Here is a 72,089-nt window from a genome sequence, read left to right as displayed (position 1 = left end):
ACGTATTATGTTTCCGGTTAATACAATTCTAGCATGAATAATAAACATTTATCATGATATAAGGAAATAAATAATAACTTTATTATTGCCTCTAGGGCATATTTCCTTCACCTAGGCGGGCCAGGCCCATCACCGGTCGAGCACGCGGGCTATTGGGCCAGCACACTAAGACCGGCCTATTTGGCCAGGTTTGCCGACCAACATTCCAGACCTATACTCGGCCATGTATGTCTCATGTGCTTCTTTTATAAAAAAGATACAACCCTCATAAGTGGTACACGTGTGGCATAAACACATGACAACTCCGAAAGTATTTGATGGCAAGTTTAGTGACACAATCGAGGATGGCAATTTTAGTTGTCAAGCATGGCAACTTCCTTTTCGAATGGCAAGTTTTAGTCTTTTTATGTTGTTTTCTATTTTCAAATGAAAACTTTAGTTGTAAAAAAAGGGCTAGTGTGCTTCGTGCCACACGTGTGCCACTTATCATTTGGATAAAAATAAGCCACTAAAGACCATAGGTCTCATTTTTTAAATTAAATCAAGTTTTTTGGCACTAATGCTTAGAGCATCTACAAGCGGAACCCCATATCCCCTCCTCCCAAAAGTCTAGGCGGCCTACCCAGTCACCGCTTGATAGAAAATTGCACTCGGTGGTCCGATAGACGGCTCCTCTGGTTTAGATGAGGACGCATTCATGGCGGACAAAGTCTGGTTATTTAAGCCCGACAGCAAGGCAACCCTAGCCCGGCCCATTCTCATCCCTCCCATCTGCACTACCGTTTGCCCCTACTCTTCCTATTCCATTTTGAATATGTGGTCCGCCGGCTCCATATTACCTATCTACCATCAAATTCATCAGTCCCTTCGCCAAACCAGTGCATTATACAATTGACAATTGTATTAGGTGTGTTATGGTACATGAGACTTCTTGTATCTTATTGCGGGGTTGCTTGAGAGGAACAATACATTCAAAGAAGCACATGAGACTTCATGTATCTGGCACAGGAGCCTATCTACCATCAAATTTACCAGTCTCTTATTGCAAGGGTTGATGTGGGGGTTGAAGATGAAGGTTCCTCTCTCCAGCAGAGTGCCAGATTACAGAGAAATCGAAGATCACCTCAGAAACACGATGTGGTGGTGGCCAAAAAATCTGTGGTTTTTAGGGTGAACAAATGGAGGTATTTCTGGACCCTTGGGCACCGGAGGCCAGCCAGCGGGGGCTCATAGCCCCTGGGCGCCTAAGGGGAGCCTGGGCCCACCAAGTGTGGGCCCAAGGTCCCCAGTGGTCCTTCTTTTCTAGAAATTTTCATTTCTATTTTTTCTAATTTTATTCGAGAGTTTATCTGGGTATTTTCCTGAAATTGAAAAACACAAGAAAAAACATGAACTAACATTAGGCACTGAATTAGTATGTCAGTCAAATAAAAAACAATGCCTAACTTGTTTAAAAGTGATAGCAATATAGCATGAACCATGCAAAAATTATCGATATGTTTGAGATGTATCAGTAAGCCACCAAGGAGCAAGACGTCGTAGACAAGATGGTTGTCATAGAGTTCCTAGAGGACAAATGGCAAGGATCATGTCATCCAGCGCGTGCTCGCAATGTCCTATGACATGGACACCATGGATGTTGCCCATCATCATGTCAACGGTGTGCCACAGTTGCGCCAGTCCAAGCTGCTACGGTCATTTTGTTTTGGCATTTAGGCCTATATGTGTTTTGACCCATTTTTTGGATGTGTCAGTTTTGGCACAGTAGGCCTATATCAATATTGGCCCCATTAGGCATGTATCATTTTTGGCCCATTGGACCGGGACATATTTCGGCCCATTGAACCAATATCTATTTCCAGTTCATTGGCGATCATACTGTTTCGACCTATTGGCGATGTTTTATTAGGACCACTAGGCCATTCTCCTCATTGGGCTTGTTTTGCTCGTGCCAATCAGTGGCCCATATCATACCAGTGTTAGCTTCTAGGAGGCCCATCCATTGGAATAAATTATATCAGAAAATGTAGTTCGATTATTACATAATCCTGAAAATGAATAGTTTCTTTTACATCCTTTGGGTCTACCACAAGCTCATGCACACACGACCCAGAGTTCATGACGGAATCATCAACATAATCACCATTTCATCTAGGATTTAGGAAGTGGGATTACATTGGGTTTTCATAGCACTTACTTAACAATCACGTCAGTTTTCGCTTGCTTCTTTTTTAAATTCATCCACCTCTTGATGGGTTTGGTGAGTACCACGTTTGATTGCATTGTCTGCTTCCTCGAGATCTCAACTTCATCTCGAAGCACAACATCACCCTTTCTTTCAGCCATTAGTTGACCCTCAAGAACATCAACATTTGTGAAGTCACGATAAAACATCGTGCTTGTGGCACTACTTTGAGAGGATCCTATGTTCGGAGAGATAGCGGTATATGATCTTGAGGCCACATGTTATGTCATTGGAGTTTTGATTGGATCATGAAAAGTTGAATTTAGCAAATGACCAACTCAGGCAAGAGGTTGCAACAACAAATCAGTTAAACAAATAACTTGTTACAAGGTAAATTACACATTAACTATGTTGCATCCTACAATTAGACACGATAAGCTATATTTATGTACATTAAGTAGTTAGCAAACATGACTAGCTAGGGAAAGAAGTTACAACAACATATCCATTAAAAAAATAAGTTTTACAAGGTAAATTACATATGAACTATGTTGCATCCTACAATTAGACACGGTCAACTATATTTATGTACTTTAAGTAGAACTAGTTGGACATAATTCAAAATGATACATAAGTTGATAGTGTGTGTAAATGCGACACATACATCTCTAAATTCACTCGGAAGACTCCTAGTGAGGGACAAAGATGTATCATCGTACTACATGATAGATGGCCATGAAACTAATCACAAATATTCACAGTATACCTCATATCGCCATTTACTATCTATTTCATCCGACTGATCAAGAAACCCTAGACCCATTCCTCACAATCTCCACGTCTTTTGGAGCTTGGTGGCATAGACATGACCTCCACCATCAAGGCCTCGTGGTTATCCTCTCAAACTAGAGGAGCATGGAGGAGTTGGCCAGAGGTCTCGGCTCACCTTTTTTCTTTTTATTCATCATTAAGGGATGGATCGACCGGCCGGGGTGAATTGTTCCCCAGTTTGAAATGGACGCCAAAACAAAGATGATGTTCGCTCATGGCCCCCAACACGTACAATTGTTCTCCCAGCAAGGTAGAGAGGAGTGAACACTTTCATTCACTAACAAATGCCCATAGAACATACGCGATGCCCCTTACCGGGCCTCGTGAGCACCAGCGCGCCAAAATTGCCATGGTCCAGGGCAATTTCAACCATATATGTTATCTGTTGGGGAACGTAGCAGAAATTCAAAATTTTCCTACGTGTCACCAAGATCTATCTATGGAGTCATCTAGCAACGAGGGAGGAGTGGATCTACATACCCTTGTAGATCGCGCGCGGAAGCGTTCAAGAGAACGGGGTTGATGGAGTCGTACTCGTCGTGATCCAAATCACCGATGATCCTAGCGTCGAACGGACGGCACCTCCGCGTTCAACACACGTACGGAGCAGCGACGTCTCCTCCTTCTTGATCCGGCAAGGGGGAAGGAGAGGTTGATGGAGATCTAGCAGCACGACGGCGTGGTGGTGGAAGTAGCGGGATTCCAACAGGGCTTCGCCAAGCGCTGCGGGAGGAGGGAGATGTGTCATGGGAGGGAGAGGGAGGCGCCAGGGCTTAGGTTATGTTGCCCTCCCTTTCCCCCACTATATATAGGGCCAAGGGAGAGGGGGGGCGCAGCCTTGGCCCTTCCTCCAAGGAAGGGTGCGGCCAGGGAGGAGTCCCTCCTCCCCAAGGCACCTCGGAGGTGCCTTCCCCCTTTAGGACTCTTCCTTTCCCTCTTCTCTTGGCGCATGGGCCTCTTGGGGCTGGTGCCCTTGGCCCATATAGGCCAAGGCGCACCCCCTACAGCCCATGTGGCCCCCCGGGGCAGGTGGCCCTACCCGGTGGACCCCCGGGACCCTTCCGGTGGTCCCGGTACAATACCGGTGACCCCGAAACTTGTCCCGATGACCGAAATAGCACTTCCTATATATAATTCTTTACCTCCGGACCATTCCGGAACTCCTCGTGACGTCCGGGATCTCATCCGGGACTCCGAACAACTTTCGGGTTACCGCATACTAATATCTCTATAACCCTAGCGTCACCGAACCTTAAGTGTGTAGACCCTACGGGTTCGGGAGACATGCAGACATGACCGAGATGACTTTCCGGTCAATAACCAACAGCTGGATCTGGATACCCATGTTGGCTCCCACATGTTCCACGATGATCTCATCGGATGAACCACGATGTCAAGGACTTAATCAATCCCGTATACAATTCCCTTTGTCTAGCGGTACGATACTTGCCCGAGATTCGATCGTCGGTATCCTGATACCTTGTTCAATCTCGTTACCGGCAAGTCTCTTTACTCATTCCATAACACATCATCCCGTGATCAACTCCTTGATCACATTGTGCACATTATGATGATGTCCTACCGAGTGGGCCCAGAGATACCTCTCCGTTTACACGGAGTGACAAATCCCAGTCTCGATTCGTGCCAACCCAACAGACACTTTCGGAGATACCCGTAGTGTACCTTTATAGCCACCCAGTTACGTTGTGACGTTTGGCACACCCAAAGCACTCCTACGGTATCCGGGAGTTGCACAATCTCATGGTCTAAGGAAATGATACTTGACATTAGAAAAGCTTTAGCATACGAACTACATGATCTTGTGCTAGGCTTAGGATTGGGTCTTGTCCATCACATCATTCTCCTAATGATGTGATCCCGTTATCAATGACATCCAGTGTCCATGGTCAGGAAACCGTAACCATCTATTGATCAACGAGCTAGTCAACTAGAGGCTTACTAGGGACATGGTGTTGTCTATGTATCCACACATGTATCTAAGTTTCCTATCAATACAATTCTAGCATGGATAATAAACGATTATCATGAACAAGGAAATATAATAATAATCAATTTATTATTGCCTCTAGGGCATATTTCCAACAGTCTCCCACTTGCACTAGAGTCAATAATCTAGTTCACATCGCCATGTGATCAACACTCACAGGTCACATCGCCATGTAACCAACATCCAAAGAGTTTACTAGAGTCAATAATCTAGTTCACATCACTATGTGATTAACACTCAATGAGTTCTGGGTTTGATCATGTTGCTTGTGAGAGAGGTTATAGTCAACGGGTCTGAATCTTTCAGATCCGTATGTACTTCGCAAATCTCTATGTCATCTTGTAGATGCAGCTACTACGCTATATTTGGTGCCATTTCAAATAACTGTCCTACTTGGAGCTATTCTAAATTGTTGCTCCATTATACGTATCCGGTATCTCTACTCAGAGCTATCTGGATAGGTGTTAAGCTTGCATCGACGTAACTCTTTACGTCGAACTCTTTATCACCTCCATAACCGAGAAACATATCCTTATTCCTTTAAGGATAATTTAGACCGCTATCTGGTGATCTACTCCTAGATTACCTTTGTACCCTCTTGCCAGATATGTGGCAAGGCACACATCAGGTGCGGTACATAGCATGGCATACCGTATAGAGCCTATGACAAAAGCATAGGGGACGACCTTCGTCCTTCCTCTTTCCTCTGCCGTGGTCGAGCTTTAAGTATTAACTTCATACCTTACAACTCAGGCAAGAACTCCTTCTTTGACTGATCCATCTTGAACACCTTCAAGATCATGTCAAGGTATGTGCTCATTTGAAAGTACCATTAAGAATTTTGATCTATCCTTATAGATCTTGATGCTCAATGTTCAAGTAGCCTAATCCAGGCTTTCCATTGAAAAACACTTTCCAAATAACCCTATATGCTTTCCAGAAATTCTACATCATTTCTGATCAACAATGTGTCAACAACATATACTCATCAGAAATTCTATAGTGCTCCCACCCACTTCTTTGGAAATACAAGTTTCTCATAAACTTTGTATACACCCAAAATCTTTGATCATCTCATCAAAGCATACATTCCAACTCCGAGATGCTTACTCCAGTCCTTAGAAGGATTGCTGGAGCTTTGCATACTTATTAGCATCTTTCAGGATTGACAAAACCTTCCGGTTGTATCACATACAACCTTTCCTCAAGAAAATCGTCGAGGAAACAATGTTTTGACATCCTATCTGCAAGATTTCATAAATAATGCAGTAATCGCTAATATAATTCTAACAGACTCTTAGCATCGCTACGAGTGAGAAAGTCTCATCGTAGTCAACTCCTTGAACTTGTCGGAAAACATCTTAACGACAAGTCGAGCTTTCTTAATGGTGATACTTACCATCATTGTCCGTCTTCCTTTTAAAATCCATCTGTACTCAACAGCCTCACGACCATCGAGCTGTTCTGTCAAAGTCTACACTTTGTTTCCATACATGGATCCCCTCTCGGATTTTATGGCCTCGAGCCATTTATCGGAATCTGGGCCCACCATCGCTTCTCCATAACTCGTAGGTTCATTGTTGTCTAGCAACATGACTTCCAAGACAGGATTACGTACCACTCTGAAGTAGTACGCATCCTTGTCATCCCACGAGGTTTGTTAGTGACTTGATCTGAAGTTTCATGATCACTATCATAAGCTTCCACTTCAATTGGTGTAGGTGCCACAGGAACAACTCCCTGTGCCCTGCCACACTAGTTGAAGTGATGGTTCAATAACCTCATCAAGTCTCCACCATCCTCCCACTCAATTCTTTCGAGAGAAACTTTTCCTCGAGAAAGGACTCGATTCTAGAAACAATCCCTTATTGCTCTCGGATCTGAGACAGGAGGTATACCCAACTGTTTTGGGTGTCCTATGAAGATGCATTTATCCGCTTTGGGTTCGAGCTTATCAGCCTAAAACTTTTTCACATAAGCGTCGCAGCCCCAAACTTTTAAGAAATGACAGCTTAGGTTTCTCTAAACCATAGTTCATACGGTGTCATCTCATCGGAATTACTTGGTGCCCTATTTAAAGTGAATGTGGTTGTCTTTAATGCCTAACCCATAAACTATCGTGGTAATTCGATAAGAGACATCATGGTATGCATCATATCCAATAGGGTGCAGTTATGATGTTCGGACACACCATCACACTATGGTGTTCCAGGATGTATTAGTTGTGAAACAATTTCCACAATGTCTTAATTCTGTGCCAAACTCGTAATTCAGATATTCATCTCTACGATCATATCATAGACATTTTATCCTCTTGTCACGACGATCTTTCAACTTCACCCTGAAATTACTTGAACCTTTCAATAATTCAGACTCGTGATTTATCAAGTAAATGTACTCAACATCTACTCAAATCATCTGTGAAGTAAGAACATAACGATATCCACTACATGCCTCAGCACTCATTGGACTGCACACATCAAAATGTATTACTTCCAACAAGTTGCTTTCTAGTTCCATTTTACTGAAAAACGAGGCTTTCAGTCATCTTGCCCATGTGGTATGATTTGCATGTCTCAAGTGATTCAAAATCAAGTGAGTCCAAACGGTCCACTTGCATGGAGTTTCTTCATGCATATACACCAATAGACATGGTTCGCATGTCTCAAACTTTTCAAAAAACGAGTGAGCCCAAAGATCCATCAACATGGAGCTTCTTCATGCGTTTTATACCGATATGACTTACATGGCAGTGCCACAAGTAGGTGGTACTATCATTACTATCTTATATCTTTTGGCATGAACATGTGTATCACTACGATCGAGATTCAATAAACCATTCATTTCAGGTGCAAGACCATTGAAGGTATTATTCAAATAAACAGAGTAACCGTTATTCTCCTTAAATGAATAACCGTATTGCGATAGACATAATCCAATCATGTCTATGCTCAACGCAAACACCAATCTCGATGGTAGAGGGAGCATGCGATGCTTGATCATATCAACATTGGAAACACTTCCAACACATATCGTCAGCTCACCTTTAGCTAGTCTCCGTTTATTCCGTAGCTTTTATTTCGAGTTACTAACACTTAGCAACCGAACAGGTATCTAATACCCTGGTGCTACTAGGAGTACTAGTAAAGTACACATTAACACAATGTATATCCAATATACTTCTATCGACTTTGCCAGCCTTCTCATCTACCAAGTATCTAGGGTAATTTTGCTCCAGTGGTTGTTCCCCTTATTACAGAAGCACTTAGTCTCGGGTTTGGGTTCAACTTTGGGTTTCTTCACTAGAGCAGCAGCTGATTTGCCGTTTCATGAAGTATCCCTTCTTGCCCTTGCCCTTCTTGAAACTAGTGGTTTCACCAACCATCAACAATTGATGCTCCTTGATTTCTACTTTCGCGGTGTCAAACATCGCGAGTATTTCAAGGATCATCATATCTATCCCTGATATGTTATAGTTCATCACGAAGCTCTAGCAGCTTGGTGATAATGACTTCGGAGAACCATCACTATTTCATCTGGAAGATCAACTCCCACTCGATTCAAGCGATTGTTGTACTCAGACAATCTGAGCACAAGTTCAACAATTGAGCTTTTCTCCCTTAGTTTGCAGGCTAAGAAAATCGTCGGAGGTCTTATACCTTTTGACGTGGGCACGAGCCTGAAATCCCAATTTCAGCCCTCAAAACATCTCATATGTTTTGCGATGTTTCAAAAACGTCTTCGGTGCCTCAATTCTAAATCGTTTAACTGAACTATCACGTAGTTATCAAAATGTGTATGTCAGATGTTCGCAACATCCACAGACAACGTTCGAGGTTCAGCACACTGAGCGGTGCATTAAGGACATAAGCCTTCTATGAAGCAATGAGGACAATCCTCAGTTTACGGACCTAGTCCGCATAATTGCTACTTTCAACTTTCAACTAAATTTTCTCTAGGAACATAACTAAACAGTAGAACTGAAGCGCGAGCTACGACATAATTTGCGAAGACCTTTTGACTATGTTCAGGATAATTAAGCTCATCTTATGAACTCCCACTCAGATAGACATCCCTCTAGTCGTCTAAGTGATTACATGATCCGAGTCAACTAGGCCGTGTCCGATCATCACGTGAGACGGACTAGTCAACATCGGTGAACATCTTCATGTTGATCGTATCTACCATACGACTCATGCTCGACCTTTCGGTCTTCTGTGTTCCGAGGCCATGTCTGTACATGCTAGGCTCGTCAAGTCAACCTAAGTGTTTGCATGTGTTCCGAGGCCATGTCTGTACATGCTAGGCTCGTCAACACCCGTTGTATTCGAACGTAAGAATCTATACACCCGATCATCACGTGGTGCTTCGAAACTACGAACTGTCGCAACGGTGCACAGTTAGGGGGAACACTTCCTTGAAATTTTAATGAGAGATCATCTTATTTACTACCGTCGTTCTAAGCAAATAAGATGTATAAACATGATAAACATCACATGCAATCAAATAGTGACATGATATGGCCAATATCATATTGCTCCTTTTGATCTCCATCTTCGGGGCTCCATGATCATCATCGTAACCGGCATGACACCATGATCTCCATCATCGTCTCTTCATGAAGTTGTCTCATCAACTATTACTTCTACTACTACATCTAACAGTTAGCAATAAAGTAAAGTAATTACATGACGTTTATGTTGACACGCAGGTCATAAATAAATTAAGACAACTCCTATGGCTCCTGCCGGTTGTCATACTCATCGACATGCAAGTCGTGATTCCTATTACAAGAACATGATCAATCTCATACATCACATATATCATTCATCACATCCTTTTGGCCATATCACATCACATAGCATACCCTGCAAAAACAAGTTAAGACGTCCTCTAATTGTTGTTTGCATGTTTTACGTGGCTGCTATGGGTTTCTAGCAAGAACGTTTCTTACCTACGCAAAACCACAACGTGATATGCCAATTGCTATTTACCCTTCATAAGGACCCTTTTCATCGAATCCGATCCGACTAAAGTGGGAGGGACAGACACCCGCCAGCCACCTTATGCAACTAGTGCATGTTAGTCGGTGGAACCGGTCTCACGTAAGCGTACGTGTAAGGTTGGTCCGGGCCGCTTCATCCCACAATGCCGCCGAATCAAGATTGGACTAGTAACGGTAAGCATATTGAACAAAATCAACGCCCACAACTACTTTGTGTTCTACTCGTGCATAGTAACTACGCATAGACCTAGCTCATGATGCCACTGTTGGGGAACATAGCAGAAATTCAAAATTTTCCTACGTGTCACCAAGATCTATCTATGGAGTCATCTAGCAATGAGGGAGGAGTGGATCTACATACCCTTGTAGATCGCGCGCGGAAGCGTTCAAGAGAACGGGGTTGATGGAATCGTACTCGTCGTGATCCAAATCACTGATGATCCTAGCGCCGAACGGACGGCACCTCCGCGTTCAACACACGTACGGAGCAGCGGCGTCTCCTCCTTCTTGATCCAGCAAGGGGGAAGGAGAGGTTGATGGAGATCCAGCAGCACGACGGCGTGGTGGTGGAAGTAGCGGGATTCCAACAGGGCTTCGCCAAGCGCTGCGGGAGGAGGGAGATGTGTCATGGGAGGGAGAGGGAGGCGCCAGGGCTTAGGTTATGTTGCCCTCCCTTTCCCCCACTATATATAGGGCCAAGGGAGAGGGGGGGGGGGCGCAGCCTTGGCCCTTCCTCCAAGGAAGGGTGCGGCCAGGGAGGAGTCCCTCCTCCCCAAGGCACCTCGGAGGTGCCTTCCCCCTTTAGGACTCTTCCTTTCCCTCTTCTCTTGGCGCATGGGCCTCTTGGGGCTGGTGCCCTTGGCCCATATAGGCCAAGGCGCACCCCCTACAGCCCATGTGGCCCCCCGGGGCAGGTGGCCCTACCCGGTGGACCCCCGGGACCCTTCCGGTGGTCCCGGTACAATACCGGTGACCCCGAAACTTGTCCCGATGACCGAAATAGCACTTCCTATATATAATTCTTTACCTCCGGACCATTCCGGAACTCCTCGTGACGTCCGGGATCTCATCCGGGACTCCGAACAACTTTCGGGTTACCGCATACTAATATCTCTATAACCCTAGTGTCACCGAACCTTAAGTGTGTACACCCTACGGGTTCGGGATACATGCAGACATGACCGAGATGACTTTCCGGTCAATAACCAACAGCGGGATCTGGATACCCATGTTGGCTCCCACATGTTCCACGATGATCTCATCGGATGAACCACGATGTCAAGGACTTAATCAATCCCGTATACAATTCCCTTTGTCTAGCGGTACGATACTTGCCCGAGATTCGATCGTCGGTATCCCGATACCTTTTTCAATCTCGTTACCGGCAAGTCTCTTTACTCGTTCCGTAACACATCATCCCGTGATCAACTCCTTGATCACATTGTGCACATTATGATGATGTCCTACCGAGTGGGCCCAGAGATACCTCTCCGTTTACACGGAGTGACAAATCCCAGTCTCGATTCGTGCCAACCCAACAGACACTTTCGGAGATACCCGTAGTGTACCTTTATAGCCACCCAGTTACGTTGTGACGTTTGGCACACCCAAAGCACTCCTATGGTATCCGGGAGTTGCACAATCTCATGGTCTAAGGAAATGATACTTGACATTAGAAAAGCTTTAGCATACGAACTACATGATCTTGTGCTAGGCTTAGGATTGGGTCTTGTCCATCACATCGTTCTCCTAATGATGTGATCCCGTTATCAACGACATCCAATGTCCATGGTCAGGAAACCGTAACCATCTATTGATCAACGAGCTAGTCAACTAGAGGCTTACTAGGGACATGGTGTTGTCTATGTATCCACACATGTATCTGAGTTTCCTATCAATACAATTCTAGCATGGATAATAAACGATTATCATGAACAAGGAAATATAATAATAATCAATTTATTATTGCCTCTAGGGCATATTTCCAACAGTTATCTAGATCATGGCAAATTTAGAAAAAAAAAGATTATACTGAAGGAAATATGCCCTAGAGGCAATAATAAAGTTGTTATTTATATTTCCTTATATCATGATAAATGTTTATTATTCATGCTAGAATTGTATTAACCAGAAACTTAGTACATGTGTGAATACATAGACAAACAAAGTGTTCCTAGTATGCCTCTACTTGACTAGCTCGTTAATCAAAGATGGTTAAGTTTCCTAGCCATGGACATGTGTTGTCATTTGATGAACGGGATCACATCATTAGAGAATGATGTGATGGACTAGACCCATCAGTTAGCTTAACACTATGATTGTTTAGTTTATTGCTATTGCTTTCTTCATGACTTATACATGTTCCTATGACTATGAGATTATGCAACTCCCGAATACCGGAGGAACACTTAGTGTGCTATCAAACGTCACAATGTAACTGGGTGATTATAAAGATGCTCAACAGGTGTCTCCGATGGTGTTTGTTGAGTTGGCATATATCGAGATTAGGATTTGTCACTCCGATTGTCGGAGAGGTATCTCTGGGCCCTCTCGGTAATGCACATCACTATAAGCCTTGCAAGCAATGATACTAATGAGTTAGTTGCGAGATGATGCATTACGGAACGAGTAAAGAGACTTGCCGGTGACGAGATTGAACTAGGTACGATGATACCGACGATCGAATCTCGGGCAAGTAACAACCGATGATAAAGGGAACAACATATGTTGTTATGTGGTTTGACCGATAAAGATCTTCGTAGAATATGTAGGAGCCAATATGAGCATCCAGGTTCCGCTATTGGTTATTGACCGGAGATGTGTCTCAGTCATGTCTACATAGTTCTCGAACCCGTAGGGTCCGCACGCTTAACATTCGATGATGATTCGTATTATGAGTTTATGTGATTTGATGTACCTAAGGTTGTTCGGAGTCCCGGATGAAATCACGGACATGACGAGGAGTCTCGAAATGGTCGAGACATAAAGATTCATATATTGGAAAGCTACATTCGGACACCGGAATGATTCGGGTCGTTTCAGATAAGTTTCGGAGTACTAGGGGTTACCGGACCCCCCCCCCCCCCCGCGGAAGATATTGGGCCTCATGGGCCTAATGGTGGAATAAAGGAGGCATGCCAAGGTGTGGCGCGCGCCCCCCTAGCCCAAACCGAATTGGACTAGGGCTAGGGCCGGGCCCCCCCTTTCCTTCTCTTCTCCCTCTCCTTCCCCCCTTCTCCTTGTGGAAGTAGGAAAGTGAGGGGGGCGAATCCTACTTGGAGTAGGATCCCCCCTTGGGCACGCCTCCTCCTGGACGGTCTCCTCCTCCCTCCCTCCTTTATATACGTGGGGAGGGGGGCATCCAAAGGCACAACAGACAATATCTTAGCCGTGTGCGGTGCCCCCCTCCACAGTTTTACACCTCGATCATATTGTCGTAGTGCTTAGGTGAAACCCTGCGTCGGTAACCTCATCATCACCGTCAACACACCGTCGTGCTGACGGAACTCACCCTCGGCCTCAGCTGGATCAAGAGCACGAGGGACGTCACCGAGCTGAACGTGTGCAAATCACGGAGGTGCCGTGCGTTCGGTACTTGATCGGTTGGATCGCGAAGACGTTCGACTACATCAACCACGTTACTAAGCGCTTCCGCTTTCGGTCTACGAGGGTACATAGACACACTCTCCCCTCTCGTTGCTATGCATCTCCTGGATAGATCTTGCGTGTTCGTAGGAATTTTTTTGAAATACTGTGTTCCCCAACATATACTTGTTACCTGGCAAAAATTAGGATTTATGTTCTCCAAAATAATGCCAATTTTTTGGGGGAATTTCTAAATTGGCACATGACAAAATTTCAGGATTTGTGTTATGAAAATATGGCAATTTTTGAAAACAGACCACATGACAAATTTAGGAATCTTGTTTGCATAAAACATGCTTTCTGTAAAAGGATATATTCTCTAAAATCATGGCAACTGTAAACTTTTATTTTAAATTCCAAGGAAATAATGAAAACATGGCAACTTTAAAAAATGTTTTGTAAATAATGGAAAGTATAAGTAAAATGAATGTTAAAACAGAAAGTAACCATGTACAAGCATCTTGAAAATAGCATGAAATTTGACAAGGGAGAACATATGAGGTGACACCCGAACCTAACAGTCATGCGAGGATGTGTTCGCATATATTGCTACCACAACTACCGTCATCAACGAGTCCGACACACAGGTCATAAGGCTCGTCGACCTCTTCCCATCTAGCAAGAGGCCATGCCATCTTTCTTCCCCATCTTCTACCCCATCCCAGCACAAAAAAACCGCTCATCAACCCCTTCTTGCCTATGTTAAAAATGACATGTCTATTTAAAATCTTGCCGCTTGAAAGTCTACTTGCATGATAAAAAGTTGCCAGGAGAATACATATTTCTTGCCATGTTATAAAAAAGCCAATTCTGCCATTTATACTAAACCCACATACATAGTCCCAATACCCCATTGAAACCACTCAAATTGAAGGTTAAAAAACACCACAACCCTTGCTTTAAGACAACTAAATGAAGGGGAATCACGGGTTCAGAACACCGGAATTCCCGCAACCATGCTAGAAACACAACTAAAATGGCGGCTTGCACCTCCTCGTTGCAACGCAGGCACATATATGCGCATCACAGCGACATTGGCCTCTCACTCTCTCTTTCTCTCACTCTCTTCGAGCAAAAGGGGCAAATGGAAGACGACTCGTACCTCGCTGGCATGGATGACGAGGAGCAACTACGACGATGATGTAGATAGCGCTGACGCACGTACGAATCTCAACAGTCAGAGCCTTATGGACGCCACACTAGGAAGATGTGCATCTGTGGGGAGGAGGCAGCCCTGCGACAGAGCCAACCACACCAAAGGATGGAGAGGTCGCCACATCGTGCCGGGCACCAGTGAGGAGTGGCAGGGTACGGACCAGATCTTGAGCTCGTGGAAGAGACGTGGAATCGGAGCTCATGCGCGCGAAATGGAGAGCGGTGTGGTTTAGTCGCCGCCTTGCAACTTAATTTGGGGGATAAATGAATAGATGATGACATAAGCGAGTTAACCAGGGTAAAAAAGCGAAAGTGTTCACGCTTGAATTCAAGGGGGCAAACAATTAAGCCGTGTGTTTGCCATGCTGTCCCTGTCAAGATCCGTGTCCGGCATCTGACGGTCATCGCCGCATCGCACCAACGACGAGCCGGGCAAATCATTTAAATTTTACCAAATTATATGACCAACAAGGGTTAAGGGCCAGTTCTTTTGGGCGATTCTACCAGCTTCATCTTTTGGTGTGGTTGGCTGTGTCACCACTCCATATTTGGGCGTCTCCAGCTGGTAGAATCGCCCCCTTCCCCAGCTTCTCCCAGAATCACCACTCCATATTTTTTTTACAATCCTAGATAATTAAACCTTAACTAGATAGGATTAAATTATGATCGAACAAGGGTTAAATTTTGAGAAGCACAGTTAATTTTGGAGAAAGGCCCCTCAAACTCCAGCGAAATCCAACGGAGCCCCACCAACCCCCCTCCCAACTGATAATCTTTCTCTCTCTCGCTCTGTCGCGCATCTGACATTCCCCGTCACCACACCGCCCTCCACACACACAGCACCCGGGGCGCACCGCCGCCCCCCCGATCTCGCCGCCGCCGCCGCCGGCGACCCACCGCCCGCCGGGCCCGGCGCGTCTCCCGCGCCTCCTCCTCCGCCGGGGCGGGGCGCGCGCGATGGAGGCGGCCTTCGACGCCTACTTCCGCGCGGCGGATCTGGACCGCGACGGCCGGATCAGCGGCCAGGAGGCCGTCGCCTTCTTCAAGGGCTCCGGCCTCCCGCAGCCCGTCCTAGCTCAGGTACCCCCAGATCTCACCTCACACAACCACCTCTGCGTTTCCCCAATTCCACGCTGCTCGTCTCGGTTGCCGGCGATCTCGGCCCCTCGGACCGCCCCCCGGCTCGAATTGCCAACTCTTCGGCTTGGGGGCTCTGAGTCGAATCCGCCGCAGTTTGCAGCTCCCATTGGGCTGTCGGCGCCGAGATTTGGATGGCGGGGCTTGCTAGGCTCGTGCTTTGATCTGGCTGTGTGATTTGCTTGCTCTACAGCTTGCTGGCTACCGACTTTGGGAGGGGAGCAGCTAGCTAACTAGAAGCACACTGGTTTTACACGGCTTAGGAATTGGGAGCAACTGGGGTTTGGTATTTAGATTTTGAGCTACGAACTCGTTCGGGCGCTATGCTTCTGTGATCCTAACCGAGATTTAGCACAGTGCTCAGCTTAGTTATCTTTGTACTTCCCGCATTTCCTTGGAGAAGCTTGAGCTGTGATTTGGTCAATATCTGGTGCTCAAGTGCTAGCTGAAAGAAATGGACGTGGGTCAATGATTTCAGTTGTGCAATGAGTAGCAGCTTTTAGAACTTAGTCACAACTACCTATGGCAGGAAACAGTATGTTTTGATTATTAGAAAGTTGAGCCACACGTCCCAAAGTATATCTACTCGATCATGCTTCTTGTTAGCATTTCAAATACTGTACTTGCACAACTTACATCTCAATATTGGGTGAATAGACTTACCTAAAGTGATGAATTCAGTTGGAACAGATGATATGTGAAATGATGCTAAAGCTACTTACCTTGTACCTCCAGAGATGCTTGTCACTGTCTCATTGTGCATACTTGGCCTTTTGCCTACTGGTACTAATTGCCATTTGCTTCTTTTTCTGGCGCAGATCTGGACATATGCTGATAAAAATCGGACTGGGTTTCTTGGGCGTGAAGATTTTTTCAACTCGCTTAAACTAGTGACAGTTGCACAGAGTGGCCGACAGTTGACACCGGACATTGTTAAGTCAGCATTATTCGGTCCCGCTGCTGCAAAAATTCCTGCTCCCCGTATAAATATCCCAACCGCAGCTCCTCAGCCAAATAGTGTCACTAGCCCCCCGCAGCCGACTCAGGCATTAGGTCCTCGTCAACAGACTCCAGTTGTAAATGGATCACAGGGCCCTCCTGGTCCTGGATCATCATTGAATCCACAAGTACCCCAACCGGGTAATCTTGTTAGGCCGCCACAACCTCCAAGTGCAAACTCCCCACAAGTACCCCAACAGGGTCATCCTGTTAGGCCGCCACAACCTCGTGCAAACACCCCACAAGTACCCCAACCAGGTCATCCTGTTAGACCGCCACAACCTCCAAATGCAAACATCCCCCCTGCTCAGGGAATTGCGCCGAGGCCACCTGTAGGAGGTGGTCTAAGTGGGCTAAATCAGACTGGTTCAACGACGGCAAATCTATCCACCGATTGGTTCAGTGGCAAGAAAAGTGCAAGTCCATTGGGAGGTACTTCGCAAGCTCCAGTTAGAGGTGCTTCTCCACAGGTGAACCTTGGCACCGTGGGAATACCAACACAGAGTTCAACTCCTGCAGCCCAGACACCGGCTATTACGACATCTGTAAAGCCAAACCCAACAGATCTAAACATTCTGTCTTCACAACCAGCTGTTAATGACTCCAAGGCATTGGTTCCCTTAGGAAATGGATCGCCGTCCAACTCAAGTTTTGGGGTTGATCCTTTCTCTGCAACTCCACAACCAACGCAAAATTCATCTTTCCCCCATGTTTCAAATGGCTTGCCCGGTTCTACAGCCCTTGGCCCAGCTGCTGGACCTCATCACCCCCCTAAGCCAATGCCGCCTGGTCCTGTGCAGGGTATATCATCGTTGCCTTCTCATATTGGTCAGGTGCCACCAAACCAGCCAGCTCCTAAGCAAAACCAGTTTAATAGCATACCGAGCACTCCAGGACCACTGAGTGCTAACATCCCTGGTGGACAAATGCCTACAAATCAAAAACAGTTTCAGGCCCCATGGCCCAAGATCACTCAAGCAGATGTCAGGAAATATATGATTGTATTTATTAAGGTAGACAGAGATCGAGATGGGAAGATCACTGGTGAAGAGGCAAGGAATCTGTTTTTAAGTTGGAGGTTGCCAAGAGGTAGTGTTTCTTCCATGTATATTTACCATATTTCCCTCCTGATACTGTGAATGATGGACTGCGTTCTCTTTTTGTGTGCCTGTGAACTTGGTACATTCCATCTAAGCAAATAACTAGGTGATGATTATATGCATAGTGCAGCGTGCAAAAACATCGATCTGTTTATGTAAGTGCAAATTCTAGTTCGAAAAAGGCATCCTGCTTTTGCAGTCATTCCTTGACTTTTTTTTCGCCATGAAAATTGCCTTTCAGGCAACTAATTATTTTTTTACACTTTTTTTTTGCATTCCAGATACATTGGCTGTTGGTGCCATGCTACTGCTTGCTGTCGTTAGACATCTTTTGCATGTACTTATACCTATAAATATGTATTTATTTTATTAACCTACTCAGATATTTTCTTTTGCTACATGCAATTTGAATTGACATATTTGATCATGTATTATCCTAGCATCCATATCCTACTATTTCTTGATAGTGAAAGATGTGTTTTTGTATTTGCGTGACATTGTATTATTGGAGTTTAGTACTGTCTGTGTTTGTTAGCTTGTTTTCCCACTGAAAATTACCTCTGATGCTCAAATTCTCTCTGGACATTGGTTCTTTTTTATTTCCTGCCAATAAGTTTCTAAAATTTCTGCCCCTCTCCACTTATAGAGATCTTAAGGAAGGTGTGGGATTTGTCCGACCAGGATAAGGATGGGATGCTGTCTTTCAAGGAATTTTGTTTTGCTGTGTACTTAATGGAGAGGTTCCGAGAGCAGCGACCACTTCCTGATGTATTACCAGATGGTATTTGGGCGGAGGGAATTTCACTACCCTCTACTGGCCAGTTTGCAGAAAACCCTAGTGGCCCGGCTCCCCATCAAAGTGCTGGTATTTATCTAAAGAAACTGTTCTGTTCATTCTTTTGAGCACTAACTAATGAGAAAACCCCCTGTCACTGATCTGGTTTTTGTTGAATAATTGTTGTAGGGTTTGCAAGTAGAGCAATGCAAGGACCACATCCTGGAATGCCTCCTTCATCTGTGAAGCAACAACATAGAAGGCCTCTTCATTTTGATGACGATACTACGCCAACTGAACCACAAAAACCTAAGGTCCCAGCATTGGAGAAACATTTGGTTGGCCAGCTTAGCAAAGAGGAACAAAATGCACTCGAAGCGAAGTTCAAGGAAGCTTCAGATGCCGATAAAAAGGTATTTACTCATTACGCTTAATTAATGTTTTTTTTTGGAGTTTTCACATTTAAAATACTAGAAAAACAAAAGTAAATCCAAATTTATTTTGATTTGGCTCTCCTCAGTTGGGTTATTGTTCAATATTTTCCATTCCATAGTTCATGAGAAATTAAACTTGAAAAATTAAATTTCTGTAGCATATGGAGCATCTTTTTTCTCGAACAGCTCAGACATCACATACTTTTTGAATCTTATCATGGTAGTGCAGGTCATAACTAAGATGTTTAAACCAGAATATATATACATTAACACTATAGTAATTAAGTCATGTTCGGGTAAGTGTTTCACAGGTTTGAATTCATATTCTCATAGAATCATCGAAATGGTGATGCCATTAGACTTCTAGCTAAATTATCTTGGGGCAAAAATGCAATGTGGATTTGCAACATCATACACGCAATTAGGCTGTCCTGATGTGTAACATGATCATGTTTTAAATCTTTATGAAGGTTCAAGAGTTGGAAAAGGAAATACTGGATTCCAGGGAGAAGACTGATTACTATCGCACCAAGATGCAGGAGCTGGTAAGTACTCTATAGCAATATGCCAATATGCCTTACTATGTAAATGCAAACATATATTCTGAGTGCAAGAATTAGGTCCATCTATATTGAGAAGCATAACTGTTTGTATGTTTAGCGAGGTCTTTGTTGATTCAATTCTACTTGCATTTCCCATTCTACTCGTTTAGCTGTTGGTATAACATTTCCATTAAATGATGTGATGTTTTACAACTATAAGCTGCAGCATACTGTCCTATACCAGGTGGACATATTCATCTCTATCATTTAGCTATAATACTTGACACCTAATATCAGCTATTCATATTTGCAAGTTGTATGTGTTTATGTGATCATGTCTGACTTGATTTCTTTATTTTTCCCTAGATTCTCTACAAGAGTAGGTGTGATAACAGGTTTAATGAAGTCTCAGAAAGTATGTCTGCTGATAAGCGTGAGGTAATGTTTTCTGTAATCTTGATTAAGAAAATGAGCTATGCAATTCATTGTTCTGCCTTTCTGGTGTAATTTCTGAAGTGTGTACTGAAGCAAAAGATAACTACAATGTTGTACTGTACTTTTGTACTGTTGTATATTGTGATACATAACGTAGTACATGTGCAAGCCTCCAGTTATTGCATGCTCTTGGAACAACTCACAGTATCCAGCTTCTTGTTTTGGGGGAATTATAAGTGTATAGTAAAAGCCAGAAAGATAGTTTGATGCATTAATGTATCGTGAACTTTGTTTTATCTGTCATGTAATGTCTCTTGTTGTATTATGGGCTTATGGCATTTAATTAAATAATGGCAAAACTTTGTAGTTCTTATAACGATTTGCATAAATCTCACATTTGATCATTACTATATCCAGGTTCAATCCCTTTCGGCCAAATATGATGAGAGATGCAAGAAGGTTGGAGATGTGGCATCAAAGCTATCAATGGATGAGGCTACTTTCCGTGAGATCCAGGTATACTTGTGATTTTATCCCAGTTAATGATAAAAAATAGTCTTGATATCTGGACAGACCTCATTATTTCTCCTTTTGCTCACAGGCGAAGAAATTGGAAATTTATAATTCTATAGTTAAGCTGCAGAAAGGGGATGGAGATGATGAGAAGCTTCAGGTTGGCCTTCTGTTATCCAGTATCTTTCATGAATGTGACATCGTAATGTTATGAAACTATTGTCTGACGATCTTTTTACCTTGCTTACAGGAGCGGGCTAATCAGATACAATCTGAACTTGAGGAGCTAGTGAAATCTTTAAATGAACAGTGCAAGAGATATGGACTGAGAGCTAAGCCAACTACTTTAGTGGAGCTTCCTTTTGGTATGTGCTATTATCGTGTTTAAATTATATTTTAACATAAGTTTCCATGTTAGTAAGTGTTTTTTCTCTTACTGGTTTTGTTATCTTGTTTAAATTAATCTTGTACCTTGATTTTCAGTTTGTCTGGTATGAATTGAGCTAGAATGAATGCTAGTTCATTCTGCCCACTGCCCAGTATCATAATATCTCTGTTAACGAAAGCAATCTTTAATGCTTCTAGTTTGTCTATTGCATCAGATAGAATGTGACATTCATCACAAACCAGTTTTGCTGCTAACTTGACTTGCTCTTCATTTTCAACGGGCATTGTACTATTTGTGTTGCTTGGTTGCCTTACAGAATAATGAATGATTTACTTTCCCATCTCATTTTTAGGTTGGCAACCTGGAATACAAGAGACAGCTGCTGTTTGGGATGAAGAATGGGATAGATTTGCAGAAGATGGTATGCTAGCTTGATTATATTATCATTTCCTTTATTTGATGTGTTACTTTAGAGCATTTGTAGATTTGAATCATCATATTCTGCTTATTTTTCTCCAGGGTTCTCTATAATCAAGGAACTCACGGTAGAAGTGGAGCCTCCTGCTGTAAAAGAAAGTCATCCTACTGTTGAAGATGGCAAAGTTTCTAGCAATGGGGTATCGACAGCTACATCAACAGAGAAAGAAGACAGCAAGACTGATAAAACTGCTGCTGCTGAGCAGACTGTAGAACCTGAAGCAACTGGTTCCAACGGCAAAGCAGAATTAGCCAAAAATCCTCCAGTTAGTCCTGCAAAGAAGGCAAAGGATGGGCATACTAATGAACCATCGGGAACAAATGCTGACTCACCACGTGCTGCTGATAGTATCAGGTATAAATTCCATCTCTATTTCCATTTTACATGAAATATACACCTGGCTCTTGCTAAAAACAAGCACAGCCATTTGTTTCTGCAAATCATTTATTTGATCAAAACAAGCGTAAGCTCTCATGTCAATTTTGTTGGTGCCTAAAGGTCACAAGTTTGAGGCTGAAGTTATGTTATGAAGACCAGTTGCATCTGCTATAAATTTAACCTTGCATGTGCTCCCCTTTACCTAATATTGTTAATGGAACTGAAATAAGCCAATTCAAACCTTGAAAACATGTGCTGCTTGATGTAATATACAAAACATTAACAACATGCACGAGACTCCTTTGTGCTCAGACATGCATCCTCTCAATGAAATACTCCCTCCGTTCCTAAATATAAGAGCAAAATGAGTGAATCTACACTCTAAAATATGTCTATATACATCCGTATGTAGTTTGTATTGAAATCTCAAAAAGGCCTTATATTTAGAAACGGAGGGAGTAATACTTTGATAAACACCTTTGTTGTTTATTTTTACAAAAAAATACTTCTTATTGCATGGTAAATTTGACAGCAACGATGGAGCATCTGATTCCCCTGTTCGTGGAGATAAAGCCAATAACAGACATTCTTGGGGCCCATCTTTTGATCATGGTGATGATAATGACTCCCTATGGAACTTCGGAGATAAGGTCAAGCTCTCTTCATGCTTTCCGTGGCATCGTGTCATGTTGTATAAATATTTTCTATGTAGCACTGAACTCTGCAATCTGTTTTGCAGGATGGTGAGAATGGTGATTCAGATCTATTCTTTGGGCCAGGAGGTCTTCCCCCCATAAGGACAGGGGGTTCTACATCTGCTAGTGCTTTTGTCAAGGAGCAGAAACCGATGTTTGATTCTGTCCCAGGCACTCCAATGGAGAAGCCGTTCTTTGATTCTGTCCCAGGCACGCCGCTGCAGAAATCCGTCTTTGATTATTCCGTCCCTAGCACACCGATGCAGAATTCATCCTTCGACTACTCTGTTCCAAGTACACCGATGCAGAAGTCGCTCTTCGACTCTTCTGTTCCAAGTACACCGATGCAAAGATCACTCTTTGATTCTTCTGTGCCCAGCACGCCGATGCAGAAATCACTGTTTGATTCTTCTGTTCCAAGCACACCAATGGGGAATTCATTCTACGACTCTTTCCCGAGCACCCCAATGCAGGGTTCACTCTTTGATTCTGGTCCAGGCAGAGTGGAATCTCCTACAGCCGGGAGCACCTATGGCGGCGGGCAGCAGAAGGGATTCTTTGACTCTTCCGTTCCCAGCACGCCGATGTACAACTCCAGCTTCTCGCCAAGGTACAGCGAAGCAGGGGACGATAGCTCGTTCGACACCTTCTCCCAGATGGACTCCTTTGGCGCGAAAGATAGCAGTTCGTTCGGGCAGCCGCGTGACAGCTTCTCACGGTTTGATTCCTTCGGGAGCAGCGCCGAGCTTGGCAGCGGCAACGACACATTCGGGAGGTTTGACTCTTTCAGCAGCAATGCTGATCAAGGCGGTGGCAGCAGCTTCATGAGGTATGATTCCATGAGCAGCAATGCCGACCAAGGCGGTGGTAACAACAGCTTCATGAGGTACGACTCCATGAGCAGCAATGCTGAGCAGGGCAGCGGTGGCAACAACAGTAGCAGCTTTATGAGGTACGACTCCATGAGCAGCAACGCCGACCATGACAGAAGCAACGTGTTTGCGAGGTTTGACTCGATGAAGAGCACTGACTCCCATGACCAGGGCTACTCCTTCGACGATGACGACCCTTTCGGCACCGGGCCCTTCAAGCCGTCCAAGCCGTCGACGGAGACCTCCAGCCCGACGAGACATGGGACCGACAAGTGGAGCGCGTTTTGACAGGCACCTGTATTATATAGAGGTCATGATGTGTGTGTTTGTGCACCTTACTGCATATATATATACACGTACAAGGAAGGGCAAGACATTTTTGCTTGGGAGGAGAGGGAGCTTGCTTGTGTGTTTGCTTTGCGTTTGTTGCTGTTTATACCTAGGGTCGGGTCGGATCGGATGTTGGTTCAATTGCACATGTTTGGCTGGGATGAATCGTGCTTATAAACATTCTTTATACCTTGTATTGTACAAGTTATCGTCAGTCGGTCACTTTCAGTGGATATTGGAAAATTTCCGAGCTTTTTCTGTCCCATGTTTTTGTAGCATTGCTTTTGTTTCCTTTCATTCTTTCTTCCTTGTGTACGTCTGCTCTTCACTCAGAACTTTGCTTGCTGTGAGCTGAAGTATTTGGCTAGTGACTAGTGATCATGTAATCTGTCAATATAGAAATTTATGAGATCACTTTTTACGATGTTTTTGGATTCTTTTTGCAACGATTGTTTTGGAATCTGGGGTCATGTTTTGCTTGCTCCCTCCTTGGGTGAGTCCTCGGTTATCAGAATCAGCTGATGGTTTACCGCCACTTTTTTCTGTGGCTATGGTTGTTGTATCCTCGTATATCTTCTTACGACAATGATATGGTTCTATGATATGATCCTGGCACATCGGATTTTCGTAAACCGTTTACTAATTTGTTCAAGTTGACTGCACTTGCGCGTATGACAAGACCATGATCAGTTCCATGGATGAAAACCTGAAAGGCTTTGCTGTCCACCGATCATTTTCAGATCTGCCTGGTCGTGCCGAAAATCGCGGAGCTCCAGTTTGAGTGCATAGATACAACAATCAAGACGAAAATCGCGGAGCTCCAGTTTGAGTGCATAGATACAACAATCAAGACGGCACAATCGTATCACCATCGAAACTCGCTGGATTTCCCAAAATGAAGAGAAATGTGGCCCACTGACACGCCATGTAATCAAGTTACAAACCTTCCATCCAGAGAAAGATGACCTCTTCAACAAGTTTCTGTCCACACCAAAAAGGCAAAAAAGAAGCAGGAAACAAAAGGCTCTTGCAAGGTACAACCAAATAACAAGCTGGTGAAACTTGCGAGTTACAACCAAATTGCACACTGGATAGTAGAAAACAAACAGCCTATGGAAGAGATACCTAATAACATTCCAGCAGCAAGAAAATGCTTTCGCTCAAAGGGCACGACCAAGAGCGAATCGCCCATCCGAACGATGTCATCTGTGCATCTTAACCATGCCAAAACTAAAGTAAATTGGGGAGGCAGGGAGGAACAATTATAAATAGGCAGTTCTAGGTAATACCATAGGTCGATACTCCATAATTCGGAAGCTTAACAAGATGATCAAGACATCATAGCAAGCACCGAATGTTTGACTGGCAGTACAAGTAAGAAGAGCCAGGAACAAACGGCATGCTCTCAATCCAAGGGAAAAGCAGACCAGGAGCCATGGTCATTCAGGAGAATGGAGGCTCCTCAATCCTCATCTTTTTCTTGCATCGCATCATGGCCTGGAATCGGAACAATGCTCTCCTGGAGGCGGTGGTGAGTAAGCAACATGCAGTAGTGGCTCTTTCCAATGTGCACAATGCCTAAGAACTTGCCATCAACATCGCAGCGCAACACATGTTTTCTGTTAAACATGATCAACAACTCTCGCTTGTTAAGCACAGCCATATCGTTCAACAACCGCACCGTGGAATCAGATGATATTCTCGGTTTCTTTTTGGAAGAAGCCGAACAAAATTTTCTTGACATGTCAATCCGGTACTCAAAAGCCCATGTTCCAGCCTCATAATCCTGCATCACCCAGACATCCATAGAAGTGGACTTGGGGGGTCGAGCCGCCCCAGAAAGCAAGTGTCCCCTCCATGTCGAACAACTTCCTACAATGGTACGGCTGAGTGGGACCGCGCATCCATCGGAATGACTCTGATTCCGTGTCGAACACAATAATCTCTCCGCCGCCTACCATAACATCACTGGCGCTATAAGGACGCCAGTGGAGGCTGCCGCGGTGGTGGACCGGTGGTGAACAGTCGGATGAAAAGCGTAGCTTGTTCAGTAGCTTCTGTGCCGTAGAAGGCGATGAGACCGTCGGCATGCTGACTCTGACATGCCTCGGCTTGTCGGAGGATCCCACTGTGACAATGTATAAGCTGGATTTAGACAAGTCAAGTGACTGTGAGACCCAGAGCACCCTATATTCTCCGGTTGAATGGTGGCAGTAGAAACCGGCTATGGTGTTGTCTTGCCTCTGAGGCTGCGGCAGGAGAGCACGCTTGCGGATGACTGGGTTGCAGATGTAGAACTGGCATCCCCGAGAGACGATGAGGAAGCTATCACACGTGCCTCTGAGGCAATTCTGGGAACGGTGCTCGGAGCCTGGGAGGAAGGGCCAGAGTTGTTGATGGGAGGCTCCGGCACCGGCTTCTAGAGAAACAACGACGAGGCTGGCGGGCCGCCCGTGCCCGTCGACGATGGGGAGCGACGGCTGGCGGCGGCGGTGCTCGAGCACGAATGCAGGCGTGGACGTCGCGCTGCGCCACGACGTGCCGACGTCCTTGGACGGCAGCCTGATGAGTATCTTGTCAATGATCTCCTCCGGCAGATACTCGAGCAGGGTCGCGCCTCTCGTGCCCGGCATCGCAGTGCTCCGTCGAGCAGCTGAAATCAAGAAGACAAGCAAGCACAAATTGTTACTAGCTCGCAACTGATTGTAGTCACACATTTGACAGTGCAACGTGAATGCACTTGTTTGATTGTGAATGCAATTGATTCTGCATTGTGTTGCGGTAAAAAGTGCTGAGAAGCTTCTCAGCTGCAGTTGGAAAGAAGAAATGGAGAGTGCATTGGGTGCCTTTCTGCTGCCGAGTTGCCCTGTATTGTAGTATTCCTCAGTTGCTCTGTTTGTGTGTGTGTGTGCGCGTGCGCCACAACTGAACCACCTCGCGGCGAAAAGTGAGACGAGGACGGGTTGGTTTACCCTCAGCGGCCATCACCATAGAGTACACGAAGGACGGGATTACCCTCACCGCGAGTGTGCGTTCGGCCGCCTCTGATTGATCTGAGCGTAGGACTGCTGCAGAAGGGGACGCACCGGAGAAGAGAGAGAGAGAGAGACGGCGGGCAGCTCACCTGCGTCGCGGAAGAAGGCGGCGGAGAAGGGTGTCTTTCGTTGTACCTGGTTTCACGTTTTTCAATGGAAAATGGTGGAGCCGGGGGGGTGTTTTCTGCCCTCCTGTTACTCTAAAAAAAAGAAGGCGGCGGAGAAGGTCAAGGTGGCGAGCTGGACCGATACTGGATTTTCCTCCCGTGCATGGTCCTCTGTACAATACCACGTATACTCTGTGAGATACACCTAATAATTGTCCTAGAGCATTAATGGTGGAATAGTGATACATGCAACAGTCATCCCCTGTGCGTAATCAATTATCCATACAAAAGCCAACATTTTATTTTCTTGTGAGATATTCATTCGTTGATAATCTTTTGAATAAATACCTCATTTTAAAATCTTCTTATATATCTGAATTCTTGACAACGTGCCCTTTAAAACAAGATCAATCATGAACATATTTTCATATAGTAGCCTGTTGTGAACAGGAAAAAAGAAAAAGAAGGACGCATGCATGGCATAAAGTGGATTGATAACTGATGTGGTGATATGAGGCTATTAATGCGAATGGTAGATACCAGCTACACGTATACGAGGAAGGCTACTTGCATGCACGGATCGCCAGCAGAACCAACGACGCATGGGAGAATAGATTTTCTCGAGCTGGACCCCCTTCTCTTCTTCCCTTCCCTTGGTGGGAGCTCGAGTGAGTGAGTGAGGACGGGGAATTTCCGGACATGGACCATTTTTTCTGCTTTGGTCTCCCCTCCCAACTGGGCCCAGTAAATCATCCGGCCGGCCCCAAGCTCCCTCAAGGCCCAAGCTATCCGGGCTGTGAGATGTAGCACGTTTGGGCCAGCCTATTAGCGAGTTTTGCTCGCTCGGTCTCTGCCTTCGCTCCAGGGAAGTGACTAGCTTCGGACTCGCTGAAGGGCGAGCGAGCTGGGCCTTCAAATACTCGCTCAGCAAGTATTTGAAAAAAAATGTTGACAAGTGTTTGAAAAATGTTGATCATGTATTTCAAAAATATTGAACAAGAATTTGTAAAAACGTTGATCATGCATACGAGAATGTTGAACAGGTATTTATGTTTCCTAAAAATGTGTATAGAAAAAATGTTCACCATGTATTAAAAGATGTTAAATTTGCATTGGAAAAATGTTAGACATGTATTAGAAAAATTTTGTTCACATATAAATTTTTTTTAGAATAAATACCAAAAGAACAAAGAAAACCAAAAAGAAACAAAAGAACCAAAGAAAAATGAAAATGAAAATAAAACCGAAGAAACAAATGCATAAAAAATGAAAAAAACGAAAAAATGCATTGGAAACCAAGAAAGAAACAAAAAACCGAAGAAAGGAAAATGCGTAAGAAAAGGAAAACCGATAAAAACAATGAAAGAAACAAAGTAAAACAAAAAAAATGGAGAAGAAATAAGAAAACCAAAGAAAAAATAGGAAAAAGAAAAAACCAGGAGAAAACCGAGTAAAAATAAGGAAAAAGAAAGAAAGAAAAGTAAAAACAGGAAAAAAGTAAATAGGGTAAAACCCAGCTTATTTTCCTTCTAGTAGGACGCGCTCTACACAGTGAACAACAATTTGTGTTTAGTGTACTGGCTCCCCGCTCTGGGAAGCAACTAGTTGATCCTAGGATCGATCCCTCGCTAGCACCATCCATTGGGAAGTAACGCACATTGGAGTCACTCAACATGAGACTTCCCTCTCGTCTTGCTTAATGCAAGATGTAAACGCTAAGTGGAAGTGACGCACATTGGAGTGGCTCAACGCGAGACTTACCTTTCGTCTCGCTTAATTCGAGATATAAACGCTGCAGGGAAATGACGCACATTGGAGTTGAGCTTGAAGGTGTCGTGGTTGTAATTTTCTTTCTTGGCTGTAGGAGCGTCCTCCCAGTCGTCAGTATTGGGCCGGCCAAACTTCCTAGTTAGTCCCCCTTTTTAATGTTCATTTATACATTTTTTTGGCCGGCGCTCCTATAGCAAGACCTTGATTGTGCATAGGCTAGCGTTCTGCTATTTTTTCAGTTTTGTCAGGTCACTGCCTATGTGGATTGTACTGATCTTTACTATATGAATAAGACACATATTACCATGGAAAACAAATACATATTTAACATTTTTTTTATAATGTTACACACATTCTTTTGAAGCGCGTGACATTTTTTTTACTCTTTCTTTCTGAATGCTATAAATACTCTTTAAAACTATGGTAATTTTTTTTACACCAGGTTAACATTTTTGAATTTTTTTACACCGCGTTAGCATATATAAAAATTATTTTAGATGCATATGAAAAATTGTACACTGATTATGCAACAATGTAGATATCAAACATATATTTGAAAAAAAAATCTTGATCATGTATTTAGAAAATGTTAAGCATGTATAAGAAAATGTTGTTGATGCATACAAAATATATACAATGTGTATGAAAAAGATTGGACATGTGTTAAGAACCCCAAAAAAAGAAATAAAGAAAACCTAAGAAAAAAAAGGGAAAACCTAAGAAAACTGATGCAAAAAATGTGAAAACCCTGGTAAAAAGCATAGAAATGATATCGCGTGCGGCTATTGTATTGTGCCAGCCCCATAGTGCCTACAACGCGGCTAGAGTACAATCCACAGGGCGCGTGCGATGCAATAGTTACAGTCAACATGGCGTGCCCATTTCTTTCTTAGAGAGAAAATCGTCACAGTGTAAGCATCAACGTTTCATCAATTTACAGTGCGGTCGGAGAATTACAAGAACATTTCATCAACACTCACTACCAACAAGCAACAACACTGTGAAAGCATCAACACTCACTACCTACAAGCAATAACAATGTGAAAACAACTAGCTCATCCTTGCACTTCGCAAGAAGGACCCAGTCCTGGTGATCTCTCGCAGTGGCTTATTGGTAAACCGTATGAGGTTGTAAGCCCACGCGCCTGAAACGGCGCCGCTAACAGGCCCGATGATGTAGACCCAAATGCCGGTGTAGCGGCCGAGGACCATCGCTGGACCGATGGTTCTAGCAGGGTTCATGGATGCTCCTGATATAGGCCTGCACATCACAGTCCGTGTTCGAAAAATTATTACTTTCTTAATATAATTGAATGACAAAAATCAGTCTGAGATATTTTAGTACTAGGTTCTTTTCACGAAACACAGTGGTATATTGCAATAAAATATTACAAAATTTCAACCGCTTCTATGCAACAGTTAATGCTTAGTGTTTTCTTTCCAAATGTTGATAAACCAGCACATTATCATGAAAACTACTTGCATATCACTATTTTAAAGATATTTATAGCCTAAAATCTACATTTTTAACCACTATCGAGTGTCAACGTTTAGCTGGTTTTAAGGGGAAAACCCTTTTACCATGTACTTCAACCTTATTCCGATGCAGAGGCGGCGAAGACAACCCCATACTACATAGACCATGGCCGGGTCGGACATTATACTCCAACACTCCCCCTCATGTCTATGCTCCTTTGGAGCTATATGACGTGGGCAGCGGAAGCGGGGGCAGGCCGCAATTATTTATTGCGTTTACTGGGGTTTAAACCCTGAACCGGTTGGTTGTAAGTTTATGCACCTAACCAGTTTATCCATCAGACCGATATGGAAGAGACTAGGCAGCACATTATACGTCAATAGGACATATACTAGGTTTTCTAAGAAAATACCAATCTACAGGCACGCCCACTTGTTAGGCCATGTGGATGCTGACCCAATCAACACATTGATCCCAATATCCCACGCCACACAAATATTTAAAAACAATTACATGAATTCTCTTAAATAAAAGACACATACCCCCACAGTTTTCAAGTTAATTTTACTTGTTCTCAAAATCAACAGATATAACTAGCTAATTGTCAATGCATTGCAACAAGGTCATACATATTCTAGTGGTTCAACATCAGTCATGTTCGAAATAAACCTTACACCCGCTACATTCTAATGAAGGAAGTGATTTAATTTGATTGAGTTAATCAAAATATTTGATTTGATTGCCCGTGTCCAACATATAGCTAGAATGTTTTTACTGAATTTGATTGATTTAATGCAATTACCTCACACCCGCCAAAGGTGGCGCTGCAAAAGATTTTATTTGATTTGATTAGCTAATGCATGAGTGGGGGAGGGGAGGCTTCACCAACAGGCATATGACCACAACTCTCTTCAATAGTAGAGACGATTTAAATTGTGTACACCAAAATTTTCTAATTCCAGATTGTAATTTATGGTTAGTTAATGCAACTTAAAGATCCTTTTTAATTGTACTTCCACATTGCAATTTTGAATATTTTCAGTGTTGTTTCACCTAATAAAATCCATTTCCTTTGTACACAATCAGATTAACACTAAAATGATATGTGATACGGTGATTGCATACAAAACTCACTAAACTTTTAGCACACCAATGAACAAAAACGGCAGACGTACAATAGCGGGCTAACCTACTATTATATTTATGCGGCAATTATCTAATTCTACGTTGCGGTTCCAAATAGTCCCAGTATCGTTTGACATGGCATCTGAGTTGTTCGCCACATGGGCATGGCATCTGGTGGGACACCACGCTGGTTTGTGGAGTATTTGAAACGGGTAAACCATGAACATGCAACCAAGTTTGTTGTGCAAATAATTTTTCTTTTGGGTAAATCATCGATTAATTGTTCACACCAGGAGATAACTAGAGGCTAAAAGCACCATATGTGTAAGAAAGGAACCCATGAATATGTTTCAATCAATCCTCTACACAAATAACATGTTTCAATCAAAAGATGACTTTGCTGACAACCAAAGTCCAAAAATGGCGAGTAAAATAGAGCAGTTATCGTGGAATACCCGGCAAAGAGCACGTTTAGTAGCACGGTAGCTCCAACGGCCAGACCGGCAAGCTCACCAATCTGCTTGGAGTGAGAGGGGAAAATTAATGGTGGTGCGAACCAATTCATATAATTGAGCAGAAAACTAAATCAATCAATGGCTAGGGCAAGGATTACTTACGGCTCTGTTGTCGGTGGCGACTCCGGAGACGATGAACATGAGGTAGAAGGTGATGATGAACTCGAGCACCAGCGACTGGACGTCCGACCCGGACGGCACCGTCCCGAAGAAGTGCTCCGGCTCGCCCCCGAACAGCAGCCGCAGCGTGATGCTCGCCGCCGTCGACCCAAGCACCTGGGCCGCCGCGTAGGCCGGAACCTGCCTCCACGGGAACCGGCCGCAGGTGGCGAAGGCGAACGTGACGGCGGGGTTGAAGTGGGCCCCGGATATGTGGCCGACCGAGTAGACCATGACCATGACGGCCAGGCCCCAGGTGATGCAGATGCCCGGGAACGTCACCGTGCCGGCCGTCCTCTTGTTCACGGCCACCGCCGCGCAGCCGGCGAAGATGAGGAAGTAGGTGCCGAAGATCTCGGCCAGGATCTGCATGCGCCCATGATCCAAGAATGAATGTCGCCTTCAGATGGATAGATAGATTATTTGCTCGCTTGTCCAAGTTGCCCAGAGGCTCAGAATAAACCAGTACCAGTAGGCGACACTTTCAAACCCAAACAACTGGTCCTTTGGAATTTTGCTTTAGCCGCAACGTTACAATATTGCTGCGTTTGGATATTGCAGCGTGGAAAGCTGTCGTGTTTGTCCATTTGTTTGACTCTTCTAGTGTTTGAACTTTGCCCTGTTTTTCTCTCTTACCTCAGCTATGGCGTTCACGACAGCTGCAACTACTTTGTGCTGGATGGATAATCATGCTTGCCCGGACCGCATAAGGATTCTCAGAAACGAAAACAAGAATAAAAATCCGTGGATGAAAAACAATCCATGGTTGCATACGCAAACATACATACCTTCTGCACGAACTGGACGGAGAGCATGGGCTGATTGCTGGTGCTGCTCAGAGCTTGCTCCCCTGAATTCTCGCACCCTGCTGGTTGATTCACTCCTCCTCTTCCTTCCTCCAAAGCTCCGGTGAGGTCCTGGTCTTGCAGGCCATTAGCTCCAGCTCCATGCTCTCCTCCTGCCATGCGCACGTCTTCAGCTCTCCTCCAACCTCCCGCTCCGCTCTGCCCCTCTCTCTCTGTGTCTCTTTTGTTTCAATACGCTGGCTTCTGCTATTTATGGGTTCCAGGCTCCCATCCTCCAGCTAGACAGCGAGGTCCACGTGTTCTAGCAAATGTTATCTTGTGATTTCTTGCGTTGACCACCGAATCACGAACCCTCCTAATGCCCGGAGACGGTAGCTACGAAGTTTCTTTGAAGAATGCATATGATGTCCGTGTCTCATATGTGTCACAAACAAAACGGGCCAAATAGGAGGATCATCGTACCATAAAGTAGACTAGTCCATGTGCTTTACCGGGATGTTCACGGCATCCAGGATGCTCCTCGATCGCTTCACGGAAAAGTGTAAATCAGAAACAAGTGGTGCGTTCCTTTGTGTTCCCTTCTATCTGTCCATTTCGATTTGGTGCCGAACGGAATTCGCCGCTCTATTTTAGTAGGGAGGATAGGATTGTAACGTTGATGCTTACATTTGGTCCCTGCAATAGATGGTACTGGTGGAGCAGGATAAAATTATCTTATGGGGCGCAACGTTCATGCTTATCGCTTTCAGATTATCCTTCTCCACCGAATCTGATCTACAGTATTTCAGAATCAATCAGACCTTGGCTGCAACGTTGGCGTTTTTTAAAAAAAAAATCTTTTTTACGAATGTGCAACGTTGCCGTTGCTCGTGCAATTATATGCTCCAGTGTTTGACCTTCTACGCGTTTTGGTGGAATATACACCACGTGTGCAGATCTTACAAAGAACGAGAAAATGGAATCAAGTTTGCTTAGCTCGTCGGCAGTTTTGTATTCTCTCAAGCAGTTTGGCGAATGGTGATGTAGCTATCACAAAGTGGGAACACAAAGTGTGAACTGCCTGCGCAATTGGCCGGAAGGAGCGAAAACCAATTTCAAGCACTCGTATTAGCCTGCTTCACATTTTTCTCTTTTATTTGCTCATTGGCAAAAAAATAATCGATAAATGATGCATTTTATTAACTCGTTTTTTTGACAAAGGGTGAGTTTTATTGGATTAAAATGAAGCATCAAGAGACTACAAACATAATATGCACACACCTGGCCTCTGCGTAGGGATGCACACAACCAATGCAAACACATGCACAAAAAACACACTGGGAAATAGCAAGTTGTATAAGACCAAAGCTATGCGTCGGCGAGACAAAAAGAAAAAAAAACCCAAAGCAACCTCTTCAAGTCATACTGCGCCAGCATCGGGACGCAGATCTGCTATGCCTCAGTGGCTCACCCAAGGAGCAACGACCAGACCGACACTAGTAGAAAACAGGGCTTCGGTTGGGGCCTAGCCAGCCCATTAGTCCCGGTTCTGTCACGAACCGGAACCCATGGGGGCATACGTCCCGGTTCGTGCGCCCACGGGGCCGGCCGGGCCTCGGGAGGCATTTGTCCCGGTTCGTGTGGACCCATTTGTTCCAGTTCTAGGCACGAATCGGCCATTGGTCCCGGTTCGTGCCTAGAACCGGGACAGATGATGGGCCTTTAGTCCCGGTTCCAGCCACGAACCGGGACCAATGAGTTGCCTATATATACCCCATCGCCGCAGCAGAGCACTCCACAGTGCTCTGTTTTTTCTCGCTCGAGGGGAGAGCTTTGTGGTGCTCTAGCTCACCTCCTATGCACATGAGGTGTTTAATGAAATGCCCGAGCCACACCAGTTAAGCTTTCTCCTCTCGAAGCTCGACCTCCAAGCTTCATTTTCCCCGAGATTTGTCTAGGTTTACCGGCTCGTCACGTCCCATCCCCGTCTTCACCGCCGTCGATCGCCCGCGCCAATCTTGTCGCCGGCACCACCCTGGTGAAGTGGTGAGCCTCTTGTTCTTATCTTCTTTTTGAAAGGAAAAAAATTCTTACTTTAGATAGGTACTTGTCTAATTTTCTTACTTTTATTATTGCTTGTTATTATATAGTGCGATGGTTTTGGTATCCGCCCCCGTCGGCCCTCGTCCTGTCTATGATTCGGATGTGGTATATATTACCTTTTATAACTATTTGGTTCATTTATTGTTTATGACAATTATGCCGATCAACGTGACATAGATTTTATTTATCTAGGAGGTATGTGAACCGGAAATTCCAACCGACCCTATTGTCGAGAGGTTAAATTTAGTTGAAGGAGAAAACAATTACTTGAAGGAAAAAATAAAAAAAATTGAGGAGGAGAAGATGATATTGGAGTTGCATGTTACGGATGTCGTCGATGATCACAAGATCAAGATGGACGCAATGCGTTTGAAGATTAGAAAGATTAGAAAATATGCCATTCATACCGAGGCTTGGTATCATTATGCCGTTGGATCAATTGTTACCTTGGTTGCGATTATGATCGCATTTGTTGTTGCATTGAAATGTTTTACATAGTTTCAATGTATGGTTTAGTTAGATGCTCTGAAGAGCTATATGCTGTTCAATGAGAACTATGTATGTACTTTGGTTTTAATGTGATGATGAACTTCTATTAATTTGGTCACTTATCTATCCATGATGTTCTGTAATGGTTTTTGACATATTTAATTATATATAATGCACGCAGATGAACCGGCAATGGATGTACGGTGACAGACACACCTCCGAGTACGTTAAGGGCGTACATAATTTTCTTGAAGTGGCTGAGGCAAACAAGCAAAATGGTTTTATGTGCTGTCCATGCCCTATATGTGGGAATACGAAGTCTTACTCTGACCGGAAAATCCTTCACAGTCACCTGCTTTATAAGGGTTTCATGCCACGCTATAATGTCACAGAGAAATAGGGGTTATGATGGAAGACAACGAAGAGGAAGAGGACGATGACAACTATGTGCCCCCGGAATACGGTGATGCTGCAACGGGGGAAGCTGCTGAAGATCAAGAGGAACCAGACAATATTGTGCCCGATGATGATCTCCGCCGGGTCATTGTTGATGCGAAAGTCAAAAGGAGAAGCTGAAGTTCGATCGCATGCATTGAGGATCACAAAAAAGAGTCGTACCGTACTAGAATTGCTACAGTGGAAGGCAGAGAATGTTGTGCCTGACAAAGGATTTGAGAAGTTACTGAAAACATTGAAGAAGAAGCTTCTAAAGGATAACGAATTGCCCGACAGTACGTACGCAACAAAGAAGGTCGTATGCTCTCTAGGATTGGAGGTGCAGAAGATACATGCATGCCCTAATGACTGCATCCTCAACCGCGGTGCGTACGAGGATTTGAGCGCATGCCCAGTATGCGGTGCATTGCGGTATAAGATCAGACGAGAAGACCCTGGTGATGTTGACGGCTAGCCCCCCAGGAAGAGGGTTCCTGTGAAGGTGATGTGGTATGCTCCTATAATACCATGGTTGAAACGACTGTTCAGAAACAAAGAGCATGCCAAGTGGATGCGATGGCACAGTGAGGACCGTAAGAAAGACAGGAAGTTGAGAGCACCCGCTGACGGGTCGCAGTGGAGAAAAATTGAGAGAAAGTACCGGGCTGAGTTTGCAGGTGACCCAAGGAACGTATGGTTTGGTTTAAGCGTGTATGGCATTAATCCTTTCGGGGAGCAGAGCAACAATCACAGCACCTGGCCCATGATTCTATGTATGCACAACCTTCCTCCTTGGATGTGCATGAAGCGGAAGTTCATTATGATGCCAATTCCCATCCAAGGCCCTAAGCAACCCGACAACGACATTGATGTGTACCTAAGGACATTAGTTGAAGAACTTTTACAGCTGTGGATTGAAAAAGGTGTACGTGTGTGGGATGAGCACAAACAGGAGGAATTTGACATACATGCATTGCTGTTTGTAACCATCAACGATTGGCCTGCTCTCAGTAACCTTTCAGGACAGACAAACAAGGGATACCACACATGCACGCACTGTTTAGCTGACACCGAAAGTATATACCTGGACAAATGCAGGAAGAATGTGTACTTGGGACATCATCGATTTCTTCCGACCAACCATCAATGTCGAAAGAAAGGCAAGCATTTCAAAGGCGAGGCAGATCACCGGAAGAAGCCCGCCATGCGTACCGGTGATCACGTACTTGCTATGGTCAATGATTTACACGAAATCTTTGGAAAGGGTCCCGGCGGACTATCTGTTCCGAATGACGCTGAGGGACGCGCACCCATGTGGAAGAAGAAATCTAACATAGTCGAGGTTGAATCTAAAGGATCTACTGCTGGATAAATACCCTTGGAAGCTAATCCTCTGGAAAGTACGTATTTCATAACTAATGGATTGAGCAGCAGCTCGTAGACCGCCTGAAAAAGAATATTTATTATTTGAGCTATATCCTGCTATGAGAGTTGGTTTAACTGCCCTAACTATGGCGGAATATTTCCGAGATGTTAATAAGCAAGATGTGCTTTTATTTATCGATAATATCTTTCGTTTTGTTCCTCAATCTCAATGTGGATTCGCGTGGCAAATAATGATGATACTAGGGTACGGTAGTAGCATCCAAATGTGCAAATGTTGTGGCAGGGGCAGGGTCGGTCAAATCGTCTGCAGGTACATAAACTGCTTGAATCGAAGTTATAGATCCCTTTTTAGTAGAAGCAATTCTTTCTTGCAAAGAACCCATTTCTGTACTAAGAGTAGGTTGATAACCCACTGCGGAGGGCATTCTCCCTACTGGAAAGACCTAGAGGTCCGCTCTTCAATCGACGTGATGCACATGACGAAGAACCTTTGAGTGAACCTGCTAGGCTTCTTGGGCGTGTATGGGAATACAAAAGATACACCGGAGGCACGGGAGGACCTGCAACGTTTGCACGAAAAAGACGGCATGCCTCCAAAGTAGTATGAAGGTCCTGCCAGCTACGCTCTTACCAAAGAAGAGAAGGAAATATTCTTTGAATGCCTGCTCAGTATGAAGGTCCCGTCTGGCTTCTGGTCGAATATAAAGGGAATAATAAATATGCCAGAGAAAAAGTTCCAGAACCTAAAGTCTCATGACTGCCATGTGATTATGACGCAACTGCTTCCGGTTCCATTGAGGGGGCTTCTACCGGAAAACGTCCGATTAGCCATTGAGAAGGTATGTGCATTCCCCAATGCAATCTCTCAGAAGGTGATCGATCCAGAAATCATACCAAGGTTAAGGAGTGATGTGGCGCAATGTGTTGTCAGTTTCGAGCTGGTGTTCCCACCATCCTTCTTCAATATCATGACACACGTCCTAGTTCATCTAGTCGATGAGATTGTCATTCTGGGCCCCGTATTTCTACACAATATGTTCCCCTTTGAGAGGTTCATGGGAGTCCTAAAGAAATATTTCCGTAACCGCGCTAGGCCAGAAGGAAGCATCTCCATGGGCCATCAAACAGAGGATGTCATTGGATTTTGTGTTGACTTCATTCCTGGCCTTAATAAGATTGGTCTCCCTAAATCGCGGTATGAGGGGAGACTGACTGGAAAAGGCACGCTTGGAGGGGACACAATAATATGCAGGGACGGGCATTCTTGGTCTCAAGAACACTACACAGTTCTACAGAACTCTGCCTTGGTGACCCCGTATGTCGATGAACACAAGAACAGTCTGCGCTCCAAACACCTGGAGCAGTGTGACGACTGGATTACATGTGAACACATCAGGACTTTTGGCAATTGGTTGGAAACACGTCTCAGAGGTGACAATTGTTTGTGATGAGTTGTACTCGTTGTCCAGGGGACCATCTTCGACTGTATTGACTTACAAAGGATACGAGATAAATGGGAATACATTTTACACGATCGCCCAAGATCAAAAGAGCACCAACCAAAACAGCGGTGTCTGCTTTGATGCAGTAACCAAGAGGTGAAAGGACACATATTATGGTTACATAGTGGACATATGGGAACTTGACTACAGACATGATTTTAAGGTCCCTTTGTTTAAGTGCAAATGGGTCAATCTGTCAGGAGGCGGGGTAGAGGTAGACCCACAGTACGGAATGACAACAGTGGATCTGAACAATCTTGGGTACATAGACGAACCGTTCGTCCTAGCCAATGATGTGGCGCAGGTTTTCTATGTGAAGGACATGTCTACCAAACCGAGAAAAAGAAAAGATAAGGAAGCGAACACATCATACGATGAGCCAAAGTGCCACATAGTTCTTTTAGGAAAAAGAGACATCGCGGGAGTGGAGGGCAAGATAGACATGTCCAAAGATTATGAAAAGTTTCATGAAATTCCTCCCTTCAAAGTGAAGGCTGACCCAAGCACCCTGTTAAACGATGAAGATTATCCATGGTTACGACGCAATAAGCATAGGACAAAAGCGAAGAAAAAGTGAAGACTTTCTCTCCACGACTATTATGATGATGCCTTTGATCTAGAATATCACTGCAGTTACATGTGAAGAATGAAATGCCTGTTGTAACAGACGAGTTTCCGTACGAAACCCTGATGATACTTCGAAAGAGATTGTCCGTTTTGTACACGAAGTGCATCCAGTTTTTGCCGTAACCCTCTCTACTTTTTTGCACATGCTATGTGGGTGAAATGATGATACCATGCCAAGTTTCAACCTTTTCAGATTTCATTTTGGAGTGCTTTTCAGTTTCGGGGTCTTATAGCTCAAAAAAATAGTAAATGTGTGAATAATAACAAATGAAGTCAGAAAGGGTTGAAAATTGATGATGTGGCTTTGAATGGTGCATTTTGAATACACAAGAAGTCTGGAGTTCAAATAAGTTCAAAAAAAAAATGAAATGCCTGTTGTAACAGATGAGTTTCCGTATGAAACCCTGATACTTCAAAAGAGATTGTCCGTTTTGTACACGAAGTGCATCCAGTTTTTGCCGTAACCCTCTCAACTTTTTTGCACATGCTATATGGGTGAAATGATGATACCATGTCAAGTTTCAACCTTTTCAGAGTTCATTTCAAATTCTTTTCAATTTCAGGGTCTTATAGCTAAAAAAATCAGTAAATGCATGCAAAATAACAAATGAAGTCAGAAAGGGTTGAAAACTAATGATGTGGATTTGAATGGTGCATTTTGAACACACAAGAAGTCCGGAGTTGTAATAAGTTCAAAAAAATGAAATGCTTGTTGTAACATATGAGTTTTCGTCCGAAACCGTGATACTTCGAAAGAGGTTGTCCGTTTTGTACACGAAGTGCATCCAGTTTTTGCCGTAACCCTCTCAACTCTTTTGCACATGCTATGTGGGTGAAATGATGATACCATGCCAACTTTCAACCTTTTCAGAGTTCATTTGAAATGCTTTTCAATTTCAGGGTCTTATATCTAAAAAAAATCAATAAATGCATGAAAAATAACAAATGAAGTCAGAAAGGGTTGAAAATTGATGATGTGGCTTTGAATGGTGCATTTTGAACACACAAGAAGTCCGGAGTTGTAATAAGTTATTAAAAATAAAAGAGAGGCACAGTGCTTACCTGCACGTTGCTTAGCTTCATGCCTTAATCAGGAAATAGTGTAGACTGCACGGAGCTATGTGTAGTTTTCGTCCGAAACCCTAATAGCTCCGTGTAGTCTGCATCACTTCCTCAAGGCCTAAAGCTAAGCAACGTGCATGTGAGCATTGCGCCTCTCCTTCATCGACTCTGCACTCAGGGCTTATAAACCGCTGCGAGTGCCTCTCACTTGGCGAGGTGGGACTAAAAAACAGCTGCAGAAAGAATCAACTCAAAAACTCTATTACCGGTTCATGCCACGAACCGGTACTAAAGATGCTTGTGGGGAGCCTTAGAACCTGTACTAAATGAAATGCCTTTGTAACAGCCTTAGAACCGGTACTAAAGGAATCAACTAAAAAGTTTTTATAAACCTCTAGTATTATTGAAACTAAAAACATATAAAATTTATGCAACTAAAATTATCAAAGTATTTTCTGTTCAAAACATTAAAAGAAAAAAGAATTTTCATAAAATAAATAAAAAAGCAAAAAAGAAAATAAAATAAATAAGTAGAAACAAAATGAACTTTAATAAATAAGTAGAAACAAAATAAACTTTAATAAATAAATAGAAACAAAATAAAATAAATTAAAATTGAATAAAATAAATAAGTAGAAATAAAATAAAATAAAATAAATTTAATAAAACAAGTAAGTAGAAACAAAATAAAATTTAAGAAAGTAAAATAAATAAAATTTAATAAAATAAATATAGCAACAGTAAGTATTTTGTTGTAAGTAGAAACAAAATAAAATTAATGAAGCAACAAAGAAAACAAAAAAAAAATAAAAAAGTGCCACCTACTGGGCCACCACAGCCTGAATACGACTAGAAACCCAACCATGGGCCAGGATTCAGGCCCGCTGCAGGCCCAGTAGGCCCACAAGCACATAGTGACAGATTAGGCCCGAAAGCCTGCAGTTGAGAGGAGCTCGAGAGGGTGGGCGTAGCAGCGCTTATAAACCACTCTCGAGCTCTCTCAACTAGCGAGGTGGGACTAAACTTTTGGCCACGACATGGGCAGCACAAGGCCTTTGGCTCGGTTGGTGGCATGAACCGGTACCAATGCCCATTGGTACCGGTTCGTGCAACCAACCGGGACCAAAGGCCTCTGCTTCCCGCCCTTTGGGCTGCTGAAAAGAGACCTTTGGTCCCGGTTGGTTCCACGAACCAGGACTAAAGCCTGTTCTATATAAGCCAACACTTAGCATTTTTTCAGATTTCATCGCCATTTGCCGCCCGATGATGCCGAGGTCATTGATGCTGCCAGGCTGCCCTACCCCCGTCCACCGTCTCCGTCGTCGCTGTCGCCCCTGCCCCGGCCTCGCCGCACCCTGCCCCGACCTCGCCATCGCCGAGCCCTGCCCCAACCTCACCGCGCCCTGCCTCGACCTCGCCGTCGCGCGCCGAGCCCTGCCCCGACCTCGCCGCCGCTCCCCTGCACTGTGAGCCTCACCGCGCTGTTCCCCCTCCTCTCCCCTCCCCCCGCGCCCCAACGCCGCCGCGCGCCCGCCCCAACGCCGCCGCCCGCCCCGACGCCGATGACGGCCCTGTTCATAGATATTTTTCTGTTCATATTGTAGTAGGTGATGATGATGTATGTATTGTAGTAGATGATGATCACTAGTAGAAAAACCCCCATTCGTCCCGGTTGGTGAGGGCCTTTTGTTCTGGTTTCTGAACCAGGACTAAAGGGTCGTTACTAATGCCCTAGCCCTTTAGTCCCGGTTCAGTCCAAAACCAGGACAGATGGGCCTCCATGTGGCCGGTGCGCCGAGCCCAGGCAGGAGGGCCTTTGGTCCCGGTTGGTGGCACCAACCGGGACCCATAGGCATCCACGCAAAAGCATTTCAGGGGCTGGGGTTTTTGTTTTTTTGAAGGGGGGGGGGTTGGGGGTTTTGGGGGGTCCTCTTGAATTGCTCGGATACGATCTGGTGGTAGGAGTTCATCCCGCATCCGGAAGATCTAATTTGAAGAAGGGGGTCAATACATATATATATATATATGAATAAATGAAACTCAACACAAATGATGGTAATAAAATAAAATTGTGAATATTATTGCTTACGCACTTCATATTGTTCGTCAGAGTACCCTCGTACACAGGTCGTGTAGCGGATGGACTCGCAAACGTAGTATCCACAGAAATCATTCCCTTGATCCTGCCAGAACCACTTTACAAGAAATAGAGGTCAATCAAACTGATAAGCAAGCATGCCAAATGGTATTGATGGAACTAGCGCTTGAATCACTAGGAGACGCGCGGAACATGCTACTATAGTACTTACTTTCGGGTATCTAAATTGCAGCTTCTTCGGCAGTCCCGGAGCTTTTTTGATGAATTTTCTCTAAACCCTGCCACACAAAGAAAACAATTAATTACTTGATATCAGGAAATGAACAAAGTTGCTGATATGGTGGATAATGATCGATTTAACTTACTTCTCGAGGATTTGAGTCATGTCCGCATACTCCTGGGGATCTTTTCGTCTCGAGTCTAAGATGGTTACTAGTCCCTGCTCAAGCTTAATCTCTAGGAGAATATAGTGGAAACTGCGCACGCATGCATAACTCATCAATTACATTACTATAACCTGGACTAATATATAAGGGAAACCGAATATGCACAAGACAGTAACACTCACTTGAAGTTGTAAGGAAAGAGTATTATATCTTTGTTTTCATTTATTACCAACAATCGTAGCAAGTTGGCCTCGATATATTCGACATGAAATTTAACCTCAGTTGCATCTATGAGATTTGTGTTAATGAACCCAATATCACCGACTTGTTTTTTCTTCAATTCGGCGATCTTCAATCTGCATAATATAGTGAGGATAATTATAAATACATGCAATGAAAGAGCTGACCTATATAGAGAGACTTAATGACAGAAGTAGTAGTACTTACAGACAGTAGCAGGTGACCGTTGCTTTATCGAGGGCCCTTTGATTGAAAAACTGGAAGAACTCCTGAAATGGAACATTCAACAGTTCAATTCCAACGAGGTCATGCTCCTCTCTAGCTCTCAGCGTCAAAGTATTCCTCCCCCAGACTCTCTGCAGGTTTTCATGTACCAATCATGCAATCTTCGCATCATCGTTGATAGAGATCTTTCATCATTGACGAGAGGCTTCCCGTACTCGTATCTGTGTACCGCCTCCACCTCCAAGAAATCATAATGTACATCGTCGGGCAGGTAATCTCCAAGATTGCTATAACCAGGCACCATCCTCGGATCATTAGCGACGATGTCGCTAGACACCTTGAGCGGGGGGCACGATTGGTTCGCTTGTTCGCCGAGCCGGGCAATTTGTTTCCCAGCTCGTCGTTCTTTTATCCTTTGATCACTGACAGTACTTCCCGACCGCTCTGCTTCGACAAATGTCTTTCCAATAATGCGCTCATAGTTGCCTTTCGGCGGAGACTTTGGTGGTTTTGTCAGGGCAGCCAGAGTGCGCTTTGCTTTCACCGGATCTACCTTCTCCTCTGGAGGTGGATGTCTCTCTGCTTTCGCCCCTTCAAAGAAGTCCTTCACTTCTTTTTGCATGATCTTCTTATTTTCTTCCACGGTCATCTCGTACGGTAACTTCTCTAGAGGCTTGAGAGGTGGACCATATCTGTATTGCCTCCCGCCTCTGGTTGTAGTGCTAGACGCCGGAGCAGACGGAGCGGCTGCGGCTGTCTTCTTTCGTGCTTGCTTACGAGGTGGAGGAGAAGGACTACGACGCGCCGGAGCAGCCGGGGTGGCGGCGGGTCTCTTCCACCCTTGTTGGCGAGGCGGAGAATGAGGAGGCTGGTGGCTGCTCGGGCGCGCCGGCGCAGGCAGAGAAGGAGGCGGAGTGCTGCCACGCGCCGGAGAAGGAGGCCGAGTGCCCTGATCGTCACTCGTCGGAGGAGGAGGCGGTGGAGGAGGCGGAGTGCCCTAACTCGTCGGAGGAGGAGGAGGAGGAGGCGGAGGCGTCCAGTTCGGAAGGTTGTTGAGCTCCTTCCGCCATAGGCATGGAGTCTTCAGAGCAGAACCCAGCCTAGTCTCCCCTTCACCGGTAGGGTGGTCAAGCTGGAGGTCCTCAAATCCCTCCGTTATTTCGTCCACCGTCACCCTAGCATATCCTTTTGGAATTGGACGACAGTGAAAAGTTGCGCCGGGTTCAGGAGGTCGAACAGAGCCGACAGCTGCCTTGACTTTGTAGTTTTGCCATTGCGTCATAAGTGGCAATTTTGAGACTCCGTGATAGCATCCACGGGGTAGCTGGCAGGAGCTGTCAAGACATGCTCCGGCTGAAGCAGCTCGGTGGAAGCCACGCTGCGTCTCCGCTGAGATGGCAGGGTAGCTTGGTCATTTGCTGCGATTTGCTTCTCATTCCTCTATCGCTTGTACCCTTGCATGCAGCGCCTGCAGTTCGGTCTGCTGCACTTTTTTCCTCCTCTACTGGCATTTGTAACCGCCTGCATCCGGAAACCCAGCCTTCCACGGAACGGAGCCTGGCGTGCCTCGTGTCCGTCCAGGGTGCTCAGGATTCCCGAGGGCCATTGTGAGCTCGTCGTTCTCTCTGTCTGGAACGAACGTCCCTTATTGCGCTGCATCGATATAGTGCTGAAGCCTCTTGACTGGTATTTTCATTTGCTCGTCTGTCCAAAGGCACTTCCCTGATACAGGGTCCAAGGTTCCGCCAGCCCCGAAGAACCAAGTACGGCAACGGTCTGGCCAGTTCATTGTCTCTGGTTCGATCCCTTTATCAAGTAGATCATTCTCAGCCTTAGCCCACTTATAGGCCAGGCTTTGAGGTAGCCACCTGACCCCGTGCGATGGTGAAGCTTCTTCTTCGCAACATTTTGCTTGTTTGTCGCCGACATCTTCTTACTCTTTTCCGATGTCTTGTGGGCCACAAATGCGGGCCAGTGATCTCTGATCTTCTCATATTTGCCGATGAATTCTGGTGTCTCTTCTTTGTCGACAAACCTTTTCAGCTCATTCTTCCACCTCCTGAATAGGTCTGCCATCTTCTTAAGAGCAAAAGACTTGATTAATTGCTCTATAACTGGCTTCTCCGGATCCTCCTCTGGCGGTAGGGTGAAATTTGACTTCAGCTCAGTCCAAAGATCATTTTTCTGCATATCATTGACATAAGACACCTCAGGGTCTTCGTTCTTAGGCTTATACCATTGGTGGATGCTGATCGGGATCTTGTCCCTAACAAGAACCCCGCACTGAGCAGAAAATGCATCTTTTGTCCGGATGGGTTCAATCGGTTGGCCGTCGCGCGCGATTGCTGTGATCTCAAACCTTTCATCCGAGCTCAACTTTTTCTTCGGGCCTCATCTCTTTACCGAAGTTGTGCTCGATCCGGAGGACTAGAAAAAAGAAGAAAGATGATAGTTAATGAATATGTGTACATACCAAAACAATGAATGCATCAATTAGCTAGTCAGCACAGGCTTAACTAATATATATACCTGGCCGGACTCGGTTCGGTCACCGGAGCCGTCATCACGGTCTCCTTCTTGCACCGTCATTGGGTCATCGGAGCTGTCATCACGGTCTCCTTCTTGCACCGACATTGGGTCAAAGGAGACATCATAATCATAGCCTGCTTCTTCACCATGTCCTTCCAGACCATCGGTGTCGTTGAGAAACAACGAGCAGACGACATCACTTCCTTGTGCGATTATGTCCCCCAACATCGCTTCTTGTGCTTCGTCTCAGGGGGTGTCCATAGTTTCTACAAATATTTACAACATGGCAATTATTATTCAAACATGACAGATGGATATATTAGTGGCAAACGTAGAACTAGCTAGCTAATCACAATAAGGAATCATATTAGTGGCGGCCTCGACGCTGCTTCTCTAGGGTTTGGGGTGGCCTCGACAATGCTTCAAGGGTTTTGGGTGGCCTCGAGAACGCTTCAAGGACGGGGTAATATCGACAACGACGAGATACATACATGAGAAAATAATGTTATCGGGGAGGGGGTATATCGACCCCCCCACGTGTTGAAGTTATCGGGAGGGGTTTATATCGACAACGATGACACACGTACATGGGAAAACAATGTTATCGCGGAGGGGGTATATCGACCCCCCACGTGTTGAGGTTATCGGGAGGGGGTATATCGATCCCCCCCACGTGTTGAAGTTATCAGGAGGGGTTTATATCGACAACGACGACATACATACATGGGAAAATAATATTATCGGGGAGGGGGTATATCGCCCCCACGTGTTGAAGTTATCGGGAGGGGTTATATCGACCCCCCCACGTGTTGAAGTTATCAGGAGGGGGTATATCGACCCCCCCACGTGTTGAAGTTATCGGGAGGGGGTATATCGACCCCCCCACGTGTTGAAGTTATCGGAAGGGGGTATATCTCCCCCCCACGTGTTGAAGTTATCGGGAGGGGTATATCGACAACGACAGACCCGATAAAACATAAGAAAACGAAGAAGAAATAAAAAGAGGAGAAGAAGAAAGGAATAGAGGAGAAGATCGAAGAAAAAAAGAAGAAAAAAAAGAGGAGAAGAAGAAAGGAATAGAGGAGAAGAAGAAAAAATAGAATATTTTTCTATTTTTTCTTCTTCTCCTCTATTCCTTTCTTCTTCTCTTCTTCCTTTTCTTCCTCTCCTCTTCTTCTCCTCTTCCTTTTCTTCCTCTCCTCTTCTTCTCCTTTTTCCTCTTCTTATTTTCCTTTTTCCTCTCCTAAATATATAAAACTTTTCTAAAAATGAAACTAACCTAAAATGTACTAAATCAGAGAACATATATAGATAATCCTTTTCTAAATATATAAATCTAACTTTTGCATATATGAACATATATACACAAAGAACATACAAACATATATACATTTTTATAAAAAAGCAAAATACAAATCATCATATATATGAACAAAAAAATCTGAAAAGAAGGCATATACCATATATACACAATACATATACTCACACACACACACACACATATATATATATATATATATATATAATCTGAAAAAAAGAAGCATATAATGAAAAAAAAGGACAGGGGAGGGGCGCCGGGCAAACCAAGGTGAGGAGGGGCAGGGGCGCGGGTTCGGCGACGAGGACGACGACGGGGCAGGGGGCGCGCGTTCGGCGGCGAGGACGGCGACGGGGCAGGGGCGACAGCCGGCGAGGAAGGGGGCGGGGCAGTGCGACGGCGACGACGGGGGCGGGCCGGGGTGCGCGACGCGCGTCGGGACGGGGCGCCGAGCGGCAACGGCGTCGGGCGAGGGCACGGGCGACGGCGACCTCGGGCGACTCGGGGAGGCGACGGCAACGTCGGGGCAGGGGCCGGCGTCGAGGAGCAGCGCAGCAGCCTGGCGGCGTTCGAGAGAAGAATGGCGGGTGTGGGGAAATTTCCTAAGTGTTTGGTTATATAGAAAAGGCTTTGGTCCCGGTTCGTGGCATCAATCGGGACCAATGCCACCCTTTAGTCCCGGTTGGTGCCACCGACCGGGACCAAAGGCCTCTTTTCAGCAGCCCAAAGGGCGGGAAGCGGCGGCCTTTGGTCCCGGTTGGTAGCACCAACCGGGACTAAAGGGTGGCATTGGTCCCGGTTGATGCCACGAACCGGTACCAATGCAACCCTTTAGTCCCGGTTGGTAGCACCAACCGGGACCAAAGGCCTTGTGCTGGAACTGGCGCGGTGCGGTGGGATGTTTAGTCCCACCTCGCTAGCCGAGAGGCTCCGGCAATGGTTTATAAGCGCTGCTGCGCTGACCACTTCGAGCTCCTCTCAAATGCAGGCTTACGGGCCTAAAGTCACTTTAACTGCCTGTGGGCCTACCGGGTCTCCTGCGGGGCTGAATCCTGGCCCATGGTAGGGTTTCTAGTCGTATTCAGGCCGTGGGGGCCCAGTAGGCGGCACTTTTTTTGTTTTTTTGTTTTCTTTGTTGCTTTATTTATTTTATTTTGTTTCTACTTACAACAAAATACTTATTGTTGCTATTTTTTCCATTTTTTGTTTTGTTTTTTGCATTATTTATTTTCTTTTGTTTTTTGCTTTATTTTTTAAATTCTTTTTGCTTTTAGGTCAGCAAAATTATAAACTTTTTGTTAGTACCATTAGTTTTCAAATTTGAATAGTTAAAATTTGAATACTTTGAAATTTGTGTGAATCACAAGTTTGTGATTAACTTTACTATAATTTTTTTTTTCATTTTTTGTTTTGTTTTTTGCATTATTTATTTTCTTTTGTTTTTTGCTTTATTTTTTAATTCTTTTTGCTTTAAGGTCAGCAAAATTATAAACTTTCTGTTAGTGTCATTAGTTTTCAAATTTGAATAGTTAAAATTTGAATTCTTTGAAATTTGTGTGAATCACAAGTTTGTGATTAACTTTACTATAAAAATAGTTTTTTTTTCAGTTTTTTTGTTTTGTTTTTTGCATTATTTATTTTCTTTTGTTTTTAAGTCCTTTTGCTTTTAGGTCAGAAAAATTATAAACTTTCTGTTAGTGCCATTAGTTTTCAAATTTGAATAGTTAAAATGTGAATTCTTTGAAATTTGTGTGAATCACAAGTTTGTGATTAACTTTACTATAAAATAGTTTTTTTCCATTTTTTTGTTTTTTTTGCATTATTTATTTTGTTTTGTTTTTTGCTTTATTTTTAATTCTTTTTGCTTTTAGGTCAGCAAAATTATAAACTTTCTGTTAGTGCCATTAGTTTTGAAATTTGAATAGTTAAAATTTGAATTCTTTGAAATTTGTGTGAATCACAAGTTTGTGATTAACTTTACTAAAAAAATGAACATAGATGCACCTATAGAGAAAATTCAACCTAAATTCATAATAAATTTCTATGAATTTTAGAGAAATTCACTATGAATTTAGGTCAAATTCCGTGTATAGGGGCATCTATTTTCACTTTGAGAGGAGCTCAACAAGGCAGAGAGGGACGGGCTTATAAACCGGTGTGAGCCCCCTTCGGTTGGCGAGGTGGGACTAAACTCTGACCGCAACAAGGACCAACCCTTTAGTCCTGGTTTGTGGCACAATCCGGAACCAATGGTGGTGGGCCAGGAGCCAGGCCCATTGGTCCCGGTTCGTCCCACCAACCGGGACCAAAAGTTCCAGACGAACCGGGACCAATGGCCCACGTGGCCTGGCCGGCCCCATGGGCTCACGAACCGGTTCCAATGCCCCCATGGGTCCCGGTTCTGGACTGAACCGGGACTAATGGCCTGACCCGGCCTGAACCTTTGCCCCCTTTTCTACTAGTGGATGATGATGTATGTATGTATTGTAGTTATAGATTTTTTTTCTGTTCATAGATTTTTTAGGTGATATTATTGTAGAATATGCAAATGTTTGTATGTTCATATGTAAAGAATATGTCATTTTTTCATAGAATTTTTATGATTTTTTTCTGTTGTAATTTTGTTCATAGAATTTTTATTTTGTTCATAGAATTTTTATGGTTTTTTCTGTTGTAATTTTGTTCATAAAGTTTAAGGATGAAAAAAGAAGAAGAAGAAAAAAGGGAGGAGGTGAAGTTTCGTTTAGTTTTAGGATGATTTCAATTTATGTTTAGTTCAGGAAGAAGGAAAAGAAAAAGGAGAAGAAGAGGAGAGGAAGATGTGAAGAAATAAATAAGAAGAGAAAAAAAGAAAAAAAAGAGGAGAAGAAGAAAAAATAGAAATATTCTATTTTTTCTTCTTTTTCCTTTTCTTATTTTTTATCGGGTATGTCGTTATGGATATACCCCTCCCCGATAACGTTGACATGAGGGGGGGTCGATATACCCCCTCCCCGATAACTTCGACATAAGGGGGGAGGGGCCATGGAGACCATGGACCAGAGGGGAAACCCTTCTCCCATCTAGGGAGAAGGTCAAGGAAGAAGAAGGAGGAGGGGGGCTTTCTCCCCCTTGCTTCTGGTGGCGCCGGAGTGCCACCGGGGGCCATCATCATCATCGTCATCTTCACCAACAACTCCACCGCCATCATCACCAACTCTTCCCCCTTCTATGCAGCGGTGTAACCTCTCTCTTACCTGCTGTGATCTCTACTTAAACATGGTGCTCAACACTATATATTATTTCCCAATGATGTATGGCTATCCTATGATGTTTGAGTAGATCTGTTTTGTCCTAATGGCTATTTGATGATCGTGATTGGTTTGAGTTGTATGCTTTATTATTGGTGCTGTCCTATGGTGCTCTCCGTGTCGCGCAAGCGTGAGGGATTCCCGCTGTAGGGTTTGCAATATGTTTATGATTTGCTTATGGTGGGTGGCGTGAGTGACAGAAGCACAGACCCGAGTAAGTAGGTTGTTTGCGTATGGGATAAAGGGGACTTGATAATTTAATGCTATGGTTGGGTTTTACCTTAATGAATCTTTAGTAGTTGCGGATGCTTGCTAGAGTTCCAATCATAAGTGCATATGATCCAAGTAGAGAAAGTATGTTAGCTTATGCCTCTCCCTCAAATAAAATTGCAATAATGATTACCGGTTTAGTTATCGATTGCCTAGGGACAAATAACTTTCTTGTTGACAAAAGCTCTCCACTAAAACTAATTTAGTTGTGTCTTTATCTAAACAGCCCCTAGCTTTTATTTACCTGCTCTTTACTTTCTTGCAAGCTTACCCAAAAACACCTACAAAGTACTTCTAGTTTCATACTTGTTTTAGGTAAAGCGAACGTCAAGCGTGCGTAGAGTTGTATCGGTGGTCGATAGAACTTGAGGGAATATTTGTTCTACCTTTAGCTCCTCGTTGGGTTCGACACTCTTACTTATCGAAAGAGGCTACAATTGATCCCCTATACTTGTGGGTTATCAAGACCTTTTTCTGGCGCCGTTGCCGGGGAGCAATAGCGTGGGGTGAATATTCTCGTGTGTGCTTGTTTGCTTTATCACTAAGTAATTTTTATTTGCTGTTCTTAGTTGTTTTCTATCTTTAGTTATGGGTAGGAAACTCAAAATACAAAAAAAATTAGTTGTACCTACTGAACCAATGGTTGAAGAACCACTCAAAATCTATCACACTGCTGAAGCTTATTACTTGGATCATCTTCGATCCCTATGTGCTCGTGCTGAAACCCCAACTAGCTTAGTTGAGGGAAAATCTTTAGATGAGCATGCTTGTTATGTGCGACACCGTATATCTGAAAAAGGGAAACGCTTACTGGATCAAATTCATCATTTGCAATGCTATGCTTGGAATTTATGTGAAATTTATGATTTTACTTGTTGTTCTGAAAACCCTAAGAAACACCTCCCCTACCAATGTGAGTTTAGTGATAATGGAATCGTATCTTCGTATGCTAAAGGTGTTTATAGTTACTATGATGTTCAACAAATTGAAGAATTTGTTGCTTTTAAGGGTGCTTATGAAATTGCTTCTTTGATTGAAAAGTATGATGCTACTCTTTACAAATCTGAAAATTTTGCCATACTTAAATATTGCTATGATAATTATGCTTCTAATCCCTATGTTGAACCATATATTGAGGTCTACTCCGCTGTCCAAGAAGAGACTAATATTTTGCAGGAGTCTATGGAAGAAGAAACTGATGAAACTATGAGCCCATTGGATGAAAAAGATGATGAGGAGAGCGAAGAACAAAAGGAGGAAGAGCGGATTGATCACCCGTGCCCACCTTCTAATGAGAGTAACTCTTCAACTCATACATTGTTTAATTCCCCTTCGTGCTTACCGAAGGATGATTGCTATGATGACTGTTATGATCCCATTGATTCTTTTGAAATATCCCTTTTTGATGATGCTTGCTATGCTTGTGGCCAAGATGCCAATATGAATTATGCTTATGGAGATGAACTTGCTATAGTTACTTATGTTATGGATGAAATTGTTGCTATTGCACCCACGCATGATAGTCCTACTATCTTTCTGAATTCTCCCGACTACACTATATCGGAGAAGTTTGCACTTATTAAGGATTATATTGATGGGTTGCCTTTTACCGTTGTACATGATGATTTTGATGAATATAATATGCATGTGCTTGCTGCTCCTACTTGCAATTATTATGAGAGAGGAACTATATCTCCACCTCTCTATGCTTCCAATACAATAAAATTGCAAGAAACTGTTTATACTATGCATTGGCCTTTACTATGTGTGCATGAATTGTTCTTTTATGACATGCCAATGCATAGGAAGAGAGTTAGACTTCGTCATTACATGATATATGTTGCTTTGTGCTCACTACTAAATTACAAATCATTGTTAATTAAAATTGGCTTTGATATACCTTGGGATCCGGGTGGATTCACTACTTGAGCACTATATGCCTAGCTTAATGGCTTTAAAGAAAGCGCTGCCAGGGAGACAACCCGGAAGTTTTAGAGAGTCATTTATTTCTGTTGAGTGCTTTCTTATAGTTTAAAAACAACAAAAATAAAGAGGGGAACCCAAAACTTTTTCAAAAAGGAAAGTGAAAGTGATAGAGACAAGCATTGTTGAAGTGGGAGCTAGCCTTGAACTTTGTTCATGCTCACGGCAACTTTGTGAATCTTGATTACAGAAACTTTTCATCAAAAATAACTATCACCTTGTACAATTCCATTGTATTATAAAAATAATGTGCCAAGGTTTGCCTTTAGGATGTTTACAATGCTTGTTGGTTTGTACGGTGCAGGACAGAAACTTTGGCTGTAGTGCGCGAATTTTAATTTTTTGCTGGTACGTCAAATGGTTCTGACTCTTTTTGCACTGTCTTTCTGTACAAATTGTTTATTTTTCATAATTTTGGCAGAATTGTTCAAGTATCAGAAGTATGGTGAATGTTCAGATTTCTACAGACTGTTCTGTTTTAGACAGATTCTGTTTTTGATGCATAGTTTGCTTTTTTTGATGAAACTATCGATTTATATCAGTGGATTAAGCCATGGAAAAGCTATATTACCGTAGAAACAATGCAAAAACAAAATATGAATTGGTTTGCAACAGTAATTAGAGTAGTGATTTGCTTTATTATACTAACGGATCTTACCAAGTTTTCTGTTGAAGTTTTGTGTGGATGATGTGTTCGATGATTGAGAAGGTTTCGATGTGAGAAGAAGGAAGAGAGGCAAGAGCTCAAGCTTGGGGATGACCGAGGCACCCCAATTAAATATTCAAGGAGACTCAAGCGTCTAAGCTTGGGGATGCTGGGAAGGCATCCCCTCTTTCTTCAACAAATATCGGTATGTTTTCGGATTCGTTTCGTTCATGCGATATGTGCAATCTTGGAGCGTCTTTTGCTTTAGTTTTCATTTTTCTTTTATGCACCATGCTGGTATGAGATAGTCCTTGGTTCATTTATAGAATGCTCTTTGCACTTCACTTATGTCTTTTGAGTATGGCTTTATAGAATGCTTCATATGCTTCACTTTTATCTTTTGAAGTTTGGATTGCCTGTTTCTCTTCACATAGACAACCGCCATTTGTAGAATGCTCTTTTGCTTCACTTATATTTGTTAGAGCGTGGGCATATCTTTTGTAGAAAGAATTAAACTCTCTTGCTTCACTTATATATATTTAGAGAGATGACACGAACTGGTCATTCACATGGTTAGTCATAAAATCCTACATAAAACTTGTAGATCGCTGAATATGATATGTTTGATTCCTTGCAATAGTTTTGCGATATAAAGATGGTGATATTAGAGTCGTGCTAGTTGAGTAATTGTGAAATTGAGAAATACTTGTGTTGAGGTTTGCAAGTCCCGTAGCATGCACGTATGGTGAACCGTTATGTAACAAAGTCGGAGCATGAGGTGTTTATTGATTGTCTTCCTTATGAGTGGCGGTCGGGGACGAGCGATGGTCTTTTCGTACCAATCTATCCCCCTAGGAGCATGCGCGTAGTACTTTGTTTTGATGACTAATAGATTTTTGTAATAAGTATGTGAGTTCTTTATGACTAATGTTGAGTCCATGGATTATACGCACTCTCACCCTTCCATCATTGCTAGCCTCTTCGGTACCGTGCATTGCCGTTTCTCACCTCGAGAGTTGGTGCAAACTTCGCCGGTGCATCCAAACCCCGTGATACGATACGCTCTGTCACACATAAACCTCCTTATATCTTCCTCAAAACAGCCACCATACCTACCTGTTATGGCATTTCCATAGCCATTCCGAGATATATTGCCATGCAACTTCCATCATCATCATATACATGACTTGAGAATTTATCGTCATATTGCTTTGCATGATCGTAAGATAGCTAGCATGATGTTTTCATGGCTTGTCCATTTTTTGATGTCATTGCTATGCTAGATCATTGCACATCCCGGTACACCACCGGAGGCATTCATATAGAGTCATATCTTTGTTCTAGATATCGAGTTGTAATATTGAGTTGTAAGTAAATAAAAGTGTGATGATCATAATTATTAGAGCATTGCCCCAGTGAGGAAAGGATGATGGAGACTATGATTCCCTCATAAGTCGGGATGAGACTCCGGACTTTACAAAAAATAGAAGAGGCCAAAGAAGCCCAAAAACAAAAAAGAGGCAAAGAAGCCCAACAAAAAAATAAAAAAAAATAAAAAAAATGAGAGAAAAAGAGAGAAGGGGCAATGTTACTATCCTTTTACCACACTTGTGCTTCAGAGTAGCACCATGATCCTTCATATAGAGAGTCTCTTGAGTTATCACTTTCATATACTAGTGGGAATTTTCATTATAGAACTTGGCTTGTATATTCCAACGATGGGCTTCCTCAAATGCCCTAGGTCTTCATGAGCAAGCAAGTTGGATGCACACCCACTTATTTTCAGTTTGAGGTTTCATACACTTATAGCTCTAGTGCATCTGTTGCATGGCAATCCCTACTCCTCACATTGATAGCTATTAATGGGCATCTCCATAGCCCGTTGATACGCCTAGTTGATGTGAGACTTTCTCCTTTTTTGTCTTCTCCACATAACCCCCACCATCATATTCTATTCCACCCATAGTGCTATGTCCATGGCTCACGCTCATGTATTGCGTGAAAGTTGAAAAGGTTTGAGAAACGTCAAAAGTATGAAACAATTGCTTGGCTTGTCATCAGGGTTGTGCATGATGTGAATGCTTTGCGTGGTGAAGATGGAGCATAGCTAGACTATATGATTTTGTAGGGATGAGCTTTCTTTGGCTATGTTATTTCAATAAGACATAATTGCTTGGTTGGTATGCTTGAAGTGTTATTTTTTTATGTCAAAGGATAGACTATTGCTTTGAATCACTCGTGTCTTAATATTCATGCCATGATTAGACATATGATCAAGATTATGCTAGGTAGCATTCCACATCAAAAATTATATTTTTTATCATTTACCTACTCGAGGACGAGCATGAATTAAGCTTGGGGATGCTGATACATCTCCGTCGTATCTATAATTTTTGATTGTTCCATGCCAATATTCTACAACTTCCATATACTTTTTGGCAACTTTTTATACTATTTTTGGGACTAACATATTGATCCAGTGCCCAGTGCCAGTTCCTGTCTGTTGCATGTTTTTGGTTTCGCAGAATATCCATATCAAACGGAGTCCAAACGGGATAAAAATGGACGGAGCTTATTTTTGGAAAATATGGAAAATCTGGAAGGAAAATCAATGCGAACCAGTGTCCGAGGTGGTCACGAGGTAGGGGGGCGCGCCCCTACCCTCATGAGCCCACCGTAAGGCGGTTGACGCTCTTCTTTTGCCACAAGAAAGCTAATATTTGGAAAAAAATCACGGCGAAGGTTTCAGGCCAATCGGAGTTACGGATCTTCATATATACACAAAACGGTGAAACAGAGCCAGCACAGAACGCAGAAACAGAGAGATAGATCCAATCTCAGAGGGGCTCTCGCCCCTCCCACGCCATGGAGACCATGGACCAGAGGGGAAACCCTTCTGTCATCTAGGGAGAAGGTCAAGGAAGAAGAAGAAGGAGGGGGGCTTACTCCCCCTTTCTTTCGGTGGCGCCGGAGTGCCACCGGGGGCCATCATCATCACCGTCATCTTCACCAACAACTCCACCGCCATCATCACCAACTCTTCCCCCCTCTATGCAGCGGTGTAACCTCTCTCTTACCCGCTGTAATATCTACTTAAACATGGTGCTCAACGCTATATATTATTTCCCAATGATGTATGGCTATCCTATGATGTTTGAGTAGATCTGTTTTGTCCTAATGGCTATTTGATGATCGTGATTGGTTTGAGTTGTATGTTTTATTATTGGTGCTGTCCTATGGTGCTCTCCGTGTCGCGCAAGCGTGAGGGATTCCCACTGTAGGGTTTGCAATATGTTTATGATTTGCTTATGGTGGGTCGTGAGTGACAGAAGCACAGACCCGAGTAAGTAGGTTGTTTGCGTATGGGATAAAGGGGACTTGATACTTTAATGCTATGGTTGGGTTTTACCTTAATGAATCTTTAGTAGTTGCGGATGCTTGCTAGAGTTCCAATCAAAAGTGCATATGATCCAAGTAGAGAAAGTATGTTAGCTTATGCCTCTCCCTCAAATAAAATTGCAATAATGATTACCGGTCTAGTTATCGATTGCCTAGGGACAAATAACTTTCTTGTTGACAAAAGCTCTCCACTAAAACTAATTTAGTTGTGTCTTTATCTAAACAACCCCTAGCTTTTATTTACGTGCTCTTTACTTTCTTGCAAGCTTACCCAAAAACACCTACAAAGTACTTCTAGTTTCATACTTGTTTTAGGTAAAGCGAACGTCAAGCGTGCGTAGACTTGTATCCGTTGTCGATAGAACTTGAGGGAATATTTGTTCTACCTTTAGCTCCTCGTTGGGTTCGACACTCTTACTTATCGAAAGAGGCTACAATTGATCCCCTATACTTGTGGGTTATCACCTTGGCTTCGGTGTCCGCCTTGAACTTCGTCCGCCGCTCCGCGAGCTGGAAGTTTGCTTTGGCCGCGCGGGCGTCATAAGTAGGCTGGACGTTTGCCATGTGGCGGTTCCACGTTGCTAGGCGCTCGCGCTCAACCTCCTGCTCCGAGGCGGTCAACGATGCCTCCCGCTCCCACATCTCGACATCCTTCTCACGGGTGGTGACGGCCTCCTCACGCTTGGTGATGGTCTCCTCGCGCTTTTCCAGCCCTTCCTCACGAGAAGCGAGCTGGCTCCGCGGGAGTCGGCGGCCTCCTTGTTCCTGGAGAGCTCCCCCTCCCGGGGGCGAGCTGCCTCTCAAGGGCTGCGACGGCCTCCTCCCGTGACTGGAGTTCCAACCCCCTACGGGCAGCCTGCTCCTGGAGGACCTTCTCAAGGGCCTCAGCGTCATCGCGCCTCTGCTCGGCCTCTGTGACCTCCTCAAGCGCCCTCGTGAAGACCTCCTTGGCGTCCTTCATGATCCGGTCACGCTCCTTCCTGCGCGGCTTTATCTTGGCGGTGGCTCAGCTTCACAGCCACGTTCAGCTGGTGCCACCCCTCCGTGAGGCGTGTGTGCTCCTGCGTGATGCGCACCTCCTCCGCCAGGAGGTCCCCTTCAAGCGCGTCAAGGGCCGCTTGGGCGCCGCTGATGGTGCCGCGCTTGAGCATGGCGCTACCGCTCACTAGCCCCAGGGCCCAGCCCGGCTACGTGATTGCGGCTTGAAGCTACGTCGGTATTTTCCCAAAGAGGAAGGGATGATGTAGCACACCAGCGGTAGGTATTTCCCTCAGTGATGAAATCAAGGTTATCGAACAAGTAGGAGAACCAAGCAACACAATGTAAACAGCCCCTTCACACAAATAACAAATACTCGCAACCCGACGTATTAAAGGGGTTGTCGATCCCTTTCGGGTAACGCGCCTCAAGACAGGCAAATAGACGTGAATAAAATTGTAGTAGACTGATAATCGAACATCAAATAAAATAAATAAGAATAAAATGCAGCAAGGTATTTTTGTATTTTTGGTTTAATGGATCTGAAAATAAAAGCAAAGGAAAAGTAGATCGCAAAGGCAAATAATATGAGAAAGAGACCCGTGGGCCGTAAGTTTCACTAGTGGCTTCTCTCGAGAAAAATAGCAAACGGTGGGTAAACAAATTACTGTTGGGCAATTGATAGAACTTGAAATAATCATGACGATATCCAGGAAATGATCATTATATAGGCATCATGTCCAATATTAGTAGACCGACTCCTGCCTGCATCTACTACTATTACTCCACACATCGACCGCTATCCAACATGCATCTAGTGTATTAAGTTCATGGGAAAACAGAGTAATGCAATAAGAACGATGGCATGATGTAGACAAGATCTATCAATGTAGAGATAGACCCCACCGTTTTATCCTTAGTAGCAATGATACATACATGTCGGTTCCCCTTCTGTCACTGGGATCAAGCACCGTAAGATCGAACCCACTACAAAGCAGCTCTTCCCATTGCAAGATAAATAGATCAAGTTGGCCAAACAAAACCCAAATATTGGAGAAGAAATACGAGGCTATAAGAAATCATGCATATAAGAGATCAAAGAAACTCAAATAATTTCATGGATATAAAAAGATAGATCTGATCATAAACTCAAAGTTCATCCGATCCCAACAAACACACCGCAAAAAGAGTTACATCATATGGATCTCCAAGAGACCATTGTATTGAGAATCCAACGAAAGAGAGGAAGCCATCTAGATACTAACTACTGACTCGAAGGTGTACAAAGAACTACTCACGCATCATCGGAGAGGCACCAATGGAAGTGGTGAACCCCTCCGTGATGGTGTCTAGATTGGATCTGGTAGTTCTGGACTCTGCGGCGACTGGAATTGATTTTCGTCGACTCTCCTAGGGTTTTTGGAATATTGGGGTATTTATAGAGCAAAGAGGCGGTCCGGGGGACACCCGAGGTGGGCGCAACCCACCAGGGCGCGCCTGGGCCTCCTGGCACACCCTGGTGAGTTGTGCTCCCCTCGAAGCACCCCCAGGCGCAGCCTTGGCCCATTGGGTGTCTTCTGGTCCATAAAAAAATCTCCGTAAAATTTCGTTGCATTTGGACTCCATTTGGCCTATATATACCCCATCGCTGCAGCAGAGCACTCCACAGTGCTCTATTTTTTCTGGCCAGCGAGGGGAGAGCTTTGTGGTGCTCTAGCTCACCTCCTATGCACATGAGGTGTTCGATGAAATGCCCGAAACACACTAGTTAAGCTTTCTCCTCTCGAAGCTCGACCTCCAAGCTCCATTTTCCCTGAGATTTGTCTAGGTTTACCGGTCCGTCACGTCCCGTCCCCGTCCTCACTGCCGTCGATCGCCCATGCCGATCTTGTCGCCGGCACCACCCTGGTGAGCCTCTTGTTCTTATCTTCTTTCTGAAAGAAAAAATTCTTACTTTAGATAGATACTTGTCTAATTTTCTTACTTTTATTATTGCTTGTTATTATATAGTGCGATGGTTTCGCTATCCGCCCCCGTCGGCCCTCGTCCTGTCTATGATTCAGATGTGGTATATATTATCTTTTATAACTATTTGGTTCATTTATTGTTTATGACAATTATGGCGACCAATGTGACATAGATTTTATTTATCTAGGAGGTATGTGAACCGGAAATTCCAACCGACCCTATTGTCGAGAGGTTAAATTTAGTTGAAGGAGAAAACAATTACTTGAAGGAAAAAATAAAAAAAATTGAGGAGGAGAAGATGATATTGGAGTTGCATGTTACGGATGTCGTCGATGATCACAAGATCAAGATGGACGCAATGCGTTTGAAGATTAGAAAGATTAGAAAATATGCCATTCATACCGAGGCTTGGTATCATTATGCCGTTGGATCAATTGTTACCTTGGTTGCGATTATGATCGCATTTGTTGTTGCATTGAAATGTTTTACATAGTTTCAATGTATGGTTTAATTAGATGCTCTGGATAGCTATATGTTGTTCAATGAGAACTATGTATGTACTTTGGTTTTAATGTGATGATGAACTTCTATTAATTTGGTCACTTATCTATCCATGATGTTATGTAATGGTTTTTGACACACTTAATTATATATAATGCACGCAGATGAACCGGCAATGGATGTACGATGACAGACACACCTCCGAGTACGTTAAGGGCGTGCATAATTTTCTTGAAGTGGCTGAGCCAAACAAGCAGAATGGTTTTATGTGCTATCCATGCCCTGTATGTGGGAATACGAAGTCTTACTCTGACCGGAAAATCATTCACAGCCACCTGCTTTATAAGGGTTTCATGCCACGCTATAATGTCACGGAGAAATAGGGGTTATGATGGAAGACAGCGAAGAAGAAGAGGACAATGCCAACTATGTGCCCCCGGAGTATGGTGATGCTGCAACGGGGGAAGCTGCTGAAGATCAAGAGGAACCAGACAATATTGTGCCCGATGATGATCTCCGCCGGGTCATTGTTGATGCAAGGAGACAGTGCGAAAGTCAAAAGGAGAAGCTAAAGTTCGAACGCATGTTAGAGGATCACAAAAAGGGTTGTACCCCAATTGCGAAGATGGCAACACAAAGCTCCGTACCGTACTGGAATTGCTGCAGTGGAAGGCAGAGAATGCTGTGCCTGACAAAGGATTTGATAAGTTACTGAAAATATTGAAGAAGAATCTTCCAAAGGATAACGAATTGCCCGACAGTACGTACGCAGCAAAGAAGGTCGTATGCCCTCTAGGATTGGAGGTGCAGACGATACATGCATGCCCTAATGACTGCATCCTCTACCGCGGTGCGTATGAGGATTTGAAAGCATGCCCAGTATGCGGTGCATTGCGGTATAAGATCAGATGAGATGACCCTGGTGATGTTGACGGTGAGCCCCCTAGGAAGAGGGTTCCTGCGAAAGTGATGTGGTATGATCCTATAATACCATGGTTGAAACGACTATTCAGAAACAAAGAGCATGCCAAGTTGATGCGATGGCACAGTGAGGACTGTAAGAAAGACGGGAAGTTGAGAGCACCTGCTGACGGGTTGCAGTGGAGAAAAATCGAGAGGAAGTACCAGGCTGAGTTTGCAGGTGACCCAAGGAACGTATGGTTTGGTTTAAGCGCGGATGGCATTAATCCTTTCGGGGAGCAGAGCAACAATCACAGCACCTGGCCCGTGACTCTATGTATGTACAACCTTCCTCCTTGGATGTGCATGAAGCGGAAGTTCATTATGATGCCAGTTCTCATCCAAGGCCCTAAGCAACCCGGCAACGACATTGATGTGTACCTAAGGCCATTAGTTGAAGAACTTTTACAGCTGTGGATTGGAAAATGTGTACGTGTGTGGGATGATCACAAACAGGAGGAATTTGACCTACATGCGTTGCTGTTTGTAACCATCAACGATTGGCCTGCTCTCAGTAACCTTTCAGGACAGACAAACAAGGGATACCACGCATGCATGCACTGTTTAGCTGACACCAAAAGTATATACCTGGACAAATGCAGGAAGAATGTGTACCTGGGCCATCGTCGATTTCTTCCGATCAACCATCAATGTCGAAAGAAAGACAAGCATTTCAAAGGCGAGGCAGATCACCGGAAGAAGCCGCCATGCGTACCGGTGATCACGTACCTTCTATGGTCAATGATTTACACAAAATATTTGGAAAGGGTCCTGGCGGACTATCTGTTCCGAATGACGCTGAGGGACGCGCACCCATGTGTAAGAAGAAATCTATATTTTGGGACCTACCCTACTGGAAAGACCTAGAGGTCCGCTATTCAATCGACATGATGCACGTGACAAAGAACCTTTGCGTGAACCTGCTAGGCTTCTTGGGCGTGCATGGGAAGACAAAAGATACACCAGAGGCACGGGAGGACCTGCAACGTTTGCACGAAAAAGACGGCATGCCTCCAAAGCAGTATGAAGGTCCTGCCAGCTACGCTCTTACCAAAGAAGAGAAGGAAATATTCTTTGAACGCCTGCTCAGTATGAAGGTCCCGTCTGGCTTCTCGTTGAATATAAAGGGAATAATAAGTATGCTAGAGAAAAAAGTTCCAGAACCTAAAGTCTCATGACTGCCACGTGATTATGACGCAACTGCTTCCGGTTCCATTGAGGGGGCTTATATCGGAAAACGTCCGATTAGCCATTGAGAAGGTATGTGCATTCCTCAATGCAATCTCTCAGAAGGTGATCGATCCAGAAATCATACCAAGGCTAAGGAGTGATGTGGCGCAATGTCTTGTCAGTTTCGAGCTGGTATTCCCACCATCCTTCTTGAATATCATGACGCACGTCCTAGTTCATCTAGTCGATGAGATTGTCATTCTGGGCCCCGTATTTCTAAACAATATGTTCTCCTTTGAGAGGTTCATGGGATTCCTAAAGAAATATGTCTGTAACCGCGCTAGGACAGAAGGAAGCATCTCCATGGGCCATCAAACAAAGGATGTCATTGGATTTTGTGTTGACTTCATTCCTGGCCTTAATAAGATTGGTCTCCCTAAATCGCGGTATAGGGGAGACTGACTGGAAAAGGCATGCTTGGAGGGGACTCAATATTATGCAGGGACAGGCATTCTTGGTCTCAAGAACACTACACAGTTCTACAGAACTCTGCCTTAGTGACCCTGTATGTCGAAGAAGTCAAGAACAGTCTGCGCTCCAAACACCCGGAGCAGTGTGATGACTAGATTACATGTGAACACATCAGGACTTTTGGCAATTGGTTGGAAACACGTCTCAGAGGTGACAATTGTTTGTGATGAGTTGTACTCGTTGTCCAGGGGACCATCTTCGACTGTATTGACTTACAAAGGATACGAGATAAATGGGAATACATTTTACACGATCGCCCAAGATCAAAAGAGCACCAACCAAAATAGCGGTGTACGCTTTGATGCGGTAACCAAGAGGGGAAAGGACACATATTATGGTTACATAGTGGACATATGGGAACTTGACTACGGACATGATTTTAAGGTCCCTTTGTTTAAGTGCAAATGGGTCAATCTGTCAGGAGGCGGGGTACAGGTAGACCCACAGTACGAAATGACAATAGTGGATTTGAACAATGTTGGGTACATAGACGAACCGTTCGTCCTAGCCAATGATGTGGCGCAGGTTTTCTATGTGAAGGACATGTCTACCAAACCGAGAAAAAGAAAAGATAAGGAAGCGAACACATCATACGATGAGCCAAAGCGCCACATTGTTCTTTCAGGAAAAAGAGACATCGCGGGAGTGGAGGGCAAGACAGACATGTCCGAAGATTATGAGAAGTTTCATGAAATTCCTCCCTTCAAAGTAAAGGCTGATCCAAGCACCCTGTTAAACGATGAAGATTATCCATGGTTACGGCGCAATAAGCAAAGGAGAGAAGCGAAGAAAAAGTGAAGACTTTCTCTCCACGACTATTATGATGATGCCTTTGATATGGAATATCACTACAGGTACATGTGAAGAAATGAAATGCCTGTTGTAACAGACGAGTTTCCGTATGAAACCCTGATGATACTTCGAAAGAGATTGTCCGTTTTGTACACGAAGTGCATCCGGTTTTTGCCGTAACCCTCTCTACTTTTTTGCACATGCTATGCGGGTGAAATGATGATGCCATGCCAAGTTTCAACCTTTTCAGATTTCATTTTGCAGTGCTTTTCAATTTCAGGGTCTTATAGCTCAAAAAATAGTAAATGCATGAATAATAACAAATGAAGTCTGAAAGGGTTGAAAATTGATGATGTGGCTTTGACTGGTGCATTTTGAATATACAAGAAGTCTGGAGTTCAAATAAGTTCAGAAAAATGAAATGCCTGTTGTAACAGATGAGTTTCCGTATGAAACCCTGATACTTCGAAAGAGATTGTCCGTTTTGTACACGAAGTGCATCCAGTTTTTGCCGTAACCCTCTCAACTTTTTGCACATGCTATGTGGGTGAAATGATGATACCATGCCAAGTTTCAACCTTTTCAGAGTTCATTTGAAATGCTTTTAAATTTGAGGGTCTTATAGCTCAAAAACAAATCAGTAAATGCATGAAAAATAACAAATGATGTCAGAAAGGGTTGAAAATTGATGATGTGGCTTTGAATGGTGCATTTTTAACACACAAGAAGTCTGGAGTTGTAATAAGTTCAAAAAAAATGAAATGCTTGTTCCAACAGATGAGTTTTCGTCCAAAACCCTGATACTTCGAAAGAGATTGTTGTTGGAAATATGCCCTAGAGGCAATAATAAAAGCATTATTATTATATTTCCTTGTTCATGATAATTGTCTTTATTCATGCTATAATTGTGTTATCCGGAAATCGTAATACATGTGTGAATAATAGACACCAACATGTCCCTAGTAAGCCTCTAGTTGACTAGCTCGTTGATCAATAGATAGTCATGGTTTCCTGACTATGGACATTGGATGTCATTGATAACGAGATCACATCATTAGGAGAATGATGTGATGGACAAGACCCAATCCTAAACATAGCACAAGATCGTATAGTTCGTTTGCTAGAGTTTTCCAATGTCAAGTATCTTTTCCTTAGACCATGAGATCGTGTAACTCCCGGATACCGTAGGAGTGCTTTGGGTGTACCAAACGTCACAACGTAACTGGGTGACTACAAAGGTATACTACGGGTATTTCCGAAAGTGTCTGTTGGGTTGACACGGATCAAGACTGGGATTTGTCACTCCGTATGACGGAGAGGTATCACTGGGCTCACTCTGTAATGCATCATCATAATGAGCTCAAAGTGACCAAGTGTCTGGTCACGGGATCATGCGTTACGGTACGAGTAAAGTGACTTGCCGGTAACGAGATTGAACGAGGTATTGGGATACCGACGATCGGATCTCGGGCAAGTAACATACCGATTGACGAAGGGAATTGTATGCGGGGTTGATTGAATCCTCGACATCGTGGTTCATCCGATGAGATCATCGAGGAGCATGTGGGAGCCAACATGGGTATCCAGATCCCGCTGTTGGTTATTGGCCGGAGAGTCGTCTCGGTCATGTCTACATGTCTCCCGAACCCGTAGGGTCTACACACTTAAGGTTCGGTGACGCTAGGGTTGTAGGGATATGTATATGCAGTAACCCGAATGTTGTTCGGAGTCCCGGATGAGATCTCGGACGTCACGAGGAGTTCCGGAATGGTCCGGAGGTAAAGAATTATATATAGGAAGTGCTATTTCGGGCATCGGGACAAGTTTCGGGGTCACCGGTATTGTACGGGGACCACCGGAAGTGTCCCGGGGGTCCACCGGGTGGGGCCACCTGCCCCGGGGGGCCACATGGGCTGTAGGGGGTGCGCCTTGGCCTATATGGGACAAGGGCACCAGCCCCAAGAGGCCCATGCGCCTAGGGTTCAAGGAAGGGAAGAGTCCCAAAGGGGGAAGGCACCTCCTAGGTGCCTTGGGGAGGAGGGATTCCTCCCTTGGCCGCACCCCCCTAGGAGATTGGATCTCCTAGGGCCGGCGCCCCCCCCCTTGGCCCTCCTATATATAGTGGGGAGATGGAGGACTTCTCCCCCCACGCCTTTGGTGCCTCCCTCTCCCTCTCCAACACATCCTCCTCCTCCATAGTGCTTGGCGAAGCCCTGCCGGAGTACTGCAGCTCGACCACCACCACGCCGTCGTGCTGCTGCTGGAGCCATCTTCCTCAACCTCTCCTTCCTCCTTGCTGGATCAAGAAGAAGGAGACGTCACGCTGACCGTACGTGTGTTGAACGCGGAGGTGCCGTCCGTTCGGCGCTAGGATCTCCGGTGATTTGGATCACGTCGAGTACGCCTTCCTCATCCCCGTTCTTTGAACGCTTTCGCGTGTGATCTGCAAAGGTATGTAGATGCAATCCGATCACTCGTTGCTAGATGAAATCATAGATGGATCTTTGTGAAACCGTAGGAAATTTTTTGTTTTCTGCAACGTGCTCCAACAGTGGTATCAGAGTTAGGTCTATGCGTAGTTCTCTTGCACAAGTAGAACACAATTTGTTGTGGGCGTAGATGTTGTCAACTTTCTTGCCGCTACTAGTCTTATCTTTCTTCAGCGGTATTGTGGGATGAAGCGGCCCAGACCAACCTTACACGTACGCTTACGTGAAACCGGTTCCACCGACTAACATGCACAAGTTGCATAAGGTGGCTGGCGGGTGTCTGTCTCTCCCACTTTAGTTGGAGCGGATTCGATGAAAAGGGTCCTTATGAAGGGTAAATAGAAGTTGACAAATCACGTTGTGGCTTTCACGTAGGTAAGAAAACGTTCTTGCTAGAACCCTATTTCAGCCACGTAAAACTTGCAACAACAATTAGAATACGTCTAACTTGTTTTTGCAGCAAGTGCTTTGTGATATGATATGGCCAAAGTTGTGATGAATGATGAATGATATATATGTGATGTATGAGATGTTCATGCTATTGTAATAGGAATCACGACTTGCATGTCGATGAGTATGACAACCGGCAGGAGCCATAGGAGTTGTCTTTATTTTTGTATGACCTGCGTGTCATTGAGAAACGCCATGTAAATTACTTTACTTTATTGCTAAACGCGTTAGCCATAGTAGTAGAAGTAATAGTTGGCGAGCAACTTCATGGAGACACGATGATGGAGATCATGATGATGGAGATCATGGTGTCATGCCGGTGACAAGGTGATCATGGAGCCCCAAGATGGAGATCAAAGGAGCTATGTGATATTGGCCATATCATGTCACTATTATTATTTGATTGCATGTGATGTTTATCATGTTTTGCATCTTGTTTACTTAGAACGACGATAGTAAATAAGATGATCCCTCATAATAATTTCAAGAAAGTGTTCCCCCTAACTGTGCACCGTTGCGACAGTATGTTGTTTCGAAGCACCACGTGATGATCGGGTGTTAGATTCTAACATTCACATACAACGGGTGTAAGACAGATTTACACATGCAAACACTTAGGCTGACTTGACGAGCCTAGCATGTACAGACATGGCCTCGGAACACAGAAGACCGAAAGGTCGAGCATGAGTCATATAGAAGATACGATCAACATGAAGATGTTCACCGATGTTGACTAGTCCGTCTCACGTGATGATTGGACACGGCCTAGTTAACTCGGATCATGTTATACTTAGATTACTAGAGGGATGTCTATCTAAGTGGGAGTTCATTGTATAATTTGATTAGATGAACTTAATTATCATGAACTTAGTCTAAAATCTTTACAATATGTCTTGTAGATCAAATGGCCAACGTAGTCCTCAACCCGTCCCACAGAACCAAGACGTTATGAACGCTTGGCAGACACGTGTTGATGACTACTCCCTTGTTCAGTGCGGCATGCTTTACAGCTTTGAGCCGGGGCTCCAAAAGCGTTTTGAGAGACATGGAGCATATGAGATGTTCGAAGAGCTGAAAATGGTTTTTCAAGCTCATGCCCGGGTCGAGAGATATGAAGTCTCCGACAAATTCTTCAGCTGTAAGATGGAGGAAAACAGTTCTGTCAGTGAGCACATACTCACTATGTCTGGGTTACATAACCGCTTGACTCAGCTGGGAGTTAATCTCCCGGATGACACGGTCATTGACAGAATCCTCCAGTCGCTTCCACCGAGCTACAAGAGCTTTGTGATGAACTTCAATATGCAGGGGATGGAAAAGACCATTCCCGAATTATTTGCAAAAAGGAACATCAAGTGTTGATGGTGAATAAAACCACTAAGTTCAAGAAAGGCAAGGGTAAGAAGAACTTCAAGAAGGATGGCAAGGGAGTTGCCGCGCCCGGTAAGCAAGCTGCCGGGAAGAAGCCAAAGAATGGACCCAAGCCCGAGACTGAGTGCTTTTATTGCAAGGGAAGTGGTCACTGGAAGCGGAACTGCCCCAAGTACTTAGCGGACAAGAAGGCCGGCAAAACGAAAGGTATATGTGATATACATGTAATTGATGTGTACCTTACCAGTATTCGTAGTAGCTCCTGGGTATTTGATACCGGTGCGGTTGCTCACATTTGTAACTCAAAACAGGAGCTGCGGAATAAGCGGAGACTGACGAAGGACGAGGTGACGATGCGAGTCGGGAATGGTTCCAAGGTCAATGTGATCGCCGTCGGCACGCTACCTCTACATTTACCTTCGGGATTAATTTTAAACCTTAATAATTGTTATTTAGTGCCAGCTTTGAGCATGAACATTGTATCAGGATCTCGTTTAATTCGAGATGGCTACTCATTTAAATCCAAGAATAATGGTTGTTCTATGTATATGAGAGATATGTTTTATGGTCATGCTCCGATGGTGAATGGTTTATTCTTAATACATCTCGAGCATAATACTACACATGTTCATAGTGTGAGTACCAAAAGATGTAAGATTGATAATGATAGTCCCACATACTTGTGGCACTGCCGCCTTGGTCACATAGGTGTCAAACGCATGAAGAAGCTCCATGCTGATGGACTTTTAGAGTCTCTTGATTACGAATCATTTGACACGTGCGAACCATGCCTCATGGGTAAAATGACCAAGACTCCGTTCTCAGGAACAATGGAGCGAGCAACCAACTTGTTGGAAATCATACATACTGATGTGTGCGGTCCAATGAGTGTTGAGGCTCGCGGTGGCTATCGTTATGTTCTCACCCTCACTGATGACTTAAGTAGATATGGGTATGTCTACCTAATGAAACACAAGTCTGAAACCTTTGAAAAGTTCAAGGAATTTCAGAGTGAAGTTGAGAATCAACGTGACAGGAAAATCAAGTTTCTACGATCAGATCGTGGAGGAGAATACTTGAGTCACGAATTTGGCACACACTTAAGAAAATGTGGAATAGTTTCACAACTCACGCCGCCTGGAACACCTCAGCGTAATGGTGTGTCCGAACGTCGTAATCGCACTTTATTAGATATGGTGCGATCTATGATGTCTCTTGCCGATTTACCGCTATCTTTTTGGGGCTATGCTTTAGAGACTGCCGCATTCACTTTAAATAGGGCACCGTCGAAATCCGTTGAGACGACACCGTATGAATTATGGTTTGGGAAGAAACCTAAGCTGTCGTTTCTAAAAGTTTGGGGATGCGATGCTTATGTCAAGAAACTTCAACCTGAAAAGCTCGAACCCAAGTCGGAAAAATGCGTCTTCATAGGATACCCTAAAGAAACTTATGGGTATACCTTCTACCTCAGATCCGAAGGCAAGATCTTTGTTGCCAGGAATGGATCCTTTCTAGAGAAAGAGTTTCTCTCGAAAGAAGTAAGTGGGAGGAAAGTAGAACTTGATGAAGTATTGCCTCTTGAACCGGTAAATGGCACAACTCAAGAAAATGTTCCTGAGGCACCTGCACCGACTAGAGAGGAAGTTATTAATGATGATCAAGATACTTCTGATCAAGCTCCTACTGAAATTCGAAGGTCCACAAGGACACGTTCCGCACCAGAGTGGTACGGCAACCCTGTCTTGGAAATCATGTTGTTAGACAACAGTGAACCTTCGAACTATGAAGAAGCGATGGTGGGCCCGAATTCCGACAAATGGCTAGAAGCCATGAAATCCGAGATAGGATCCATGTATGAAAACGAAGTATGGACTTTGACTGACTTGCCCGTTGAACGGCGAGCCATAGAAAATAAATGGATCTTTAAGAAGAAGACAGACGAGGATGGTAATGTGACCATCTATAAAGCTCGACTGGTCGCTAAGGGTTATCGACAAGTTCAAGGGGTTGACTACGATGAGACTTTCTCACCGGTAGCGAAGCTGAAGTCCGTCCGAATCATGTTAGCAGTTGCCGCATTCTACGATTATGAAATATGGCAAATGGACGTCAAAACGGCATTCCTTAATGGTTTCCTTAAGGAAGAATTGTATATGATGCAGCCGGAAGGTTTTGTCGATCCTAAGAATGCTGACAAGGTGTGCAAGCTCCAACGCTCGATTTATGGGCTGGTGCAAGCATCTCGGAGTTGGAACATTCGCTTTGATGAGATGATCAAAGCGTTTGGGTTTACGCAGACTTATGGAGAAGCCTGCGTTTACAAGAAAGTGAGTGGGAGCTCTGTAGCATTTCTCATACTATATGTAGATGACATACTTTTGATGGGAAATGATATAGAACTCTTGGACAACATCAAGGCCTACTTGAATAAAAGTTTTTCAATGAAGGACCTTGGAGAAGCTGCTTATATATTAGGCATCAAGATCTACAGAGATAGATCAAGACGCCTCATAGGTCTTTCACAAAGCACATACCTTGATAAGATTTTGAAGAAGTTCAAAATGGATCAGTCCAAGAAAGGGTTCTTGCCTTTTGCAAGGTATGAAATTGAGCTCAGCTCAATGTCCGACCACGGCAGAAGAGATAGAAGAGATGAGTGTCATCCCCTATGCCTCAGCCATAGGTTCTATTATGTATGCCATGCTGTGTACCAGACCTGATGTAAACCTTGCCGTAAGTTTGGTAGGAAGGTACCAAAGTAATCCCGGCAAGGAACACTGGACAGCGGTCAAGAATATCCTGAAGTACCTGAAAAGGACTAAGGAAATGTTTCTCGTTTATGGAGGTGACGAAGAGCTCGTCGTAAAGGGTTACGTCGATGCTAGCTTCGACACAGATCTGGATGACTCTAAGTCACAAACCGGATACGTGTATATGTTGAATGGTGGAGCAGTGAGCTGGTGCAGCTGCAAACAGAGCGTCGTGGCAGGATCTACATGTGAAGCGGAGTACATGGCAGCCTCGGAGGCAGCACATGAAGCAATATGGGTGAAGGAGTTCATCACCGACCTAGGAGTCATACCCAATGCGTCGGGGCCAATCAAACTCTTTTGTGACAACACTGGAGCTATTGCACTTGCCAAGGAGCCCAGGTTTCACAAGAAGACAAGGCACATCAAGCGTCGCTTCAACTCCATTCGTGAAAATGTTCAAGATGGAGACATAGAGATTTGTAAAGTACATACAGACCTGAATATAGCAGATCCGTTGACTAAACCTCTCCCTAGGGCAAAGCATGATCAACACCAGAATTCCATGGGTGTTCGATTCATCACAATGTAACTAGATTATTGACTCTAGTGCAAGTGGGAGACTGTTGGAAATATGCCCTAGAGGCAATAATAAAAGCATTATTATTATATTTCTTTGTTCATGATAATTGTCTTTATTCATGCTATAACTGTATTATCCGGAAATCGTAATACACGTGTGAATACATAGACCATAATATGTCCCTAGTAAGCCTCTAGTTGACTAGCTCGTTGATCAACAGATAGTCATGATTTCCTGGCTATGGACATTGGATGTCATTGATAACGGGATCACATCATTAGGAGAATGATGTGATGGACAAGACCCAATCCTAAGCATAGTACAAAGATCGTGTAGTTCGTTTGCTAGAGCTTTTCCAATGTCAAGTATCTTTTCCTTTGACCATGAGATCGTGTAACTCCCGGATACCGTAGGAGTGCTTTGGGTGTATCAAACGTCACAACGTAACTGGGTGACTATAAAGGTGCATTACAGGTATCTCCGAAAGTGTCTGTTGGGTTGACACGGATCGAGACTGGGATTTGTCACTCCGGATAACGGAGAGGTATCACTGGGCCCACTCGGTAATGCATCATCATTATGAGCTCAAGGTGACCAAGTGGTTGATCAAGGGATCATGCATTACGGTACGAGTAAAGTGACTTGCCGGTAACGAGATTGAACAAGGTATTGGGATA

The 72,089-nt window shown here is 44.1% G+C and overlaps 2 protein-coding genes and 1 pseudogene across 3 annotated transcripts; 1 reads left to right on the top strand and 2 right to left on the bottom strand.

The window, feature by feature from the left end:
• Positions 1 to 15,618: 15,618 nt before the first annotated feature.
• Positions 15,619 to 24,148, top strand: LOC125520018 (Calcium-binding EF hand family protein). Its single transcript, XM_048684806.2, has 13 exons — positions 15,619 to 15,909; positions 16,785 to 18,054; positions 18,712 to 18,930; positions 19,030 to 19,253; positions 19,745 to 19,819; positions 20,183 to 20,254; positions 20,669 to 20,767; positions 20,853 to 20,924; positions 21,015 to 21,129; positions 21,505 to 21,573; positions 21,672 to 21,984; positions 22,541 to 22,658; positions 22,748 to 24,148. Exons 1-13 carry the CDS (start codon positions 15,787 to 15,789, stop codon positions 23,861 to 23,863), a joined length of 3,885 nt encoding a protein of 1,294 aa, XP_048540763.2. The 5' UTR covers positions 15,619 to 15,786; the 3' UTR covers positions 23,864 to 24,148.
• A 1,045-nt stretch (positions 24,149 to 25,193) lies between these two features.
• On the bottom strand, positions 25,194 to 26,575 carry LOC125522514 (uncharacterized; annotated as a pseudogene).
• Positions 26,576 to 29,729: 3,154 nt separating this feature from the next.
• Positions 29,730 to 33,185, bottom strand: LOC125522933 (aquaporin NIP1-3). Of its 2 annotated transcripts, none has more exons than XM_048687974.2 (4): positions 32,882 to 33,185; positions 32,037 to 32,459; positions 31,875 to 31,936; positions 29,730 to 30,078 (listed from the first exon to the last, which is right to left on the bottom strand). In XM_048687974.2, exons 1-4 carry the CDS (start codon positions 33,056 to 33,058, stop codon positions 29,868 to 29,870), a joined length of 873 nt encoding a protein of 290 aa, XP_048543931.2. In that variant the 5' UTR covers positions 33,059 to 33,185; the 3' UTR covers positions 29,730 to 29,867. The 2 variants fall into 2 exon arrangements, with proteins under 2 accessions (XP_048543931.2, XP_048543932.2); XM_048687975.2 differs by having other exon boundaries at positions 32,037 to 32,493; positions 32,882 to 33,020.
• Between the last annotated feature and the right edge of the window lie 38,904 nt (positions 33,186 to 72,089).

This window comes from Triticum urartu, chromosome 7A (genome assembly GCF_056163025.1).
Source record: "Triticum urartu cultivar PI428250 chromosome 7A, HENAU_Tu73, whole genome shotgun sequence".
Lineage (NCBI taxonomy): Eukaryota > Viridiplantae > Streptophyta > Magnoliopsida > Poales > Poaceae > Triticum > Triticum urartu.
Note: the sequence above shows the minus strand (reverse complement) of the source record. Positions and strands in the feature narration are given on the sequence as shown.

Bases quoted from the DNA above. Each gene is read 5' to 3' on its own strand.
- LOC125522933 (XM_048687974.2), bottom strand. From the start codon at position 33,058: ATGGCAGGAGGAGAGCATGGAGCTGGAGCTAATGGCCTGCAAGACCAG. The intron at 32,460-32,881 runs GTATGTATGTTT...GGGCGCATGCAG, and splicing joins CCGTCCAGTTCGTGCAGAAG to ATCCTGGCCGAGATCTTCGG. The intron at 31,937-32,036 runs GTAAGTAATCCT...CACTCCAAGCAG, and splicing joins TCGCCACCGACAACAGAGCC to ATTGGTGAGCTTGCCGGTCT.
- LOC125520018 (XM_048684806.2), top strand. From the start codon at position 15,787: ATGGAGGCGGCCTTCGACGCCTACTTCCGCGCGGCGGATCTGGACCGC. The intron at 18,931-19,029 runs GTATTTATCTAA...TAATTGTTGTAG, and splicing joins GGCTCCCCATCAAAGTGCTG to GGTTTGCAAGTAGAGCAATG. The intron at 19,254-19,744 runs GTATTTACTCAT...ATCTTTATGAAG, and splicing joins CTTCAGATGCCGATAAAAAG to GTTCAAGAGTTGGAAAAGGA.